Raw genomic sequence first — 72,089 nt, 5'->3', positions numbered from 1 at the left:
CACATCATTAGAGAATGATGTGATGGACAAGACCCATCCGTTAGCTTAGCATAATGATTGTTTAGTTTTATTGCTATTGCTTTCTTCATGACCTATGCGTGTTCCTCTGACTATGAGATTATGCAACTCCCGAGTACCAGATGAACACCTTGTGTGCTATTAAACGTCACAATGTAACTTGGTGATTATAAAGATGCTCTACAGGTGTCTTCAATGGTGTTTGTTGAGTTGGCATAGATCGAGATTAGGATTGTCACTCAGTGTATTGGAGAGGTATCTCTAGGCCCTCTCGATAATGCACATCACTATGAGCCTTGCAAGCAATGTGACTAATGAGTTAGTTATGGGATGATGCATTACGGAACGAGTAAAGAGACTTGCTGGTGACGAGATTGAACTAGGTATGATGATACCGACGATCGAATCTCGGGCAAGTAACATACCGATGACAAAGGGAACAATGTATGTTGTTATGCGGTTTGACCGATAAAAATCTTCGTAGAAATGTAGGAGCCAATATGAGCATCCAGGTTCCGCTATTGGTTATTGACCGGAGATATTTCTCGGTCATGTCTACATAGTTCTCAAACCCGTAGGGTCCGCACACTTAACGTTCGATGACGATTTGTATTATGAGTTATGTGATTTGATGACCGAAGATTGTTCAGAGTCCCGGATGAGATCACGGACATGACGAGGAGTCTCGGAATGGTCGAGAGGTAAATATGATATATTGGAAGGTTATATTCAGACACCGGAATGGTTCCGAAGTGTTTCGGGTATTTTCCGGAGTACCGAGAGGTTACCGGAACCCCCCTGGAAAGTAATGGGCCTTAATGGGCTTTAGAGGAAAGGAGAGAAGGGCCACAAGGGGTGGCCGCGCCCCCCCTCATAGCTAGTCTGAATTGGACTAGGAGGGGGCGGCGCCCCCCTCCTTCCTTCTCCCCTTTTCCTCCTTCCCTCCTCCTAATTGGAATAGGAAAAGGGGGGATTCCTACTTGGACCGGGAGTCCAAATAGGACTCCCCAATATGGAGCGCCCCCCTTGGCCGGCCTCCTCTTCCCCCCTCCTTTATATACGTGGGAAGGGGGCACACCAAGTCTTCTCTTAGCCGTGTGCGGTGCCCCCTCCACAGTTACACACCTCGATCATATCGTTGTAGTGCTTAGGAGAAGCCCTGCGCCGGTAACTTCATCATCACCGTCAACACGCCGTCGTGCTGAAGAAACTCTCTCTCGCCCTCAACTGGATCAAGAGCTTGAGGGACGTCATCGAGCTGAATGTGTGCTGAACATGGAGGTGCCGCACGTTCGGTGCTTGGATCGGTTGGATCGCGAAGACGTTTGACTACATCAACCGCGTTACTAAACGCTTCCACTTTCGGTCTACGAGGGTACGTGGACATACTCTCCCCTCTCGTTGCTATGCATCTCCTAGATAGATCTTGCGTGATCGTAGGATTTTTTTGAAATACTGCGTTCCCCAACAGTGGTATCAGAGCCAGGTTTATGCGTAGATGTTATATGCATGAGTAGAACACAAAGAGTTATGGGCGATAATAGTCATACTGCTTACCAGCAACGTCTTACTTTGATTCGGTGGTATTGTTGGATGAAGCGGTCCGGACCGACATTACATGACCGTGTTCATGAGACTGGTTCTACCGACGTGCTTTGCACATAGGTGGCTGGAGGGTGACTGTTTCTCCAACTTTAGTTGAATCGAGTTTGACTATGCCCGGTCCTTGTTGAAGGTTAAAACAGCAATGATGAAAAATCATTGTGGTTTTGATGCGTAGGTAAGAACTGTTCTTACTAGAAGCCCGTAGCAGCCACGTAAAACTTGCAACAACAAAGTAGAGGACGTCTAACTTGTTTTTCCAGGGCATGTTGTGATGTGATATGGTCAAGACGTGATGATATATAAATTGTTGTATGAGATGATCATGTTTTGTAAAAGTTATCGGCAACTGGTAGGAGTCTTATGGTTGTCGCTTTATTGTATGAAATGCAATCACCATGTAATTGCTTTACTTTATCACTAACGGTAGCGATAGTCATAGAAGCAATAGTTGACGAGACAACAATGATGCTACGATAGAGATCAAGGTGTCAAGCCGATGACGGTGGTGATCATGACGGTGCTTTGAAGATGGAGATAAAAGGCACAAGATGATGATGGCCATATCATATCACTTATTTTTATTGCATGTGATGTTTATCCTTTATGCATATTATTTTGCTTAGTATGGCTATAGCATTATAAGATGACCCCTCACTAATTTCAAGGTAAAAGTGTTCTCCCTGAGTATGCATCGTTGCTACAGTTCGTCATGCCGAGACACCATGTGATGATCGGATGTGATAAGCTCTATGTTCACACACAACGGGTGCAAGCCAGTTTTGCACGTGCATAATACTCGGGTTAAACTTGACGAGCCTAGCATATGCAGATATGGCCTCGGAACACTGAGACCGAAAGGTCAAACATGAATCATATAGTAGATATGATCAACATAGTGATGTTCACCATTGAAAACTACTCCATCTCACATGATGATCGGACATGGTTTAGTTGATATGGATCACATGATCATTTAGATGACTAGAGGGATGTCTATCTAAGTGGGAGTTCTTAAGTAATATGATTAATTGAACTTTAATTTATCATGAACTTAGTACCTGATAGTATTTGCATGTCTATGTTGTTGTAGATCAATGGCCCGTGCTACCGTTCCTTTGAATTTTAATGCGTTCCTAGAGAAAGCTAAGTTGAAAGATGATGGTAGAAACTACACGGACTGGGTCCGTAACTTGAGGATTATCCTCATTGCTGCATAGAAGAATTACGTCCTGGAAGTACCGCTAGGTGCAAAACCCGCCGCAGGAGAAACTCCAGATGTTATGAACGTCTGGCAGAGCAAAGCTGATGACTATTCGATAGTTCAGTGTGTCATGCTTTACGGCTTAGAATCGGGACTTCAAAGACGTTTTGAACATCATGGAGCATATGAGATGTTCCAGGAGTTGAAGTTAATATTTCAAGCAAATGCCCGAATTAAGAGATATGAAGTCTCCAATAAGTTCTATAGCTGCAAGATGGAGGAGAATAGTTCTGTCAGTGAACATATACTCAGAATGTCTGGGTACCACAACCAGTTGACTCAACTGGGAGTTAATCTTCCTGATGATAGTGTCATTGACAGAGTTCTTCAATCACTACCACCAAGCTATAAAAGCTTCGTGATGAACTATAATATGCAAGGGATGGATAAGACAATTCCCGAGCTCTTCGCAATGCTAAAAGTTGCGGAGGTAGATATCAAGAAGGAGCATCAAGTGTTGATGGTTAACAAGACCACTAGTTTCAAGAAAAAGGAAAAAGGGGAGAAGGGGAACTTCAAGAAGAACGGAAAGCAAGTTGCTGCTCAAGTGAAGAAACCCAAGTTTGGACCTAAGCCTGATACTGAGTGCTTCTACTGCAAAGGGACTGGTTACTGGAAGCGGAACTGCCCCAAGTATTTTGCGGATAAGAAGGATGGCAAAGTGAAAGGTATATTTGATATACATGTTATTGATGTGTACCTTACTAATGCTCGTAGTAGCGCCTGGGTATTTGATACCGGTTCTGTTGCTCACATTTGCAACTCGAAACAAGGGGCTACGGATTATAGGAAGATTGGCTAAGGACGAGGTGACGATGTGCGTGGGAAATGGTTCCAAAGTCGATGTGATCGTCGTCGGCACACTACCTCTACATCTACCGTCGGGATTTATTTTAGACCTAACTAATTGTTATTTGGTGCCAGCGTCGAGCATGAACATTATATCTCGGTCCTGTTTGATGTGAAACGGTTATTCATTTAAATCAGCGAATAATGGTTCTCCTATTTATATGAGTAATATCTTTTATGGTCATGCATCCTTGATGAGTGGTCTATTTTTGTTGAATCTCGATAGTAGTGATACATATATTCATAATATTGAAGCCAAAAGATACAAGTTTAATAATGATAGTGCAACTTATTTGTGGCACTGTCGTTTTGGTGTAAAGCGCATGAAGAAACTCCATGCTGATGGGCTTTTGGAATCACTTGATTATGAATTACTTGATGCTGGCGAACCATGCCTCATGGGTAAGATGACTATGGCTCCGTTCTCCTGAACAATGGAGCAAGCAACTGACTTATTGGAAATAATACATACCGATGTACACGGTCCGATGAGTGTTGAGGCTCGCGGCGGGTACCGTTATTTTCCGACCTTCACAGATGATTTGAGCAGATATGGGTATATCTACTTGATGAAACATAAGTCTGAAACATTTGAAAAGTTCAAAGAATTTCAGAGTGAAGTGGAAAACCATCGTAACAAGAAAATAAAGTTTCTACGATCTGATCATGGAGGTGAATATTTGAGTTATGAGTTTGGTCTTCATTTGAAACAATGTGGAATAGTTTCACAACTCACGCTATCTGGAACACCACAGCGTAATGGTGTGTCCAGACGTCGTAACCGTACTTTATTAGATATGGTGCGATCTATGATGTCTCTTACTGATTTATCGCTATCGTTTTGGGGTTATGCTTTAGAGACGGCTGCATTCACCTTAAATGGGGCACCATCTAAATTTGTTAAGACGACACCATATGAACTCTGGTTTGGCAAGAAACCTAAGTTGTCGTTTCTTAAAGTTTGGGGTTGCGATGCTTATGTGAAAATGCTTCAACCCGATAAGCTCAAATCCAAATCGGAGAAATTTGTCTTCATAGGATACCCAAAGGAAACTGTTGGGTACAGATCCTAAGGCAAGATATTCATTGCTAAGAATGGATCCTTTCTAGAGAAGGAGTTTCTCTCGAAAGAAGTGAGTGAGAGGAAAGTAGAACTTGATAAGGTAATTGTACCTTCTCCCTTGCTGGAAAGTAGTTCATCACAAAAATCAGTGCCAGTGATTCCTACACCAATCAGTGAGGAAGTTCATGATGATGATCATGAAACTTAAGTTACTACCGAACCTTGTAGGTCAACCAGAGTGTGATCCGCACCAGAGTGGTACGGTAGTCCTATTCTGGAGGTCATGTTACTTGACCATGATGAACCTATGAACTATGAGGAAGCGATAATGAGCCCAGATTCCGTGAAATGGCTTGAGGCCATGAAATCTGAGATGGGGTCCATGTATGAGAACAAAGTATGGACTTTGGTTGACTTGCGCAATGATCGGCAAGCCATAGAGAATAAATGGATCTTCAAGAAGAAGACTGATGCTGACGGTAATGTTACTGTCTACAAAGCTCGACTTGTCGCGAAAGGTTTTCGACAAGTTCAAGGAGTTGACTACAATGAGACCTTCTCACTCGTAGCGATGCATAAGTCTGTCCGAATCATGTTAGCAATTGCTGCATTTTATGATTATGAAATTTGGCAAATGGATGTCAAAACTGCATTCCTTAATGGATATCTTAAAGAAGAGTTGTATATGATGCAACCAGAAGGTTTTGTCGATCCAAAAGGTGCTAACAAAGTGTGCAAGCTCCAACAATCCATTTATGGACTGGTGCATGCCTCTCGGAGTTGGAATATACGCTTTGATAGTGTGATCAAAGCATATGGTTTTATACAGACTTTTGGAGAAGCCTGTATTTACAAGAAAGTGAGTGGGAGCTCTGTAGCATTTCTAATATTATATGTGGATGACATATTGTTGATTGGAAATAATACAGAATTTCTGGATAGCATAAAAGGATACTTGAATAAGAATTTTTCAATGAAAGACCTCGGTGAAGCTGCTTATATATTTGGCATCAAGATCTATAAAGATAGATCAAGATGCTTAATTGGACTTTCACGAAGCACATACCTTGATAAAGTTTTGAAGAAGTTCAAAATGGATCAGTCAAAGAAAGGGTTCTTGCCTGTGTTACAAGGTGTGAAGTTGAGTTGGACTCAATGCCCGACCACTGCAGAAGATAGAGAGAAAATGAAAGTCATTCCCTATGCCTCAGCCATATGTTCTATCATGTATGTGTTGTGTACCATGAAGGAAATATGCCCTAGAGGCAATAATAAAGTAGTTATTTATATTTCCTTATATCATGATAAATGTTTATTATTCATGCTAGAATTGTATTAACCGAAAACTTAGTACATGTGTGAATAAATAAACAAACAGAGTGTCACTAGTATGCCTCTACTTGACTAGCTCGTTGAATCAATGATGGTTATGTTTCCTAACCATAGACATGAGTTGTCACTTGATTAGTGGGATCACATCATTAGAGGATGATGTGATTGACTTGACCCATCCATTAGCTTAGCACGATGATCGTTTAGTTTGTTGCTATTGCTTTTTCCATAACTTATACATGTTCCTATGACTATGAGATCATGCAACTCCCGAATACCGGAGGAACACTTAGTGTGCTATCAAACGTCACAACATAACTGGGTGACTATAAAGATGCTCTAAAGTTGTCTCCGATGGTGTTTGTTGAGTTGGCATAGACCGAGATTAAGATTTGTCACTCAGAGTATCGGAGAGGTATCTCTGGGCCCTCTCGGTAATGCACATCACTACAAGCCTTGCAAGCAATGTAACTAATGAGTTAGTTACGGGATGATGCATTACGAAACATGTAAAGAGATTTGCCGGTAATGAGACTGAACTAGGTATTGAGATACCGACGATCGAATCTCGGGCAAGTAACATACCGATGATAAAGGGAACATCGTATGTTGTTATGCGGTTTGACCGATAAAGATCTTCGTAGAATATGTGGGAGCCAATATGAACATCCAGGTTCCGCTATTGGTTATTGACCGGAGACATGTCTTGGTCATGTCTACATAGTTCTCGAACCCGTTGGGTCCGCAAGCTTAACGTACGGTGATGATCGGTATTATGAGTTTATGTGTTTTGATGTACCGAAGGTAGTTCGGAGTCCCAGATGTGATCACGGACATGACGAGGAGTCTCTAAATGGTCGAGACATAAAGATCGATATATTGGATGACAATGTTTGGACATCGGAAAGGTTTCGAGAGAGTTCATGCATATACCGGAGTACCGGAACCCCCCGGGGAGTCAATGGGCCTTAATGGGCTATAGTGAAAAGGAGGAGGAGGCGGCCAAGGTGAGGGCGCCCCCCAAGCCCAATCCGAATTAGAGGGGGGCGGCTCCCCTTTCCTTCTTTCCTTCTCCCCCTTCCTTCCCTCTCCTACTCCAACTAGGGAAGGGGGAATCCTACTCCCACCGAGAGTAGGACTCCCCCCTTGGGCGCGCCTAGGAGGCTGGCCCTCTCCCCCTCCATTCCTTTATATACGGGGGAGGGGTTACCCCATAGACACACAAGTTGATCATTGATCCCTTAGCCGTGTGCGGTGCCCCCCTCCACCATAATTCACCTCGGTCATATCGTCGTAGTGCTTAGGCGAAGCCCTGCGCCGGTAGCTTCATCATCACCGTCATCATGCCGTCGTGCTGACGAAGCTCTCCCTCGACACTCAGCTGGATCGAGAGTTCGTGGGACATCACCGAGCCGAACGTGTGCAGATCATGGAGGTGTCGTACTTTCGATACTAGGATCGGTCGATCATGAAGACGTACGACTACATCAACCGCGTTGTCATAACGCTTCCGCTTACGGTCTACGAGGGTACGTAGACAACACTCTCCCCTCTCGTTGCTATGCATCACCATGATCTTGTGTGTGTGTAGGAATTTTTTTGAAATTACTGCGTTCCCCAACAGTGGCATCCGAGCCAGGTCTATGCGTAGATGTTATAAGCACGAGTAGAACACAATGGAGTTGTGGGCGTGGGTATATACATATTGCTTGTCATCACTAGTTGATTCTTGATTCAGCGATATTGTTGGATGAAGCGGCCCAGACCGACATTACGCGTACGCTTACACGAGACTGGTTCTACCGACGTGCTTCGCACACAGGTGGCTGGTGGGTGTCAGTTTCTCCAACTTTAGTTGTATCGGATTCAATGAACAGGGTTCTTTCTGAAGTTCAAAAAGCAATCACTATACCGCGTTGTGGTTTTTCATGCGTAGGTAAGAATGGTTCTTGCTCAGCCCGTAGCAGCCACGTAAAACATGCAAACAAGAAAGTAGAGGACGTCTAACTTGTTTTTGCAGGGCATGTTGTGATGTGATATGGTCAAGACATGATGCTAAATTTTATTGTATGAGATGATCATGTTTTATAACACAGTTATCGGCAACTGGCAGGAGCCATATGGTTGTCGCTTTATTGTATGAAATGCAATCGCCATGTAATTGCTATACTTTATCACTAAGCGGTAGCGATAGTCGTAGAAGCAATAGTTGGCGAGACGACAACGATGCTTCGATGGAGATCAATGTGTCAAGCCGGTGACGATGGTGATCATGACGGTGCTTTGGAGATGGAGATCAAAGGCACAAGATGATGATGGCCATATCATATCACTTATATTGATTGAATGTGATGTTTATCCTTTATGCATCTTATTTTGCTTAGTTCGACGGTAGCATTATAAGATGATCTCTCACTAAATTTCAAGGTATAAGTGTTCTCCCTGATTATGCACCGTTGCTATAGTTCGTCGTGCCGAGACACCACGTGATGATCGGGTGTAATAAGCTCTACGTTCATATACAACGGGTGTAAGCCAGTTTTGCACACGCAGAATACTCAGGTTAAAGTTGATGAGCCTAGCATATGCGGATATGGCCTCGGAACACTAAGACCGAAAGGTCGAGTGTGAATCATATAGTAGATATGATCAACATAGTGATGTTCACCATTGAAAACTACTCCATCCCACGTGATGATCGGACGTGGTTTAGTTGATATGGATCACGTGATCACTTAGATGATTAGGGAGATGTCTATCTAAGTGGGAGTTATTAAGTAATTTGATTAATTGAACTTTAATTTATCATGAACTTAGTACATGATAGAATTTTGCATGTCTACGTTGTTGTAGATAGATGGCCCGGTGCTGTTGTTCCGTTGGATTTTAATGCGTTCCTAGAGAAAGCTAAGTTGAAAGATGATGGTAGCAACTACACGGACTGGGTCCGTAACTTGAGGATTATCCTCATTGTTGCACACAAGAATTACGTCCTGGAAGCACCGCTAGGTGACAAACCCTCTACAGGAGCAACGCCAGATGTTATGAACACCTGACAGAGCAAAGTTGGTGACTACTCGATAGTTCAGTGTGCCATGCTTTACGACTTAGAACCGGGACTTCAACGACGTTTTGAACGTCATGGAGCATATGAGATGTTCCAGGAGTTGAAGTTAATATTTCAAGAAAATGCCCGGATTGAGAGATATGAAGTCTCCAATAAGTTCTACAGCTGCAAGATGGAGGAGAATAGTTCTGTTAGTGAACATGTACTCAGAATGTCTGGGTACCACAACCACTTGACTCAGATGGAAGTTAATCTTCCTGATGATAGTGTCATTGACAGAGTTCTTCAATCACTGCCACCAAGCTACAAGAGCTTCGTGCTGAACTATAATATGCAAGGGATGGACAAGTGTTGGAAATATGCCCTATAGGCAATAATAAAATGGTTATTATTATATTTCTTTGTTCATGATAATTGTCTATTGTTCATGCTATAATTGTGTTATCCGGAAATTGTAATACATGTGTGAATACATAGACCACAACACGTCCCTAGTGAGCCTCTAGTTGACTAGCTCGTTGATCAAAAGATAGTCATGGTTTCCTGACTATGGACATTGGATGTCATTGATAACGGGATCACATCATTAGGAGAATGATGTGATGGACAAGACCCAATCCTAAGCTTAGCTCAAAGATCGTGTAGTTCGTTTGCTGTAGCTTTTCTGAATGTCAAGTATCATTTCCTTAGACCATGAGATTGTGCAACTCCCGGATACCGTAGGAGTGCCTTGGGTGTGCCAAACGTCACAACGTAACTGGGTGGCTATAAAGGTACATTACAGGTATCTTCGAAAGTGTCTGTTGGGTTGGCACGAATCGGGACTGGGATTTGTCACTCCATATGATAGAGAGGTATCTCTGGGCCCACTCGGTAATGCATCATCATAATGAGCTCAAAGTGATCAAGTGATTGATCACGGGATCATGCATTATGGTACGAGTAAAGTGACTTGCCGGTAACGAGACTCAACAAGGTATTGGGATACCGACGATCGAGTCTCGGGCAAGTAACGTACCAATTGACAAAGGGAATTGTATACGGATTGATTGAGTCTTCGACATCGTGGTTCATCTGATGAGATCATCGTGGAGCATGTGGGAGCCAACATGGGTATCCAGATACCGCTATTGGTTATTGACCAGAGAGGCTTCTCGGTCATGTCTGCATGTCTTCCGAACCCGTAGGGTCTACACACTTAAGGTTCGGTGACGCTAGGGTTGTAGAGATATTAGCACACGGTAACCCGAAAGTTGTTCGGAGTCCCGGATGAGATCTCGGACGTCACGAGGAGTTCCGGAATGGTCCAGAGGTAAAGATTTATATATATATAGGAAGTCCAGTTTCGGCCATCGGGAAGGTTTCGGGGTCACCGGTATTGTACGGGACCACCGGAAGGGTCCCGGGGGTCCACCGGGTGGGGCCACCTATCCCGGAGGGCCCCATGGGCTGAAGTGGGAGGGGAACCAGCCCTTGGTGGGCTGGTGCGCCCCCCCTTGGGCCTCCCCCTGCGCCTAGGGTTAGAAACCCTAGGGGTGGGGCGCCACCCTTGCCTTGGGGGGCAAGGCACCCCCTTGGCCGCCGCCCACCCTAGGAGATTGGATCTCCTAGGGCCGGTCCCCTCCCTAGGCACCCTATATATAGTGGGGGGAGGGAGGGCAGCCGCACCCAAGCCCCTGGCCTCTCCCTCTCCCTCCCGTGACACTCCTCCGTCTCCCAGCGCTTGGCGAAGCCCTGCCGAGATCACCGTTGCTTCCACCACCACGCCGTTGTGCTGCTGGATCTTCATCAACCTCTCCTTCCCCCTTGCTGGATCAAGTTGGAGGAGACTTCTTCCCAACTGTACGTGTGTTGAACGCGGAGGTGTTGTCCGTTCGGCACTTGGTCATCGGTGATTTGAATCACGTCGAGTACGACTCCATCAACCCCGTTCTCTTGAACACTTCCGCTCGTGATCTACAAGGGTATGTAGATGCACTCCTCTTTCGCTCGTTGCTAGATGACTCCATAGATTGATCTTGGTGATGCGTAGAAAATTTTAAAATTCTGCTACGTTCCCCAACAGTGGCATCATGAGCTAGGTCTATGCGTAGTAACTATGCATGAGTAGAACACAAAGTAGTTGTGGGCGTCGATATTGTCAATTATCTTGTCGTTACTAGTCTTATCTTTATTCGGCGGTATTGTGGGATGAAGCGGCCCAGACCAACCTTACACGTACGCTTACATGAGACCGGTTCCACCGACTGGCATGCACTAGTTGCATAAGGTGGCTGGCGGGTGTCTGTCTCTCCCACTTTAGTCGGATCGGATTCAATGAACAGGGTCCTTATGAAGGGTAAATAGAAATTGGCAATTCACGTTGTGGTTTTGGCGTAGGTAAGAAACGTTCTTGCTAGAAACCTATAGCAGCCACGTAAAAACTTGCAACAACAATTAGAGGACGTCTAACTTGTTTTTGCAGCAAGTGTTTTGTGATGTGATATGGCCAGAGGATGTGATGAATGATATAGGTGATGTATGAGATGATCATGTTCTTGTAATAGGAATCACGACTTGCATGTCGATGAGTATGACAACCGGCAGGAGCCATAGGAGTTGTCTTTATTTATTTATGACCTGCGTGTCAACATAAGCGTCATGTAATTACTTTACTTTATTGCTAAAGCGTTAGCCATAGTAGTAGAAGTAATAGATGACGAGACAACTTCAAGAAGACACGATGATGGAGATCATGATGATGGAGATCATGGTGTCATGCCGGTGACAACGATGATCATGGAGCCCCGAAGATGGAGATCAAAAGGAGCAAATGATATTGGCCATATCATGTCACTGTTTGATTGCATGTGATGTTTATCATGTTTACATCTTATTTTCTTAGAACGACGGTAGCTTAAATAAGATGATCCCTCGTAATAATTTCAAGAAAGTGTTCCCCCTAACTGTGCACTGTTGCGAAGGTTCGTTGTTTCGAAGCACCACTTTATGATCGGGTGTGATAGATTCTAACGTTCGAATACAACGGGTGTAAGCCAGATTTACACACGCAATACACTTAGGTTGACTTGATGAGCCTAGCATGTACAGACATGGCCACGGAACATAGAAGACCGAAAGGTCGAGCATGAGTCGTATAAAAGATACGATCAACATGAAGATGTTCACCGATGTTGACTAGTCCGTCTCACGTGATGATCGAAACACGTCCCTAGTTGACTAGCAACACGTCCCTAGTGAGCCTCTAGTTGACTAGCTCGTTGATCAAAAGATAGTCATGGTTTCCTGACTATGGACATTGGATGTCATTGATAACGGGATCACATCATTAGGAGAATGATGTGATGGACAAGACCCAATCCTAAGCTTAGCTCAAAGATTGTGTAGTTCGTTTGCTGTAGCTTTTCTGAATGTCAAGTATCATTTCCTTAGACCATGAGATTGTGCAACTCCCGGATACCGTAGGAGTGCCTTGGGTGTGCCAAACGTCACAACATAATTGGGTGACTATAAAGGTACATTACAGGTATCTCCGAAAGTGTCTGTTGGGTTGGCACGAATTGAGACTGGGATTTGTCACTCCGTATGAAGGAGAGGTATCTTTGGGCCCACTCGGTAATGCATCATCATAATGAGCTCAAAGTGATCAAGTGATTGATCATGGGATCATGCATTACGGTACGAGTAAAGTGACTTGCCGGTAACGAGACTCAACAAGGTATTGGGATACCGACGATCGAGTCTCGGGCAAGTAACGTACCAATTGACAAAGGGAATTGTATACGGATTGATTGAATCCTCGACATCGTGGTTCATCCGATGAGATCGTCGTGGAGCATGTGGGAGCCAACATGGGTATCCAGATCCCGCTGTTGGTTATTGATCGGAGAGGCTTCTCGGTCATGTCTGCATGTCTCCCGAACCCGCAGGGTCTACACACTTAAGGTTCGGTGATGCTAGGGTTGTAGAGATATTAGCACACGGTAACCCGAAAGTTGTTCGGAGTCCCGGATGAGATCCCGGACGTCACGAGGAGTTCCGGAATGGTCCGGAGGTAAAGATTTATATATATATATATAGGAAGTCCAGTTTCGGCCATCGGGAAGGTTTCGGGGTCACCGGTATTGTACCGGGACCACCGGAAGGGTCCCGGGGGTCCACCGGGTGGGGCCACCTATCCCGGAGGGCCCCATGGGCTGAATTGGGAGGGGAACCAGCCCCTGGTGGGTTGGTGTGCCCCCCCTTGGGCCTCCCCCTGCGCCTAGGGTTAGAAACCCTAGGGGTGGGGGCGCCACCCTTGCCTTGGGGGGCAAGGCACCCCCTTGGCCGCCGCCCCCCCTAGGAGATTGGATCTCCTAGGGCCGGCGCCCCCCCCTAGGCACCCTATATATAGTGGGAGGAGGGAGGGCAGCCGCACCCAAGCCCCTGGCCTCTCCCTCTCCCTCCCGTGACACTCCTCCGTCTCCCAGCGCTTGGCGAAGCCCTGCCGAGATCACCGTTGCTTCCACCACCACGCCGTTGTGCTGCTGGATCTTCATCAACCTCTCCTTCCCCCTTGTTGGATCAAGTTGGAGGAGACGTCTTCCCAACCGTATGTGTGTTGAACGCGGAGGTGTTGTCCGTTTGGCACTTGGTCATAGGTGATTTGAATCACGTCGAGTACGACTCCATCAACCCCGTTCTATTGAACGCTTCCGCTCGTGATCTACAAGGGTATGTAGATGCACTCATCTTTCCCTCGTTGCTAGATGACTCCATAGATTGATCTTGGTGATGCGTAGAAAATTTAAAATTTTGCTACGTCCCCCAACAGTGGCATCATGAGCTAGGTCTATGTGTAGTAACTATGCACGAGTAGAACACAAAGTAGTTGTGGGCGTCGATATTGTCAATTATCTTGCCGTTACTAGTATTATCTTGATTCGGTGGTATTGTGGGATGAAGCGGCCCGGACCAACCTTACACGTACGCTTACGTGAGACCGGTTCCACCGACTGACATGCACTAGTTGCATAAGGTGGCTGGCGGGTGTCTGTCTCTCCCACTTTAGTCGGATCGGATTCAATGAACAGGGTCCTTATGAAGGGTAAATAGAAATTGGCAATTCACGTTGTGGTTTTGGCGTAGGTAAGAAACGTTCTTGCTAGAAACCTATAGCAGCCACGTAAAAACTTGCAACAACAATTAGAGGATGTCTAACTTGTTTTTGCAGCAAGTGTTTTGTGATGTGATATGGCCAGAGGATGTGATGAATGATATATGTGATGTATGAGATGATCATGTTCTTGTAATAGGAATCACGACTTGCATGTCGATGAGTATGACAACCGGCAGGAGACATAGGATTTGTCTTTATTTATTTATGACCTGCGTGTCAACATAAACGTCATGTAATTACTTTACTTTATTGCTAAAGTGTTAGCCATAGTAGTAGAAGTAATAGATGACGAGACAACTTCAACAAGACACGATGATGGAGATCATGATGATGGAGATCATGGTGTCATGCCGGTGACAACGATGATCATGGAGCCCCGAATATGGAGATCAAAAGGAGCAAATGATATTGGCCATATCATGTCACTGTTTGATTGCATGTGATGTTTATCATGTTTTACATCTTATTTGCTTAGAACGACGGTAGCTTAAATAAGATGATCCCTCGTAATAATTTCAAGAAAGTGTTCCCCCTAACTGTGCACCGTTGCGAAGGTTCGTTGTTTCGAAGCACCACGTGATGATCGGGTGTGATAGATTCTAACGTTCGAATACAACGGGTGTAAGCCAGATTTACACACGCAATACACTTAGGTTGACTTGACGAGCCTAGCATGTACAGACATGGCCTCGGAACACAGAAGACCGAAAGGTCGAGCATGAGTCGTATAAAAGATACGATCAACATGAAGATGTTCACCGATGTTGACTAGTCCGTCTCACGTGATGATCGAACACAGCCTAGTTAACTCGGATCATGTTATACTTAGATGACTTGAGGGATGTCTATCTGAGTGGGAGTTCATTGAATAATTTGATTAGATGAACTTAATTATCATGAACTTAGTCTAAAATCTTTACAATATATCTTGTAGATCAAATGGCCCACGTTGTCCTCAACTTCAACGCGTTCCTAGAGAAAACCAAGCTGAAAGACGATGGCAGCAACTATACGGACTGGGTCCGAAACCTGAGGATCATCCTCATAGCTGCCAAGAAAGATTATGTCCTAGAAGCACCACTAGGTGACGCACCCGTCCCACAGAACCAAGACGTTATGAACACTTGGCAGACACGTGCTGATGATTACTCCCTCGTTCAGTGCGGCATGCTTTACAGCTTAGAACCGGGGCTCCAAAAGCGTTTTGAGAGACACAGAGCATATGAGATGTTCAAAGAGCTGAAAATGGTTTTTCAAGCTCATGCCCGGGTCGAGAGATATGAAGTCTCCGACAAGTTCTTCAGTTGTAAGATGGAGGAAAATAGTTCTGTCAGTGAGCACATACTCAAAATGTCTGGGTTGCATAACCGCTTGACTCAGCTGGGAGTTAATCTCCCGGATGACGCGGTCATTGACAGAATCCTTCAGTCGCTTCCACCGAGCTACAAGAGCTTTGTGATGAACTTCAATATGCAGGGGATGGAAAAGACCATTCCTGAGGTACATTCAATGCTGAAATCAGCAGAGGTAGAAGTCAAAAAGGAACATCAAGTGTTGATGGTGAATAAAACCACTAAGTTCAAGAAAGGCAAGGGTAAGAAGAACTTCAAGAAGGACGGCAAGGGAATTGCCGCGCCCGGTAAGCAAGCTACCGGGAAGAAGCCAAAGAATGGACCCAAGCCCGAGACTGGGTGTTTTTATTGCAAGGGAAGTGGTCACTAGAAGCGGAACTACCCCAAATACTTAGCGGACAAGAAGGCCGGCAACACTAAAGGTATATGTGATATACATGTAATTGATGTGTACCTTACCAGTACTCGTAGTAGCTCTTGGGTATTTGATACCGGTGCAGTTGCTCACATTTATAACTCAAAGCAGGAGCTGCGGAATAAGCGGAGACTGGCGAAGGACGAGGTGACGATGCGCACCGGGAATGGTTCCAAAGTCGATGTGATCGCCGTCGGCACGCTGCCTCTACATTTACCTACGGCGTTAGTTTTAAACCTCAATAATTGTTATTTAGTGCCAGCTTTGAGCATGAACATTGTATCAGGATCTCGTTTAATTCGAGATGGCTACTCATTTAAATCCGAGAATAATGGTTGTTCTATTTATATGAGAGATATGTTTTATGGTCATGCTCCGATGGTGAATGGTTTATTCTTAATGAATCTCGACCGTAATGCTACACATATTCATAGTGTGAATACCAAAAGATGTAAGGTTGATAATGATAGTCCCACATACTTGTGGCACTGCCGCCTTGGTCACATAGGTGTCAAACGCATGAAGAAGCTCCATGCAGATGGACTTTTAGAGTCTCTTGGTTACGAATCATTTGACATGTGCGAACCATGCCTCATGGGTTAGATGACCAAGACTCCGTTCTCAGAAACAATGGAGCGAGCAACCAACTTATTGGAAACCATACATACTGATGTGTGCGGTCCAATGAGTGTTGAGGCTCGCGGTGGCTATCATTATGTTCTCACCCTCAGTGATGACTTGAGTAGATATGGGTATGTCTACTTAATGAAACACAAGTCTGAGACATTTGAAAAGTTCAAGGAATTTCAGAGTGAGGTTGAGAATCAACGTGACAGGAAAATCAAGTTCTTGCAATCAGATCGTGAGGGAGAATACTTGAGTCAAGAATTTGGCACACACTTAAGAAAATGTGGAATAGTTTCACAACTCATGCCGCCTGGAACACCTCAGCGTAATGGTGTGTCTGAACATCGTAATTGCACTCTATTGGATATGGTGCGATCTATGATGTCTCTTACCGATTTACCGATGTCATTTTGGGGCTATGCTTTAGAGACTGCCGCATTCACTTTAAATAGGGCTCCGTCGAAATCCGTTGAGACGACACCGTATGAATTATGGTTTCGGAAGAAACCTAAGCTGTCGTTTCTAAAAGTTTGGGGATGCGATGCTTATGTTAAGAAACTTCAACCTGAAAAGCTCGAACCCAAGTCGGAAAAATGCATCTTCATAGGATACCCTAAAGAAACTGTTGGGTATACCTTCTACCTCAGATCCGAGGGCAAGATCTTTGTTGCCAAGAATGGGTCCTTTCTAGAGAAAGAGTTTCTCTCGAAAGAAATAAGTGGGAGGAAAGTAGAACTTGATGAAGTATTACCTCTTGAACCGGTAAGTGGCGCAGCTCAAGAAAATGTTCCTGAGGTGCATGCACCGACTAGAGAGGAAGTTGATGATGATGATCATGAAACTTCAGATCAAGTTGCTACTGAACTTCATAGGTCCACAAGGACACGTTCCGCACCAGAGTGGTACGGCAACCCTGTCTTGGAAATCATGTTGTTAGACAACGGTGAACCTTCGAACTATGAAGAAGCGATGGTGGGCCCGGATTCCGACAAATGGCTGGAAGCCATGAAATCCGAGATAGGATCCATGTATGAAAACAAAGTATGGACTTTGACTGACTTGCCCGATGATCGGCGAGCCATAGAAAATAAATGGATCTTTAAGAAGAAGACAGACGTGGATGGTAATGTGACCATCTATAAAGCTTGGCTTGTCTCTAAGGGTTATCGACAAGTTCAAGGGGTTGACTACGATGAGACTTTCTCACCCGTAGCGAAGCTGAAGTCCGTCCAAATCATGTTAGCAATTGCCGCATTCTATGATTATGAGATATGGCAAATGGACGTGAAAACAGCATTCCTTAATGGTTTCCTTAAGGAAGAATTGTATATGATGCAGCCGAAAGGTTTTGTCGATCCTAAGAATGCTGACAAGGTGTGCAAGCTCCAACACTCGATTTATGGGCTGGTGCAAGCATCTCGGAGTTGGAACATTCGTTTTGATGAGATGATCAAAGCGTTTGGGTTTATGCAGACTTATGGAGAAGCCTGCATTTACAAGAAAGTGAGTGGGAGCTCTGTAGCATTTCTCATATTGTATGTGGATGACATACTGTTGATGGGAAATGATATAGAATTCTTGGAAAGCATAAAAGCCTACTTGAACAAGTGTTTTTCAATGAAGGACCTTGGAGAAGCTGCTTATATATTAGGCATCAAGATCTATAGAGATAGATCGAGACGCCTCATTGGTCTTTCACAGAGTACGTACCTTGACAAGATATTGAAGAAGTTCAAAATGGATCAGTCAAAGAAGGGGTTCTTACCTGTATTGCAAGGTACAAGATTGAGCACGGCTCAATGCCCGACCACGGCAGAAGATAGAGAAAAGATGAGTGTCGTCCCCTATGCCTCGGCCATAGGGTCTATCATGTATGCTATGCTGTGTACCAGACCTGATGTAAACCTTGCCGTAAGTTTGGTAGGAAGGTAGCAAAGTAATCCTGGCATGGAACACTGGACAACGGTCAAGAATATCCTGAAGTACCTGAAAAGTACTAAGGAAATGTTTCTCGTTTATGGAGGTGACAAAGAGCTCGTCGTAAAGGGTTACGTCGATGCTAGCTTCGACACAGATCTGGATGACTCTAAGTCACAAACCGGATATGTGTATATTTTGAATGGTGGGGCAGTAAGCTGGTGCAGTTGCAAGCAAAGCGTTGTGGCGGGATCTACATGTGAAGCGGAGTACATGGCAGCCTCGGAGGCAGCACAAGAAGCAGTCTGGGTGGAGGAGTTCATTACCGACCTAGGAGTCATACCCAATGCGTCGGGCCCGATGACTCTCTTCTGTGACAACATTGGAGCTATTGCCCTTGCCAAGGAGCCCAGGTTTCACAGGAAGACCAGGCATATCAAGCGTCGCTTCAACTCCATTCGTGAAAGTGTTCAAAATGGAGACATAGAGATTTGTAAAGTACATACGGACCTGAATGTAGCAGATCCGTTGACTAAACCTCTCCCTAGAGCAAAACATGATCAACACCAGAACTGCATGGGTGTTCGATTCATCACAATGTAACTAGAATATTGACTCTAGTGCAAGTGGGAGACTGCTGGAAATATGCCCTAGAGGCAATAATAAAATGGTTATTATTATATTTCTTTGTTCATGATAATTGTCTATTGTTCATGCTATAATTGTGTTATCCGGAAATCGTAATACATGTGTGAATACATAGACCACAACACGTCCCTAGTGAGCCTCTAGTTGACTAGCTCGTTGATCAAAAGATAGTCAAGGTTTCCTGACTATGGACATTGGATGTCATTGATAACGGGATCACATCATTAGGAGAATGATGTGATGGACAAGACCCAATCCTAAGCTTAGCTCAAAGATCGTGTAGTTCGTTTGCTGTAGCTTTTCTGAATGTCAAGTATCATTTCTTTAGACCATGAGATTGTGCAACTCCCGGATACCATAGGAGTGCCTTGGGTGTGCCAAACGTCACAACGTAACTGGGTGACTATAAAGGTACATTACAGGTATCTCCGAAAGTGTCTGTTGGGTTGGCACGAATCGAGACTGGGATTTGTCACTCCGTATGACGGAGAGGTATCTCTGGGCCCACTCGGTAATGCATCATCATAATGAGCTCAAATTGACCAAGTGATTGATCACGGGATCATGCATTACGGTACGAGTAAAGTGACTTGCCGGTAACGAGACTGAACAAGGTATTGGGATACCGACGATCGAGTCTCGGGCAAGTAACGTACCAATTGACAAAGGGAATTGTACACGGATTGATTGAATCCTCGACATCATGGTTCATCCGATGAGATCATCATGGAGCATGTGGGAGCCAACATGGGTATCCAAATCCCGCTGTTGGTTATTGACCGGAGAGGCTTCTCGGTCATGTCTGCATGTCTCCCGAACCCGTAGGGTCTACACACTTAAGGTTCGGTGACGCTAGGGTTGTAGAGATATTAGCACACGGTAACCCGAAAGTTGTTCAGAGTCCCGGATGAGATCCCGGACGTCACAAGGAGTTTCGGAATGGTCCGGAGGTAAAGATTTATATATAGGAAGTCCAGTTTCGGCCATCGGGAAGGTTTCGGGGTCACCGGTATTGTACCGGGACCACCGGAAGGGTCCCGGGGGTCCACCGGGTGGGGACACTATACCGGAGGGCCCCATGGGCTGAAGTGGGAGGGGAACCAGCCCCTAGTGGGCCGGTGCACCCCCCTTGGGCCTCCCCCTGCGCCTAGGGTTAGAAACCCTAGGGGTGGGGGCGCCACCCTTGCCTTGGGGGGCAAGGCACCCCCTTGGCTGCCGCCCGCCTAGGAGATTGGATCTCCTAGGGCCAGCGCCCCCCCTAGGCACCCTATATATAGTGGGGGGAGGGAGGGCAGCCGCACCCAAGCCCCTGGCCTCTCCCTGTCCCTCCCGTGACACTCCTTCGTCTCCCAGCGCTTGGCGAAGCCCTGCCGAGATCACCGTTGCTTCCACCACCACGTCATTGTGCTACTGGATCTTCATCAACCTCTCCTTCCCCCTTGTTGGATCAAGTTGGAGGAGACGTCTTCCCAACCGTACGTGTGTTGAACGCGGAGGTGTTGTCCGTTCGGCACTTGGTCATCGGTGATTTGAATCACGTCGAGTACGGCTCCATCAACCCCGTTCTCTTGAATGCTTCTGCTCGTGATCTACAAGGGTATGTAGATGCACTCCTCTTTCCCTCGTTGCTAGATGACTCCATAGATTGATCTTGGTGATGCGTATAAAATTTTAAAATTCTGCTATGTTCCCCAACAACAAGACGATTCCTGAGCTCTTCGCAATGCTAAAGGCTGCGGAGGTAGAAATCAAGAAGGAGCATCAAGTGTTGATGGTCAAGAAGACCACCAGTTTCAAGAAAAAGGGTAAAGGGAAGAAGGGGAACTTCAAGAAGAACAGCAAGCCAGTTGCTGCTCAGGTGAAGAAACCTAAGTCTGGAACTAAGCCTGAGACTGAGTGCTTCTACTGCAAAGGGACTGGTCACTGGAAGCGAAACTGCTCCAAGTTTTTGGCAGAGAAGAAGGATGGCAAAGTGAAAGGTATATTTGATATACATGTTATTGATGTGTACCTTACTAATGCTCGCAGTAGTGCCTGGGTATTTGATACTGGTTCAGTTGCTAACATTTGCAACTCGAAACACGGGCTATGTATTAAGCGAAGATTGGCTAAGGACGAGGTGACGATGCGCGTGGGAAAAGGTTCCAAAGTCGATGTGATCGCCGTCAGCACTCTACCTCTACATCTACCTTCGGGATTAGTTTTAGACCTAAATAATTGTTATTTTATGCTAGCGTTGAGCATGAACATTATATCTGGATCTTGTTTAATGCGAGACAGTTATTCATTTAAATCAGAGAATAATGGTTGTTCTATTTATATGAGTAATATCTTTTATGGTCATGCACCCTTGATGAGTGGTCTATTTTTACTAAATCTTGATAGTAGTGATACACATGTTCATAGTATTGAAGCCAAAAGATTCAGAGTTGATAATGATGGTGCAACTTATTTATGGCACTGCCGTTTGGGTCATATTGGTGTAAAGTGCATGAAGAAACTCCATTCTGATGGACTTCTGGAATCACTTGATTATGAATCACTTGGTACTTGCGAACCATGCCTCATGGGCAAGATGACTAAAACTCCATTCTCCGGAACAATGGAGCGAGCAACAGAGTTATTGGAAATCATACATACTGATGTATGTGGTCCAATGAACATTGAGGCTCGCGTCGGATATTGTTATTTTCTCACCTTCACAGATGATTTGAGCAGATATGGGTATATCTACTTAATGAAACATAAGTCTGAAACATTTGAAAAGTTCAAAGAATTTCAGAGTGAAGTGGAAAATCATCGTAACAAGAAAATAAAATTTCTACGATCTGATCGTGGAGGAGCATATTTGAGTTACGAGTTTGGTCTTCATTTGAAACAATGCGGAATAGTTTCGCAACTCACGGCACCCGAAACACCACAGCGTAATGGTGTGTCCGAACGTCGTAATCTTACTTTACTAGATATGGTGCGATCTATGATGTCCCTTACTGATTTACCGCTATCATTTGGGGTTATGCTTTAGAGACAGCTGCATTCATATTAAATAGGGCACTATCTAAATCCGTTGAGACGACACCTTATGAACTGTGGTTTGGCAAGAAATCCAAGTTGTCATTTCTTAAAGTTTGGGGCTGTGATGCTTATGTGAAAAAACTTCAACCTGATAAGCTCGAACCCAAGCCGGAGAAATGTGTCTTCATAGGATACCAGAGGAACACTTAGTGTGCTATCAAACGTCACAACGTAACTGGGTGACTATAAAGATGCTCTACAGGTGTCCCCAATGGTGTTTGTTGAGTTGGCATAGATCGAGATTAAGATTTGTCACTCCGAGTATCGGAGAGGTACCTCTGGGCCCTCTCGGTAATGCACATCACTATAAGCCTTGCAAGCAATGTAACTAATGAGTTACATAGTTAGTTACGGGATGATGCATTATGGAATGAGTAAAGAGACTTGCCAGTAGCGAGATTGAACTAGGTATTGAGATACCGATGATCGAATCTCGGGCAAGTAACATGCCGATGACAAAGGGAACAACGTATGTTGTTATGCGGTTTGGCCGATAAAGATCTTCATAGAATATGTGGGAGCCAATATGAACATCCAGGTTCCGCTATTGGTTATTGACCGGAGACATGTCTCGATCATGTCTACATAGTTCTCGAACCCGTAGGGTCCGCGCGCTTAACGTTCGGTGACGATCGTCATTATGAGTTTATGTGTTTTGATGTACCAAAGGTAGTTCGGAGTCCCGGATGTGATCACGGACACGACGAGGAGTCTCGAAATGGTCGAGACATAAAGATCGATATATTGGATGACTATGTTTGGACATCGGAAAGGTTTCAAGAGAGTTCGGACATATACCGGAACCCCCCGGGGAGTCAATGGGCCTTAATGGGCCATAGTGGAAAGGAGGAGGAGGCGGCCAAGGTGGGCCCCCCCAAGCCCAATCCGGATTGGAGGGGGGCTGGCCCCCCTTTCCTTCTCTCCTTCTCCCCCTTCCTTCCCTCTCCTACTCCAACTAGGGAAGGGGGAATCCTACTCCCACCGGGAGTAGGACTCCCCCCTTGGGCGCGCCTAGGAGGCCGGCCCTCTCCCCCTCCTCCACTCCTTTATATAGGGGGGAGGGGGCACCCCATAGACACACAAGTTGATCATTGATCCCTTAGCCGTGTGCGGTGCCCCCCTCCACCATAATTCACCTCGGTCAAATAATCATAGTGCTTAGGCGAAGCCTTGCGCCGGTAGCTTCATCATCACCGTCATCACGCCATCGTGCTGACAAAGCTCTCCCTCTACACTTGGCTGGATCGATAGTTCGTGGGACGTCACCGAGCCGAATGTGTGCAGATCGCAAAGGTGCCGTACTTTCGGTACTAGGATCGGTCAATCATGAAGACATATGACTACATCAACCACGTTGGCATAACGCTTCTACTTACGGTCTACGAGGGTACGTAGAAAACACTCTCCCCTCTCGTTGCTATGCATCACCATGATCTTTCATGTGCGTAGGAATTTTTTCGAAATTACTGTGTTCCTCAACATACCATACCTGATGTGTGCCTTGCTATAAGTTTGGCAGGGAGGTACCAAAGTAATCTAGGAGTGGATTACTGGACAGCGGTCAAGAACATCCTGAAATACCTGAAAAGGACTAAGGATATGTTTTTCATTTATGGAGGTGACAAAGAGCTCGTCGTAAATGGTACGTCGATGCAAGCTTTGACACTGATCCGGATGACTCTAAGTCACAAACCAGATACGTATTTATATTGAATGGTGGAGCTGTCAGTTGGTGCAGTTCCAAGCAGAGCGTCGTGGCGGGATCTACGTGTGAAGCGGAGTACATAGCTGCTTCAGAATTAGAAAATGAAGGAGTCTGGATGAAGGAGTTCATATCCGATCTAGGTGTAATACCTAGTGCATCGGGTCCAATGAAAATCTTTTGTGACAATACTGGAGCAATTGTCTGGGCGAAAGAATCTAGATTTCACAAGAGAACCAAACACATCAAGAGATGCTTCAATTCCATCTGTGATCAAGTCAAGGAGGGAGACATAGAGATTTGCAAGATACATATGGATCTGAATGTTGCAGACCTGTTGACTAAGCCTCTCTCACGAGCAAAACATGATCAGCACCAAGACTCCATGGGTGTTAGAATCATTACTATGTAATCTGGATTATTGTCTCTAGTGCAAGTGGGAGACTGAAGGAAATATGCCCTAGAGGTAATAATAAAGTTGTAACTTATATTTCCTTATACCATGATAAATGTTTATTATTCATGCTAGAATTGTATTAACCGGAAACTTAGTACATGTGTGAATATATAGACAAAGCTGAGTGTCCCTAGTATGCCTCTACTTGACTAGCTCGTTAATCAAAGATGGTTGCGTTTCCTAGCCATAGACATGTGTTGTCACTTGATGAACGGGATCACATCATTAGAGAATGATGTGATGGACAAGACCCATCTGTTAGCTTAGCATAATGATCGTTTAGTTTTATTGCTATTGCTTTCTGATACGTCTCCGTCGTATCTACTTTTTCAAACACTTTTGCCCTTGTTTTGGACTCTAAATTGCATGATTTGAATGGAACTAACCCGGACTGACGCTGTTTTCAGCAGAATTGCCATGGTGTTATTTATGTGCAGAAATAAAAGTTCTCGGAATGACCTAAAACTTCACGGAACGTCTTTTTGGAAATAATAAAAATTCCTTGCAAAAAATGAAGACCAGGGGGCCCATACCCTAGCCACGAGGGTGGGGGGCGCGCCCCCTACCTCGTGGGCCCCCTGGAGCTCCTCCGACCTCAACTCCAACTCTATATATTTGCTTTCGGGGAGAAAAAAATAGAGAGGAGGATTCATCGCGTTTTACGATATGGAGCCGCCGCCAAGCCCTAAAACCTCTCGGGAGGGCTGATCTGCAGTTCGTTCGGGGCTCCGGAGAGGGGAATCCGTCGCCATCGTCATCATCAACCATCCTCCATCACCAATTTCATGATGCTCACCACCGTGCGTGAGTAATTCCATCGTAGGCTTGCTGGACGGTGATGGGTTGGATGAGATTTATCATGTAATCGAGTTAGTTTTGTTAGGGTTTGATCCCTAGTATCCACTATGTTCTGAGATTGATGTTGCTATGACTTTGCTATGCTTAATGCTCGTCACTAGGGCCCAAGTGCCATGATTTCAGATCTGAACTTATTATGTTTTCATCAATATATGAGAGTTCTTGATCCTATCTTGCAAGTCTATAGTCACCTACTATGTGTTATGATCCGGCAACCCCGAAGTGACAATAATTGGGACCACTCCCGGTGATGACCGTAGTTTGAGGAGTTCATGTATTCACTAGGTGTTAATGCTTTGGTCCGATAATCTATTAAAAGGAGGCCTTAATATCCCTTAGTTTCTGCTAGGACCCCGCTGCCACGGGAGGGTAGGACAAAAGATGTCATGCAAGTTCTTTTCCATAAGCATGTATGACTATATTCGGAATACATGCCTACATTACATTGATGAATTGGAGCTAGTTCTGTGTCACCCTAGGTTATGACTGTTACATGATGAACCGCATCCGGCATAATTCTCTATCACCGATCCATTGCCTACGAGCTTTCCATATATTGTTCTTTGCTTATTTACTTTTCCGTTGCTATTGTTACAATCACTACAAAATACCAAAAACATTACTTTTGCTATCATTACCTTTTGCTACCGTTACCACTACTATCATATTACTTTGCTACTGAACACTTTGCTGCAGATATTAAGTTTCCAGGTGTGGTTGAATTGACAACTCAGCTGCTAATACTTGAGAATATTCTTTGGCTCCCCTTGTGTCGAATCAATAAATTTGGGTTGAATACTCTACCCTCGAAAACTGTTGTGATCCCCTATACTTGTGGGTTATCACTTTCTTCATGACTTATACATGTTCCTCTGACTATGAGATTATGCAACTCCCGAATACTAGAGGAACACCTTGTGTGCTATCAAACGTCACAACGTAACTGGGTGATTATAAAGATACTCTACAGGTGTCTCCAATGGTGTTTGTTGAGTTGGCATAGATCGAGATTAGGATTTGTCACTCCATGAATCGGAGAGGTATCTCTGGGCCCTGTCGGTAATGCACATCACTATGAGCCTTGCAAGCAATGTGACTAATGAGTTAGTTACGGGATGATGCATTATGGAACGAGTAAAGAGACTTTCCGGTGACGAGATTGAACTAGGTATGATGATACCGATGATCGAATCTCGGGGAAGTAACATACCGATGATAAAGGGAGCAACGTATGTTGTTATGCGTTTGACCGATAAAGATCTTCTTAGAATATGTAGGAGCCAATATGAGCATCCAGGTTCCGCTATTGGTTATTGACCAGAGATGTGTCTCGGTCATGTCTACATAGTTCTCAAACCCGTAGGGTCCGCACGCTTAACGTTCGTTGATGATTTGTATTATGAGTTATGTGATTTGATGACCGAAGATTGTTCGGAGTCCCGGATGAGATCACAGACATGACGAGGAGTCTTGAAATGGTCGAGAGGTAAAGATCGATATATTGAAAGGTTATATTCGGACACCGGGATGGTTCCGAAGTGTTTCAGGTATTTTTCGGAGTACCGGGAGGTTACAGGAACCCCCCCGGGGAAGTAATGGGCCTTAATGGGCTTTAGGGGAAAGGAGAGAAGGGCCACAAGGGGTGGCCGTGCGCCCCCCTCATAGCTAGTCCGAATTGGACTAGGAGGGGCGGCACCCCCTCCTTCCTTCTCCCCTCCTCCTCCTTCCCTCCTTCTCCTAGTTGGAATAGGAAGGGGGGTGAATCCTACTTGGACCGGGAGTCCAAGTAGGACTCCCCCATATGATGCGCCCCCCTTGGGCCGGCCTCCTCTTCCCCCCTCCTTTATATACGTGGGAAGGGGCACCCCAAAGGCACGCCAAGTCTTCTCTTAGCCGTGTGCGGTGCCCCCCTCCACAGTTACACACATCGGTCATATTGTTGTAGTGCTTAGAAAAAGCCCTGCGCCAGTAATTTCATCATCACCGTCAACACGCCATCGTGCTGACGGAACTCTCCCTTGCCCTCAGCTGGATCAAGAGCTCGAGGGACGTCATCGAGCTGAACGTGTGCTGAACCCGGAGGTGCCGTACGTTCGGTGCTTGGATCGGTTGGATCGCGAAGATGTTCGACTACATCAACCGCCTTACTAAACGCTTCCACTTTCGGTCTACGAGGGTACGTGGACACACTCCCCCCTCTCGTTGCTGTGCATCTCCTAGATAGATCTTGCGTGGTCGTAGGAATTGTTTTGAAATATTGCGTTCCCCAACAGGTGAGCTCGATTAAACTAGAGGCAACGACGACAAGAAGCAAAGGTGGTTGACGAGTGAGAATGGGGCGGCGACAGAACCAGTGATGATGGTGATTGGGTGACGATAAGATGGTGATGTAACATAGTAGTGGTATTGGCCACAAAGAGAGGTAAATAACTAGTTGGGATGGGTAGAAAGGAGGATTGCTATAGGTTGTTGGGAGGAGGCGTCTTCTCATTTTAGATGGGCGACAAACAAAATCAAGTGTAGTCTTGTGAAAACACATACTCTCATTATATGTCTTGCACATATGTACATTCATTTATACAACTATTCGCAAGACTAAACTAAGAGCATAGATACAACTTATGAAGAGACCGAGAGGATATATATTCAATATTCACGAGAACTAAATGGTCCAGATCGTCTGACTTATGTCATGTGACTTTGGGTCATTGATATATGGGCCACATGTTAGTGACTACCAAGTCTCCAAACTTAAGTTAGAGAATCTCAAGGTGGGAACGAAAGGAAACATCAGTTTTGTTAAGGTCATTTGTACAGAGTCTATAAAGCTGATCATAGTGGGAGTAACTTACCTAGTAACAGAACGCACCGCAATGCAAATTTGGTTATGTGGCTAGTAGTTAATGAGGAGAGATGTTTGCGGTGCAAGTTAACTAGTAACATAACGCACTTCAAGACAAATTTGGTTATGCGGCAAGTAGTTAATGAGAGGAGGGGTGTTTGTGGTAACATAATATGTTACCGCAACATAATGTAACCCAGGCCAAAATAAGTCTATAGCCTAATAAATGCAACCATCTATGATACTACTTTTATGGTACTTTGTACTATGAAGATAGTAATATAAACTAGTGTCATATGCATGACACTAGTCTAAGTTACTCCCCAGCATGACTAGCATGCCTGACCATATTGAAAGTAACTTAGGTCATAACTTAACGCATGCAAGGCAAATTTGTTTATGTGACTAGTAGTTAACAATGAGATATGTTCGTGGTACCGTCATTACGGTTACTATGACACTATTTACCACTCCTTCGTCCCATAATAAGACATGGCGTCTTATATTATGGACGAAGGGAGTATGATACTTAATTAGATTGGTGTCATGTGAGTTAACTATGTTTAATTTCCTTCCCACTATGACCAGCCTAACAAAACCTAAAGAAGTCTACAAGAAATGTCTCACTACTAGAATCCGCAAATATCAAATGATATTTCGACAGATTTAGTCACCCATTCTGCTCCGAAATTCAAGACATGAAAACTTTGCAGAAGCGGCGCCCACTCGACCGTGCTGCCTAGGTACCTTGCGGAAAAATATCTTCAAAATCACCAGGGAAACATGGGTTTTGGTTCAGGAGCGCTTCGCTTCGATTATTGTTCTTGTTTTGGTTTCAGCTTGTCTCAGACGGCACGCGTTAATCGTGGATTGAGTTGATCAGTAACCCAATCAGATAGCTCCCGACCAGATAATTAAACCCATTAACGGTCGCGGCAAGGGCGAGTTACCGTGATGTCCACGTGTCCTTTACTGTGAGCGATAAAAAAACGAGAGGGATACGAGATCGAAAGCACTTGGGCAAGACCTGGCCCGGGTCTCCGCACGACCCCCTTCTTTCGCCGCCGCCGCCTCCTCTCCTCCGTCACACCCCCTGCTCCGAGCCCCTCCGCAAGACCTGGCCCGAGGTCTCCGCACGACCCTCCCCTGCTCTGAGCCGCCGCCGGCCTACTCCTCTTCGTCTCTCCTCGTCAGTTGTCGTGCAACGACCGGCTGCAGGGTGGCCTCGCTGGAAGAGAGCACCGATGGCCGTGGATCTCGCCTGGGACGACGAGGACCAGGTCGCCCTGCTCCTACAGTCCTAGCACAACGTTGCACTGCCCCACCCCACGACGCCGTCTATGTCGATCTGAAGCCCGCCGTGGACGGGGACGAGCTGAGAGTGGAGATGGGCCACGGCAGCGACGAGGGGGAGGCGGCACGGTAGAGTCATGGCGGCCAGCCCCCTGACGGAGGAGGTGGTAGAGTTGACGGAGACGCACACCAAGGAGGACCTTGCCGCCTACCTCGCATCTGGGTGTACGCCCAAGGAGAACCGGAGGTGAGAAGCTTCGGCATGGTGCTACTTGCCTACTGCTACTTACTATTTGGAATTTGGCGCAGTGTTTCGGACTGGATTCGGTCATCACCATCAGCCGCCGCATCACGTCAATGTCCATCTTGGCGACACCAAGGGCTCATGTCCGTCGCCGCGGAAGCCGCTAATCCAGCCACCGGCTCACCGGTGCCACCCCACCCCAAGCTCTCGTAAGCCTTCTCTCTTTCTGTGGACCACTTTTGAACCGTCATTGATCTATATGTATGTATGTTAAGGTTGCAGGGAAGGCGTTGTTCACTATGGTAGTACAGGAACGGAGAAAATACTCACACGGTCGTGGAGCGGTTCTACAAACTTGTTAATGTTATATAGATCAGCATTTCTTCTTCAAGTATTCCGTGATATTGAAAAGATTTGTTACCTAATAGTAACATGTAATCAGTGGAACCACACCTTTCAGTTTTTGTGCCTGATCAAGTCAACATAGTATCTGATATTCATAGTTTTATATATCGATTGTACATGTTGATGATTTGTGAAAGTAACCACAAGTTGAAAGAGGGCTCGTGCTTATAAAACTAAATGTAGAGCCAGAACAGCATCTTGAGGTCAAAACTTATAGATTTTAGTTTGTACATGCGATGCTCAATTTTACATCTTTCAGTTCGAGTGGTTGACACAGATATGGTTGGGATGGCTGATTCTTATTGCCCAGCTTGCTGAATGTTGACATTTGCAACATATTATGTGGTTGTCGTTGTTGCTGCGACATTGACGTCCCCTTGCTCATGGGGTTCTGACGACGTCACCAGTGTCCCCTCGTCATCGACAGAGGTTTAGGTGATTGATCTATATATCACAAGTAAAGCTGGTTTAGCATTAGTTTGCAGTATATAAATTCTGAATTTATTTTCATCATGTTCTGTACTAAATATGAGGAAATAAGACGGGCCATGTATTTTAGTTTTCAAGAAGATAGATCATAACTGTTGTGTGCCAATTCTTTTTTATCTTTCCGTAGGTTTTATATTTCGGTGGATTTGTGTGATGGGACCTTATCTCTGATTTATTGTACGAATGTACATTGCCAGTATTGCATTTCTGCTTGTCCTGGCACCAACTACTGAGTGCCGATGGAGACGGTGGAGGAGGACGTGGAGGAGTACATCTAGCTGGAGGGAGGTGGTGCTGTTGCGCCTCATCCCGGTGGTGCCCCATGCCGCGCTGGAGCTCGAGCGCGAGACCAAGGAGCGGTGCTGCGGCAGGGACCTCCTCATCACCGTCGACTTCAGCCCAAACTGCAGGAACTCCTTCCGTTGGGCGCTAGCGCACCTCTCGCGTCTCGCCGACACCCCCCACCTCGTCTACGCCGTTTCCAGTTGAGTCCTCCACCATCTCAGCTTGTCTCGTCTCACCTGAATCGCATTTCTTTTAGGCTGGATGATTTTTTTAGTTTACTTTCGAGGTGATATAGGTTCCCTAATCAAACATCATAGTGAATTTGATAACCCAAATTGTTAGATTACGCACAGTCAGGTTATTGTCGGTCGGTACATATTTCTGGCTAAAAATGGAGGATGGTGAGTCTCACAGCTAAATAGCAGGGACACACTTTATGTAGTAAATGGATCTAATCTGGTGTCTTCGTTTGTACAATCCATTATTGAGGTTGCTTCATGCGTGTAGTTATGGAAATTTATGAAAATAATATTTTGTACGTAATGTGGACAAGTTAATTACACCATAAGGTCCAAAAGTTAGCGCGATGACTGGCTTTAGGTTGCTTTAACAATATTGAGTTTTAGACACAAAACACATTCGTGATGGCTTACCTGAATTCGAAATCCATGCCTATATGGTTGCTGGTGACAAGACTGTTGTTGTTGGCCTTAGTCATTAACACTAATTTTGTGTATGTGCCGTATTTGAGCGCTGAGCTATAATTTCCATGTATCATTGAATTAAGTGCTGGCTATTACCCATCGCTTCCTTCCGACACCTTATATGCGCACCCAATATGATGACTGACCGTCTTCTCTTGCACCTAATCTTTTCAGATTGTGCCTTGAGATTTTGCCTCTTCATTTGCATCTTGATCAAGGATAGCTTAAGATCTTCAATTGCACGCAGTGTTTCTTTCAGAATGACTCTTCTAACACAACCTATGGAAGCAATACAGTTCTAGATGAGGCATTACTTCCGTTCTTTCAGGTACTTTGGAGACTAAAAAAAGATCCTCTTGATTTTTGTTTGTCATTCACCGGACTTAATATGGTTTACGTGAGAACTTTATGCACTAACTAAACATGACTAAAAAAAATTATGCACGTGTAATCTTGCAAAAAAATCTGCACGTGTAGCAGAAGGCAGCAGGGTTCTTTATGTTTAGTAGGAATCACTGCATTCAGTTCATCGCATGAGTTTATGAGAGACGACCTTTGCCAGGAAAGCTTCAGTCCATTGTAAATGGAATGCCCAAATTATACTTAGAACTGCAGATTTTACTTCCTAATGCAGATGTCTTACTGATCGATTCTCAGCTAGATATTCCACACCAGACATCTCATTGGTTTTATTTCTTCTTAACCTAATGGTTACAGTTCTAGGAACATGTTGTAGCTTATCCATAATTTTCCTACAGCCATGCCCGTTCTTATATACTCTTGGGTGTTTAGTCACTCTAATCAACTAGGTCATAATGGAGCAGAGCCAAGGTAGTAATCATGTACAGTTATATGCTTGCTTGGTTGCCATTACATCACACCATCATGTTTGTAAGATAGGCTATGTGGCTCCCTATTTTTTCAAGTCCAAGTCTTGAGTTAGGACTGCTTCAAACAAACTTGCATCATCAGAAGTTCAAAGCTGAACCTATATAAAAATATTGTTTAAAGGAAATACAGTGCTATAGAGGTGACTGAGCCTATTGATATGTAAGTTGAATGCAACAAAAAAACTCTTTACTCTATAGAGTTATTACAAATACGTTAGGCTTATCCGGACCTGGAACCAAAGATTGAATTCTTTTTCCTGCAGATACAACGAATGGATCGACGAGTACGAGCACGTCAACACTGTCAACATGACGATGGTGGATCGACTTGCAAATGAAATGGTTACTATTATGATTGTAATGCGTTGGTGTTATGGCTGACACCTTCAGCCACTGTCGGATCTGCCATGGCCAGGTATGCCCATCTCCCTCGCCCTCCTCTGGATCCCCTGCCCCACTTTGTATTATTGTTCTTCTCTTATACTGTCAAATTTTCATGGATGGGATCTGATGAATGAGTATCCCGTGTCTGCGGCAACTCGCATGGCCTGATCCAGAAGTACGGGTGTGCTGCAGGGATTGCTTCCGCAGCAACGCCAAGGACATTGGCTTCATCAAGGTATGAGCCACCCCACAGTTTATTGATTTTCTCAATCATGTGCCTGAGTGTGATGACTGCTGAGTAGTAATATGTTACCCCATGCTTTGCTTTCAACAATATATATGCTTTGTCTACAAGGCCTCTTGGTATGGCGCACCAATTTTAATTTGTTGGAGACTACCATCTGGTAGTGTGAGTTATTACATAATCTAGTGTAATGTATGACATGTTAGATTCACTTGTTCAGAAGAGATCTCTGTGTTGCTCTCCTCATTCCCAGAGTAAACCCGGTTAAGTTTTGCAATCATCACCTCATGTTGTGCTTGCATTATTTTGTATCTGTTTGAACAATGTGTAATTTCTACGTACCATAAGTCATCTTGGAATGGACGGAGTTGTTCGTGACTACATGATATTAGCTATGTCTGTTTGTTACTCCCACCTTTATAAGTCTTACTCTGCTGCATCTATCTCCAGTCTCGGCAATTTTACTAATTGTATACCAAGTTTCTTCTGAGCATACCAGTCCATTTCAAAGCACAACAAATCGAGTGTATTGCATTTGCTCAAATATTTATCAAGTAGGTATATATACATTGTATATATCTATTTCCTGAATAACAATGATTTATTAGAAATTGAGATGATTTTCCTTTTGAAAAATGTTGTTTCCATTTCCACTTTATCTCACTAACCGTAGGTTTTATGCTTCGGTTTTTAGGTTTGGGTAAATTATTCTTCACATGCACAACCTGCCATAAATGAATTGACGGTGCGCTCCTCTTGCTCGTTGCTAGGTATGTCTAATTGTGGAGTTAACAAATCAGCTTGATGTCATGATAATGTATGTTTGCTTTTCTTGTGTTCAGGAAAGTGGCTTGGCCACCGCCAAATTCGTACCCTGAGTTTTTAGGTTACCAGTTGACTGATCTTAATGTGAGTGCTATCTTAGTTATTAATGTTCTTTCCTGATATACATGAATGACACTTTCTAGTTTGGCAGTGAATAATGTGTTGGTCTCTTGATAAGAGGTGTATGAACGTGGTTTAAAAAATACCAAAAAATGTTTGATTAGTGCTCTTGTTTGCAGCTATCGATAAAGTTGTGATATATCTTTAACTATTGTCGCTTGTCTACACTGTGCAGCGCGTTAACAACTACGGAAGCTTGATTAGTGCATCCAATAACGCCTCAAGAGGCGCCATCAGGGGGCGCCCCAACAACTAGTAGATAGAGAATGTGGCCGCGGAAAGGTGATCAACCTCTTCTTTTTATCACTGACAGTGGGCCACCACCACCATATCCGTCCGCCGAGTCAGTGACCACTCCACACGTTTTCTTTTCTTTTCTTTTCTTTTTTTGTCCCAGGAGAAAGGAAAGGAGGCTGGCAAACGAAAGCAAAATGGCGCGCACTCGCACGATTGATCCATGTGTCGAAAGAAAAGGAGCCGCCGTGGCGTGCCTTTCCAAAACAGTTGAAACGGCGACGCGCTCCGCTCGGAAGCCACCCCACGTCTCCGGCCCGCCGCCGTCGCTCTCCCGCCAAAATCGACCCGCAAGCAAACCCAGACCCGACAACCTTGGCTGACCTCCTCTGCCACCACCCGCATACCTACCGCTATATAAACCGCGGTCGCCGCGCCAAGAGACTGCAGCCAATACGTGCAGTGCAGGTGCAGCAGATTAACAATTCAGCTCGTGCGTGCGTGCTCATCCACGGCCATGGTGAGATCGCTTCCGTCTGTCTCGATGGAGGGGAGGAGGCTGGAGGAGGAGGAGGAGCAGGAGCAGCGGGAGGTGCTGCTCATCCACAGCCAGGTGCGGAGGATCAAGCGGGAGGACGAGGAGACCCGGAGGCAGCTCCTCAAGCTGCAGCTGCTGGAGACGAGGCCGGCCGCCGGGCACGGGCACGGGCAGGAGGCCTCGCCGCTGGCCTCCCGCTCTCTGTCGCCGCTGCGGCGCGCCGGGGGCGCCATACCGGTCGGCGACTGGGCCTAGTCACCTCGCCTGGCCGGCCCGCCGGCGTAGACATATAGATATAGGAGAGCGAGCGAGCTATATATGTGAGAGCCATAGTACGATCGATCGATGCCTGTCCATGCTCTCTGCGTGCATGGAACCAGAGCTTATGGTTGATCGATCGATGTAGCTGCTTTACATGCTCTGTTTCAGTCGACTTTTCTTCTTCTGTTGTAAATATACCGAAGTTCACATCGTGCTTCTACGTACCGCATCCAAGTTCTTCCATTGCTACCGTCTTCAGAATTGATCGATTCTTGGTGAGATTGGGCACGAAAATCCGCAGAAAGCACCGGCAAATCGAGGATGCGCCTCAGGCAAGGCAACGGCCAGCGGACGAGACGGGAGGCACAGATCGACTGAGGTAGCCAACGTTGACTCGGAAGTAGTATAGGTCGCGTTCGCATCCGAAGGTGTATCTTCTCAGAATGAAGACGAGATCCGCATCTGTCAGGTAGGCTAGGCCGTTCTGTGCACGTGGCTGAACGCCGGAGCGTAGCTTTGACACGCAGGAGGAGCGCTAGAACCGACAGCGGCGCTGCAGCAATAATTCAACGCAGTTTCCATAGATTTTTCCAACCATTTTTCACAGAAAATACAGTAGCTTTTTCTTTTTACCGACCTGCGTTGCTGACACGGCGCGCAGCCAGGAGAAGCATCCATCGGCCTCGCCTCCACGTCGCGGCAGCGAGCGGGCTGGCGTGTCCACGTCCAAGGCCAAGATAATAATCGAGGGAGGCACTTGCACGGCGTCTGACGTCTGACGATTCACCATTAGTTAGGTTTTGCATCATCGTTCGTCGGTCGGATCCGTCGCAGCCTCGCAGAGAGTAGTAGGATGCACGGCTGCGTCCGATCCAACAAACCCCCCAGATTGAGGCGGCCGGGTCCATCCACTGTCGACGTCCCACCGAACGTGCGGTGTGTATTGCGTGACGTATTGGGTGAACCTGGAGCCGCTCCTTGCGGCCGGTCACCGGCGACACAAATCTCACGGTCACGGCCAGGGAGAAGCGGCGGGGATGGTCCGAACCATCGACCGCGGTCAGCCGGGTCTTTCATCGTGCTTCCATTGAGGCTTTTTGTAAGGTGAACGGCTGAATGCAATGGGCCTTGGCTTGTGATGCAGAACATAATTTGGACGGTCGATAGGAACGCCGTGGTTGGACCAACTGCGGTCTTTGCCCTTTATGTAATCATCAAAAACCAACAAAACGCTATGATAAAGAGGACTCCAGAGGAGGCGCATAGATGGACGAAACCTGAACCAAAATTTATATCAAACTTAATGTCGATGCAGCCTTCTTTGAAGATGAGGGTGATGGAGCATCAGCGGTAATTATATGTTTTTTTTTGAAAAGAAAAATTTCCCGGGCTCTGCATCAGAACGATGCATACGACCATAATTAATAAATAAGCAAACAAGGTTCAACAAAGTCTTAGAGTCTCAAAGGTAAAAAAATATGCTCACAAAGAGCCAAATAGCTAGAGACAAACTAGCCAGAAAAAGTCACAACCGGCAGGCATAAGAGAAGGTAGGTAAACTAATTGTCTATCTTATTACATGAGTGCCATCCAAACCGATTGAATATATCCCGTGCTACCATCTCTCAACGGATAGATCCAGTAACCAAACGCTCCCTGGCCTCCGTCGGAGTGAGTAGCGACCACATACGAATCAACGCAGTGGCTCGGAAGATAACCTGCAAAAAAATGAATATTTGTTGTTCTGTTAAAGACCAAATCATTTCTGCAGTTCCAGACTGCCCACAATAAAGTACATACTCCTAGTCGAATGTGTCTCGCTAGTTCGGACTCTATCCCGTTTAGCCATGTTTTAAATAACGTGCTGATAGAACTCGGAGGAGAAATATTAAACGCAATGTGGACCGTACGCCATAGAACTTTGGCCAACGGGCAATCAAGAAAAAAGTGTTTGATAGTTTCATCCTGATCACAGAAGCTACACCTAGTAAGTTCTGTCCAATTACGCTTTGCCAAGTTATCTTTGGTTAATATTACTTGTTTATGTACAAACCACATAAACATTTACGTAATGAGAGAGGTAACTTTATTGCGGCCTTTATTGCGGCACAATGCATTTATATACCATATGTTGGAGATGTGGTTACAGTTGAAGCAATGGCAATGCGGAATGGACTGGAATTTGTCAATTCTCTTGGATTTCATAGGGTCGAGGCGGAATCAGATTCTCTTCAGGTCATAAACTTTTGTACTGGTCAAACACAATGATGGAATGGAGCAGCAGCGATCTTCGCGAAGTGTATCGATTTAGTTTCTTCCATTCGGAAGGTCTCTTTTAAACATTGTTTTAGATCGGCCAATATATATGGCCGCGCATGAGCTAGCTAGATATTGTTTTTGTAATAAGAACTCGCTTATTTGGACCGACGAACCTCTGGATTGTCTGGTCAATAAGCTGGTGGATGATGTAACTTTAATTTGATTCTAATAAAGCTAGCCATGAAGGCCTTCTCTAAAAAAAACTAAAAATCATCCACGCATCCTCCTTAGCACTACCCGCTTCTCTGTAAGGATGTGATAGCTAGAACGCCATTGCTTGGCTCCGTCTTCGTGATGTCAAGTCCCGTGCTTGGAGGAGTGCCACAGCCGTCAAACATTGCTGGTTTGGGATTGCCGAAGCTAGGTCCCACTCGAGGAAAGCCGTGGCCTCCATCTTGATGCTAGTCTCTTGGGGGATTATGTAAGACCCTAACACTAGGGTCTTCCGCGACCTGTCATTATTAAATCTGAGAATGGTTTCATACTTAAATCATATTGGAACCATATCTATACATGTCTTTCTCAAAATCATACTTGAACCATACCCGTTTAATGCCATTTTCAGCCCAACCAAAACTAAACCCTTTATTTTTTCCACCCAAACCAATTTAAACCCAATACATAACCTTGGGTTTAAACCAAATACATAACTATGGGTTTGCTTCAATGTATCTACAATATTTTGGGAACAAAGTAATCGTTGAGATACGGTCAACACACAACAAGTGTCAAAAAGACAATGCCCACGACTGAAAAGCTCACTGACAAGTGTATTAAAACCAATTGCTTAGCTAAAGCATGAGCAAACACATTCAATTTGCGTGTGGTGTTCCCCACAATACAGAATTACACAGTGCATCGCAACATGTACGCGGATCAAAAATACTCATTGTCAATGCGTAGTTGCTTATTGCACATAACCAATGCTCAGAAACCGGTTTGGACCCATAGTTTATAGCCGTTAATAACCAAACTGTTTAAGCCCATAACCAACTATATCCAAATTGGTTTCTTCACATATCCAAACCAAAACCAAACTAAAAAAATATTCAGCCCAATAAAATCTGAACCAATCAAATCCAAAGCAAGAACCGAACCGTTTCACCCAGTTTTTTAATAACCATTCCGAGGTTTAGCCACTATGGTCATTGTGCGCAATATTAAGGAGGAACTGAGTTTGTGGGTGATCACGGCCGCTAAGAAATTGGGCAATGTAAAATAATGTCGTGAGAGCGATGACCTTTTATTTTGAACCCTCATTTGGGTTTCTTATTTCGAACCTCTATTTAATTAATGAAAATGACAAATCTTTTGTCTTCTTTAGAAAAATGACTGCAATGGGCTATTTATTTATTCTTGAGAGAAAAACAATGGGCTATATAGGATGAGACATGGCGCGAAGCGACCTCGTCCGCGCATGTAGCACCAATGGGACACGGATGGGTTGTGAGTCGCGACATATTAGCTCGCTAGACTATTCATGCTCGTTGTTTCCAGGGAAAAATGTTTTTTTTTTGTATAATGGAAAATATCATACATTCATCAACAGGTATGGGAAATAATAAAATATATTTAGTTATATAGTTAATTGTTTTAGTGCAGAAAAAATGTAACTAACATAATTCAAATTATAGTAATTAAAAATAACTAAGCTTTTTGGAGGTTGATAATTTCTCTCTTGCAGAATAGTCAATCCTTCTTTTCTCACTTCAAGATTGATTATCTCCAGCCACCCAGTCAGGATGGAAATTTATTATCCGTCCAATGTTAACTACTGCTCAAACAGATATATCTAGCCGTATTTCAGTGCTAAATACATCCATTAAAGTGATAGTTCATATGGGAAGAAGGGAGTAATAAATAAGTTAAGCAAACTTGTTTAGTCGTCTTCTTTGACCATGTCTCCATTCATACGTTAGAATTATAATATGCGTTTAAATAAATCATATATTGGCCATAAATGCTTAATTTCTTTTATCCATATTTCTCCATAGAGAACAAATTTTAATTAGTACAAAAAACTAAACCAATGAACATTCATGATTCCATCCATATTTGATCAATTCTCTTTAGCACTTTGTAATGAAAAGAGGAATTCCACAGATGTAAAAAGTGAACTTGAAAAAAATCATAAATTATAAAAAATGTTCAAGAAATTAAAAAAACACAAATTTGAAAAATGTTAAAGAAATGACAATGCTTTGCTTTCGATCTTAACTTCTTTCTTGGATGCCTGAAGTTTGTGTTCGCATTTCATCAAAGGAAAAGTGGGATGTACCACATGAAGAAAAGAGTTGTTCGAACTAAACAATATTGGTGAATTAGAATATTTTCATGAGTTAAAAACTGTTTGAACATTAAAATCCAATTGTAAAAATGTTCATATATTTTTAAAAATGTTTGAAAATTTTAAGAAAATATTCAGTGAAAGTAATTCAAAAACAAATCACGATTAAGAAAATGATACCCCGTAAAAAGATTAAGAAAATGATAAAAAGGAAACAATGTTCATGGATATGAGATAAGTTTACAAATTTGAAAAAACTTCACATATTTCATTTTGTAAATATTTTTAAAATAAAATAAATAAATAAAAATAAGAATAAGATAACAAAGAAAAAACCAGACAAAAAACATATGAAAAAAGCAAAGGAAAATAAAGAAAAGAAAAGAAAAAACTAAGAAACCGATCACGAAGGTTTTGGATGCGGCCCAAAAAAGTGGAAAAAGTGGGTCGACCAAGAAACACACAAGGGCTAAACTCGCCCCATATAGACAGACCTCTATCGGCCTCTTGTTTCTCAAAGAAAAAAAAACTCTATTAGCCTCTTAAGGATTTTCCTGCGACCCGTAGTATTACTTTGATCTGGACTATCGGATTACAGGGGGTTGTTAGCAAGAGGCGATATCAAGGGCGACTAGGGTTTCGCCGGCCCGCCGCGGGCCACCTCTTTGGCGGCGACGCGCGTGCCGGCGCCTCTTTCCTGGGACGGCGGCCGAGGTGCCGTGGCCGGTCTCTCGAGTTTCGCCCTTGCTAGGGTGCAGCAACAACTCCGGTGCCGGTGCAGGCTTCATGTGTTGATATCCTCGTGTGTGCGTGTGCGCTGCTTGCATGTCATGAGGAATTCATCCAATGCTTCGTTTGCGTACATACAGCTTCCCTGATGGTGCTTAGGGAACTTGCTTGTTGATCGGATCTGAAGACAAATTTGGATTTGTTCAATCTTTTCTGTCCCGCCGCTGCCTAGTGCAGTGATCGGTTTTCTGTCCCGGTGTTGTTTGGCAGTGATCGGTTTTCTGTCCCGGCGTTGTTTGGCAGTGATCGGTTCTCTTTACTACAATTCTGGCCGTTTTCTCGGCGAGTTTTTTGCACCTCTATTCTCCATCTATTCAGATCGTGCGCACTCCCCTCGAGAGTGTCCGCTAGGCGCAATGAAAATACTATGTTGAAACTGTCGTGGTTTGGCCAGCACCGCGGCAGTGAGATCACTTCTGGAGTTTGGACGTCCAGAAGCAGTGGGGGCCGGATGTGTTTTTCCTGTCTGAGACACATCTGAACATAGTTAAGGCAGAAAAAGCGAGAAGGAAATTAAACATGAAGCATATGGAAGTAGTTGACAGTGTGGGAGCGAGTGGAGGATTAATTCTTTTCTGGCGAAATCCGGTTCGTATCCAACTGAAAGATAAATCAAAGAATTTTATTGATGTTGTGGTAGGAGCACTGGGTGACGAACCTTGGAGGTTCACAGGGTTCTATGAGGAACCGAGGTGGGAAGATAAACATATGCCGCGAGGATACATTCGTGGTCTGTACCAACTAGATCGTCTTCCATGGATGGTAGGAGGTGATTTTAATGAGATCTTGTACTCAGTACTCACACGAGAAGGAAGGCGGCCCTCCGAGACCAATGAATATGATGCAAAATTTTCGAGATGCACTGGTAGACTGTGAGTTGGAGGACATGGGGTTCACCGGTGATCAGTTCACTTGGAGGAGACGTAGACTGCGTGAACGATTGGATAGAAGTGTTTGCAACGGCCAATTCCATGGCTTGTTTCCTAGCACCAAGGTCACTAATACCTCACATACTAAGTTAGATCATAGACCTGTACTAATAGATACTGGTGGTGACGTTGCCAGTGATCAAGTCCGTGCCAAAATTAAATAGTTTGAGGCTCGCTGGCTTAAAGAGGAGGACGTGACGCAGCTAGTTTCAGATGCATGGGATAGAGCCGATCCACACGCATCGTTGGCGGACCGTACCGCGGCAGTGCATGCTGAAATGCATATATGGGACAGAGAGATCCTTAAGACGCCTCACAAACGTCTTAAAGATTTGAAGACGGAGCTGGAAAATTTGCGGTTGGGCCCTGTCACTGACAAGTCGGCGGACCGGCAAAGAATCTTGTTAATTGAGATCGAGGAAAACCTAGAAAAGAAGGAAATTTATTGGGTTCAATGAAGCCGTGCAAGCTGGCTGAAATTTGGAGATCGCAATACCAATTTTTTCAATAATTTCGCCACTGCACGGAAAAAAGAAATCATATCCGACGGCTTATGAATGATAATGGTACATGGCTAGAATATAATGAGTCTATGAGAAGTTTAATCTCAGATTACTTCCAGCATCTTTTTTCTTCAGAAGCTGGTGTACCTGATGATAGAGTCTTGAATAAAGTGAAACATTATGTAACGGAGTACATAAATGAAACTCTTTTAGCACCTTACACAGCGGAGGACGTGAAGAATGCTCTTTTTAGCATTGGTGACTTAAAGGCCCCGGGCCGGATGGGCTACATGGCATTTTCTATAAAAAGTTCTGGCCTATCCTAGGTGAGGACTTGATTAGGGAAGTGCTTCAGACAGTAAACAGTGGTGTAATACTGGAGGAATGGAATCATACCACTATTGTTCTTATACCCAAAGTTGACAATCTAGAGAAGGTAACCCAGTTTCGACCAATAAGTCTTTGCAACGTTGTCTATAAGGTAATATCTAAAATGTTGGCAGCAAGACTGAAACTGTTATTGCCTGATATAATTAGTGAGACGCGAAGTGCCTTTGTCCCTGTTCAGATTACCACTCATAATGTTATCGTTGCTTATGAGTGTTTACACACAATGAAAAAAATAAAGACAGGAAAAGTGGGCACATGTGCGGTAAAACTGGATATGCACAAGGCGTACGACAGAGTTGAATGGGTCTTTTTGAAAGCAATCTCGGGGAAGCTTGGTTTTGATCATAGATGGATTCGGCTGGTCATGGCGTGCGTCACTTCTGTTGAATACAAAGTACGGTTTAATTCTAATGAAACTTTACCGTTCTCCCCAACAAGAGGTCTTAGGCAGGGGGATCCATTGTCTCCCTATCTATTTTGCTTTGTGCCTAAGGCCTATCTGCGTTCATTACCCACGAGGAGGCGACTGGTAATTTGAAGGGTGTTCAGGTTTGTCGTGACTCTCCCAGAATTTCTCATTTATTGTTTGCTGATGATTCACTTATATTGATGAAAGCAGACGAGTTAAATGCCCAGACTTTGAGAACGATATTGGATAAGTATTGTTCGGCTTCCGGACAATTGGTAAGCGAGGCCAAATGCTCTATCTTTTTTAGTCCCAATACTCATGTGGAGGTTAAAGCTGAGATATGTCAAATACTGAATATTATGACAAAATCACTGTCGGACAAATATTTGGGGCTCCCCTCTATGATTGGTGTTGACCGGATTAATTGCTTCAAACACTTAATAGAGAGGATCCATAAATTGGTAAATGGATGGAAAGAGAGAACCCTTTCCTTTGGAGGTAAGGAGGCCTTATTGAAAGCGGTGGCCCAAGCCATCCCTACGTACGCGATGAGTGTGTTTAAATTCCCGAAGAAAATTTGTAGTATGCATTGGTTTGCATGATGGAAAATGTGTGTATTGAAGTGTAACGCGCACGATGCGGCTATACCTCCCACGTGTTGAAGCACGACTTAGAGGCATAACCGCATTGTAAGCAATGTCGCAAGTGAGGTAATCTTCACACAACCCATGTAATACATAAGGGAAAGAGATACATAGTTGGCTTACAATCGCCACTTCACACAAAACATGAATAAAGCATTACATCATCCAGATACAAGCAAGGTCCGACTACGGAACCAAAATAAAGACAACCCCACATGCAACAATGTACCCGATCGCCCCAATGAGGCTTCACTACTGATCAACTGGAACGAAACAACACAAAGAACGAGATCTTTATCGAGCTCCTCCTTGAGCTCTGTTGCGTCACCTGCACGATATCATCGGCACCTGCAAACTGGTTTTGGAAGTATCTGTGGGTCACGGGGACTCAGCAATCTCACACCCTCGCGATCAAGACTATTTAAGCTTATGGGTAGGTAAAAGGTATGTGAGGTGGAGCTGCAGCAAGCACTAGCATATATGGTGGCTAACATACGCAAATGAGAGCGAGAAGAGAAGGCAAAGCACGTTCGAGAATCTATGATCAAGAAGTGATCCTAGACTACTTACGTTCAAGCATAACTCGAACACCGTGTTCACTTCCCGGACCCCGCTGAGAAGAGACCATCACGACTACACACGCGGTTGATGCATTTTAATTAAGTTAAGTTTCAGGTTTTCTACAACCGGACGTTAACAAATTCCCATCTGCCCATAACCACGGGCACGGCTTTCGAAAGTTCAAATCCCTGCAGGGGTGTCCCAACTTAGCCCATCACAAGCTCTTACGGTCAACGAAGGACATTCCTTCTCCCAAGAAGACCCGATCAGGCTCGAAATCCCGGTTACAAGACATTTCGACAATGGTAAAACAAGACTAGCAAAGCCACCTGGATGTGCCGACAAATCCCGATAGGAGCTGCACATATCTCGTTCTCAGGGCACACCGGATTGTCCAAACTTCCGGTAGGCCAGCCCAAAGTTGCCCCTGGTGGCCACCGGCGGCTGACAAGTTGGACCAACACTCAGAGGAGTACTGGCCCAGGGGTTTAAAATAAAGATGACCCTTGAGCCTGCAGAACCCAAGGGAAAAAGGCTAGGTGGCAAATGGTAAAACCAATGTTGGGCCTTGCTGGAGGAGTTTTATTCAAGGCGAACTGTCAAGGGGTTTCCATTATAACCCAACCGTGTAAGGAACGCAAAATCCGGGAACATAACACCGATATGACGGAAACTAGGGCGGCAAGAGTGGAACAAAACACCAGGCATAAGGCCGAGCCTTCCACCCTTTACCAAGTATATAGATGCGTTAATTAAAATAAAAGATATTGTGATATCCCAACAAATATCCATGTTTCAACATGGAACAAACTCCATCTTCACCTGCAACTAACAACGCTATAAGAGGGGCTGAGCAAAGCGGTAACATAGCCAAACAACGGTTTGCTAGGACAAGGTGGGTTAGAGTTTTGAAATGGCAACATGGGAGACATGATAAGCAAGTGGTAGGTATCGCAGCATAGACATAACAAAAGAGCGAGCATCTATCAAGCAAAGATAGAAGTGATTTCGAGGGTATGGTCATCTTGTCTGAAATCCCACAAGGAAGAAGAACGAATCCATGAAGAAGACAAACAGACGTAGTCGAACGGATCCTCACAACGTGACATTATCGAAACTAACCCGAAGAAGCAACACCGGAAAGAAGCAAACAACATAGTAAACAACCCTCACATAAGCATGGCATGATGCACAACCAAGTATGATGCATGTCTGGTTTAAATATGCATGGCATGGTAAAGTGCAACAAACAATACTACAATTTAAGTGGAGCTCAATATGCAACGAGTTGCATATTGATGGAACACCACATCAATTATTTAGTTATCTCTCGGTTAGATACTCAACAATATTAAATGTAGTAAAACATGGCAAGAGGAGAAGCATAAAGATATTATCTATTTAGGCAAGTTTAAATGAGGCCGGAACAACGAACAACAATTCCGGTAAATCCCCATATGCAGTTAGCAATTTAATGCAAACAACAATTTTAAACATATTAAATGTTATTATCATGATGCAGATGACATGTGCAAGTTTATGAAATTTTTATTAAAAGTTTGACAAGAGCATTATGAAGCATTTGGTCGCCATGGCGGAACAAAAGGGGTGCCACGACAACTACAACGGAAATGGTGTCACGGCAACATTCCGGTGATCCGACAACTCATTTGAGATACCGATGCAAAGGAGAAGTGTGCGGATGCGTGCAAAAGATTGTGGGGCACTCCCGGATACTGGGTGTCCCACGAGACGACGGTATGGCAACAGGGAACATGCAAGAAAACATGTCAGGCACGGTGCAAACATGAGCATTTCATACAACGCACATGCATTCATTCACGGGCGTCGTCTCGGGGTTATACCTTTGAAGCGTGCGTTATCGGAGTGGTTCGGGTCAAGCTGTGTAGTCGTTCACGATCGTCGTGGGAAGTAGTGGTACTCGGCGATGGTAGAGGAAGTGGTTGTTCACGGTTCGTTGTGGGAAGTAGTCGAACTTGTAGGGTCGTCCATTCCGTGGTACTTAGGTGAATCCACGGAAAACTGTAGTCGTACACGGTTCATTGAGGAACTTGACGTTTCGGCCTGTAGACGTTCAAGCGTCTGACGGTAATGGTACTCGGTCGGTCCGGATCCACGGTGACGGTAATCGTACACGTATCAGAGAGGAACTTGGCATATCCATGTACTTGGCGTTTCGTTCAGCACTCGTTCGAGCATCCGTGTGATCTTGTCGGTGGTGTACTTGGCGATTTCCAAGGCGGCCTTGACGCATCCGTTCATAGAGGTACTTGGTGGTTTTGTTCCGTCGGTCTTGCCGGTCTCGGTAACGTGGTTGTACAATAGCGTCATCGAACTTGTCGAACCCGAACTCTTCGGGGGGCGTCGTGGTACCTGGCGAATCCTGGACTGTCTTGGCGGTCTCCGGTGGAGGCGTTTGCTCCTTTGACCGAGGAAAAACAGTGGCGGCAACAGGCATCGCAGGAGCTAATGGGCGGCTGCGTGTCTGTAGGAGCAAAGCAGGGGTGCAGGCGCGTGTGGAGAGGAGCTATGGTGCAGGACCCGTGGGCGACGGAGCACACAATGGACATGGAGGCAGGGCGCCCCTGGCCTTGAGGTCACGGCGGAGCTCGGGTCAACGGCAACGAAGACAGGGGCGCGCGGCTGGAGGCGCTGGGGACAACAGCAGGCGGCGGCAACGGACAAGTGGGGCGAGGCGGGAGTCTGGCAGGGACGCAGCTGCAGGTGACGAAGCTCCTGGCGGAGAAGGTTCCATGGGGCTGGTGCTTGACCGCGGAGGGAGGTGGGTGGCGCGAGGTGGAGGAGAGGAGCGCGGGCATTCATGGAGACGGCGGCCTCCGGCTCGTCCAGTGGCTGGACTCCGGCGACGAGGAGGGGTGCAAAGGGGAAACGGGACGAGGGTGTGGCGCTGCACTCTCTCTTCCTGTGAGTGGCGGCGCCAGGAGGAGAGTCGAAGGGAGGATGAGGATGGGATCGGGGCTCCTCGGCCCTGTGTGGCGGCGCGAGGGAACGAGGGAAGGGAGAGGGATCGATCGAGATGACTGGCGACGCTGGAGGGAGATGGGAGTCGGGCAGAGAGGGAGGTAGCGGTTGGGCCTTGGGCCATCTAGGTCAGACTGCAGGGGTGGTTAGGTGGGCCTTAGGGGCTGGTTGGGCTGTGGGGGAAGGGTGGCCTGGACTCTCTCCTCCCTCTCTTTAAAAATTATTCCATTAACAGAAAAGAAATTAGAGAGAGGAAAAGAAAGAGAGGGTTAGGGAAGGATTTCGAGCATGGGGATAATTTTCCCGAACTCACAAAAATATGCTCGGTCCGAAAAAATTAGAAGTGGCAAGATCGGAAGATATGAATTCAAACTCATTTGAATTTAATCAAATGGTTTGAACTAGGGCTAGGGTTTTGAAGTGCCCAGAAATGTTGAGATTTTTGGTGGAACTCCGGAAAGTGAAGAAAGCATTTAGGGCAAAGTTTAGAGACGAGGAATATAGTAAGAAAAGCATGGAATATTTTGCATGTGTGTTGCGGTAATTTCCAAGGGATGGAATATTTATTATAGCCCCCTAATATTGGGAGGATATGTTATAAAGAGAATCACCTCGTGAATTCCCTCGGTTTAAATGGACCGAAGATCCATGCAATTTTTTTAGTGAGTTTTAAAACGGGTTGCATGATGACATGATGCAATGCACATGATGCAAAGATGAAATGCAACGGATCAAACAAATCACACGATGAAACCCGGAAACCCTGGAAGGCATCTAAAGCTCCGGTCTTGGGGCGTTACAACACTCCACCACTACGAGAGGATCTCGTCCCGAGATCTAGGTTGGTACCGGAGGGAAAACGAAGAGGAAGATAAGAGGTAAAACTAAGTTGCTTCTTTGACAAACGAGTGAAACCAAAGAACCTTGAGAGGTTGAACAAATTGAAAGGAGGAATACAACGAAGAAGAACAAAGTCGAAAAACACGTCGTTAGATAAGAGGAACAAGGAACCTTACTAGAACCTTGCAGGTAGAAAGACATAAGAAAAAGGTTGCAATGGACAAGAAGGACATGCAAGTGCTCCAGTAGAAACGAGATGTACAAGGAATGATAAGGATCAATTACGACAACACTCTGGTTGGAACAGGAAGGTAAAGAATATGAGCTTGGCAATAGAAAGCACTTGGATGAGACTCCGGTTAGAAGAGGAATGATAGACACAACACTCCAGTTAAGTGAATAAGCATGAAAAGAACACGATCCTGATAAAACAAGAAGATGGGTTGAAGAGAGCAACATAACAATGCCTCCGGAACAAATGAGAGGATGGAATGGAATGAACGGGGAAGAAAACAAGATCTTTGAGAGAGCACGCTTACAACAAATGCTAGAGCGGAGTTGTTGGATTATCAACAACGAAAAGGATAAGCTTGTAGTGGGCTTATGGAAAACTTCTCAAAAGTATGAGGTGAAATTCTGCCACTAACGAAAACAATGGATTTGAATTGATATGAATAAGGAGGCGAGAAACTATTTCACCGGGAGGATAAAAGAACTTGGATCCTTTATAAGCACCATAATAGCAACAAGCCTTAGGGAAAGCTTTAGGTGAAATATAACCAAAGATAACTCCAATGAAGAGGTTGATGGATTTAAAATACCTCATTCTTGTGAATGAAGAATGATATATTACCACCTCAAAAGATAAGGGAGAAACAATTTCACTCCGGATTGCAAGATGAAGAATGCTCGAACTCCTCTGAAAAGAATCTCAAGGAATGCTTCAAGAAGAAATTAAATCCTTGATGAACCATCGTGTAGAACCTCCATGAAGAACTCCGGTAACAAAAAAATGATCAATCGAAATGAAAGAGAAGTTGAAAACACACGGCGAAGACTTGTAATGAATAGATGGATTTTCACGATGATATAACCGAGAAAACTTGTAACTCTGGGAAAATAAAAGATGAAACAATAGAAATTGAGAATTTGATGACACTCTGGAATACGGAATTAATCGTTTGGATGAAACAAGAATAAGAATTACATTATGCTTATCCTTCACCAATTTAAATTGATGACAATCAACGTATTTGGCATACTACTTATTCTCGTGGAAAAGATTAAAGAGAGGTATAGCTTAAACTTGAGAAGGTCTTCAACGAACCACTGGTAGGATTAAAACAATGAATACATTGATATGATAAATGAAGGAAGAAGAATCTTGAACGAACCACCGTAAGAATTGAATATGAACGAAGAAAAGATAGAGGAACACCGGGAAGAATTATGAAATGAACGAAGATACCCGAGAGAATTTAGATACAAGAGGACGAATAGGTCACGAGCTTAATAGAGAATATTTGAATGATGCACCGGTAAGATTTGGGGAACGAGAGCTGAACGCTGAGAATGAATAACTCTGAGATGATGGGCTCTGGAGAATCAAACTGAAAAGACTCCTGAATTGCTCCGGATGGGTGAAAAGAATTCTCACAATCAAAAATAATTATGAGAGGATGTCAACAAGCTAGAATCACGAATCTTTGAAGAGAATGAAGCAAGATCGAGAGAAAAATCTTCTTCGGTCTTCAAAAGTTGAGAATGACGATGCGAAACATCAACATGAGCTGTTGAGATACTCCAGGATGAATATTAGAAAGATTGGACCGATGATGAAAAGAATTTGAAAGATCTTGGAGAAAGACATTTGACTGGATAACTCATTCTTACGTCAAACTTTGAAAGAATTTGAGATAGCTCCGGTAAAATTAGAAGAGTCAGGTAAGATCCTGGAAAAGACTTGTGGGTTAGGGCCCACTCAGAAGAAACACCATTGAAATGGTTTAAAAGAGAGATTGCACCAGTTGAATTAAATGGCTTGAATGAGATTACAACCTCGAAAGAGCTTGAACGGATCGAGAATGGAAATGTGAATCTTCTGAGATATCTTCGGCACTCCGGAACAAATGAATAGCGAGAAGTGAATGATTATGAGGTGCACCGGCATGAGAAAACATTTGAAACAAGGAAAGGATATGATCAACAAAGCTTGAATTGAATCCATCGGAGAAGAAAAAGAACGAAAAATGATGAACTTGAAGCTCCGTTAGAATCTTCATGAGAATCACCGGATACGAACATTGAAAGAAAAGAATGAAGAGACTTCACAAGAATAAAATGGATACTTGATTAAGAAATCTGAGTCCTCGAAGAAAAAGGGTGGGAGGGTGGGAAAAACAAAGGCAACTTGGGACGAATGAAACAAACACCGTTGAGAATACTTAGAGTTGGTCTTGCAGATGGGGAGAATGATGGGATCATCTCGAAGAGAAGCGCACCGGTTAGAAAAGGATTGACAAGACAATCTCGATTATCATGAAGGATTGGTATTCACATAGGAGTATGAGAACACCGGTTCGGAAAGGTATGGAATCAACACTTGACTTCGAAGCAACTCGAATACCATAATCAAAACAAAACAAGGATTGGCTTGCAAAATAAGCCGGAACAAACACATGATAGAGATTTCGTCCGAAGTTTTCGTGGTGGGGCCTACACGGGCTCGATCGTACAACACCATCATGTACAAGGCAGTGCACATGACATACGAAGTGTCCCCGAGTCAGCCTAGCCAAGGACTCTTTAAGACACAAAAAAACCACTGTAAAACCAACCGTGGATAGGCGGACCACTAGACGTCGAACCCCAATCTCATATCATGCGTTTGTCGGAAAGATACCCTAAGAGCTACTTGAATTCCCACTTATAAACTCCCGAAATTTTCTTGTTATGCAATCAGGTGTTGGGGATACAGGGGAAGCATAATATCTCACCCAAAACTAGCAAATCCTACATCCAGCTGTATCCATCCTTCAACACATAACCAAGAAACCATCGGAAATCGTTTACCTCAACCTTTGAAAAGCATCCGTTATACGAGTTATGGCAATACTCCCGAACTCCCGCTCCAATACTGGGTGGCATCGAGATTATCTCACCAACAACTGCATAAAAGAGATTTTCCATGTCGGCGAACTCAGGTATTCCAGAATCTCAACGATAAAATTGTGTCGGCGTTCTGGGAACGGGGGTCCCCAGACTTGCCTGCCTGCGGCCTGCGGCGTGGCTCGAGGAGGGGCCCAGCACGGCCCATCTTCATCAACACAGACCCAAGACCCTCGCAAGGGGCCAAGCCTCGTGGGGCGGACGACACGAAGCTTCCTCAGGCACGGCCTCATTAGGCTGGCTCGCGAGGAGGCGGAGAGATCAAGGCGGGGTACCTCACGAGGTGCCTGTGACGCAAGCCATGACGACCAAAGGCGCCAGGCGGGCGCCAGCCGCGCAGTGTCCTCCTTTCCTCTTTGGTGCAAAGGGAGCAAGCGCAGGCGAGAGCTTCAAGCAAAGGCACCCGTTTCGGTGCAACGAGACCAAGACCAGTCCAACGGCAGGGAGGAAGTCATTGTGGAGCCCAAGCCAGCGTCACCACCAGAGCCTTTGGCAGGCGAGGACCAACTTTAGTCAGGATAAGTGTACCAGATGTTCCCCTTCGAAATGGCCAATTGTTGGCGCCCTTTCCACTCAATATTTGGGAAGAGGCCCAGGGCCTTTGCCTATAAATAGGACTAGCCACCCCCAGGGTAGAGGGGCAATCAAGAAGGGAGAATCTAGAAGCCAAAAGAGAAACTAGCTAGGATCGGATCGAGTAGTATCACGCACACACAGATAGAGAGAGAGAGAAGGGTGACTGAACTCCTCCTAGCAGTTCATCCCCCCAGCCAAGAACAGACCCTCGCGAGGCTGTTCTTCCTTGTATTGCTCATCATCATCAGCCCAAGAGGCAATCCACCACACCACACACTGGAGTAGGGTATTACACCACAACGGTGGCCTGAACCAGTATAAACCCTGTGTCTCTTGTGCTGTTCTTTCTATAGCTTAGATCTTAGCGAGGCGTAGGGGTGCAGGTAGGTAGAAGGCGAAATCTCCGCGCGCACCCCAGTGTTCGAACCTCAAGGGTCTGCCGGAACCCGAAATCCGACATTTGGCGCGCCAGGTAGGGGTGCGCCGGAATTCGTCTTCCACCACCCCGTTCTCCTCCGACCATCGCGTCCATGTCTGACGCTCGTCGGGCCCGCGCCGAGCGCCGGGCCGCTCTCGCTTCCCTCGTCGCCCAGACGGCTCCTGTCGGCGGGCGTCTTTGTTGTTCCCCGTCACCTGCCATCAACGCCGCCACCGGCCCGGCGGGGAACGAGCAGCAAGCGTCTTCTCAGCATCCGTCCGTGCGGCAAGACGGCCGCACCGCTACTCCCTCGCTCACCCCAGCTGGTTCTTCGTCCCGCGCGCTCCGCGCACCCATGGAGGCTCGAGCTGCGCTCATCGCGGCAAACGAGCTCCTGCGCTACCGTCCCGTCGACGACGTCTACGAAGAATGGCTCGACCGCGTCACCGAGCTCGTCCGCGCCGCAGGGGGCTCTCCTGCGTCGTCCGTTCCGCTGCACCGCACCCCGTCCCGCGCGAGCGACGAAGCTCCGGGGGCGCCCCAGCCGCCTCCTCCTCAAGAAGGCGCCATGGCTCCAAGGCGCGTGGCCCCTGGGCGGAACCCGCTCCGTCAGGTGCCAGCGCGGCAAGAGCAGAGCTGCCAAGAAGTCCCTCGCCCGCAAGAAGCTGCCCGGGCGCTCCCTGCTCCAGCACATCGCGACCATGCTCCTGCTCCCGCACGTCAAGACCCCGCGCTGCTCCCAGCTGCAGCGCGTGGGGACATGCAAGACCAAGCTCTCCGCCATCCAAGGCCTCCCGTGGCCACAACAGGCTACCGTGCCTTCACCACCGAGCTACGCAGCGTCGCGTGGCCCGGCAAGTTCAAGCCAGACCTGCCTCCTTGTTACGACGGAATGGCCGACCCTGCGGAGTTCCTCCAGCTCTATGAGCTGGGCATCGAAGCTGCCAACGGAGACGAGAAGGTCATGGCGAACTAGTTTCCCATGGCGCTCAAGGACGGGGCCCGCACCTGGCTCCTGAACCTGGCTCCAGGCACAATCTCCTCCTGGGACGAGATGCGCACCCGCTTCATCGCCAACTTCCAAGGTACTCGCGACTGGCCACCCGCCGTGAGCGACATGTGCCGCGTCAAGCAACAACCCGGAGAGACCCTGCAGAAGTACATCCAACGCTTCAACAACGCACGCCTCAAGATTCCCAAGGTGACCGAGGAGGCCATCATCTCAGCCTTCTCCGATGGCGTGCGTGATGTCAAGATGAAGGAGGAGCTGGCGATGCATGAAGACCTATGCACTTCCTTGGAGTTGTTCAACTTGACAACCAAGTGCGCCAGGGCTGAGGAAGGGCGTCTCTCCCTCCTCGAGCTGCCTGCCGCAGACCCAGAAGAGAAGAAGCCCAAGGCCAAGGATGTGAAGCGCAAGGGGGCTACCGTGCTCGCGGCAGAACCAGACACCAAGCGGGGCAGAGATCAGCCCGAATCTTCCAAGGGCAGTCGGTACTATGTATACCACGACCTCCACACCCACAACACCAACGAATGTCAAGAGCTCCGAGCCGTGCGAGAAGGAAGGATCGACCGTCGCCCCGACCACGGTGACCGGGGCTACGGTCGAGGAGGAGGAAGGAACGCAGGACGCTGGGAAGACCGCTGCCCGCGCCAAGGGTGGCGCGATCGACCTCGCGAGGATCGCTGGCAAGACCCGCCTTGCGAGGGAGACTGCAGGGATCAGCCTCGCGAGGATCGCCCGCAAGGCAATGCATGCCTCCCTCCGCTGCCGCCGCAGCCAAGGAGAAACGAGGACCGCCATCAGGACGAGGGGGCTGGGGGCTTCCAGGAGCCGCGCGCGATCGCCTGCATCCTGGGCGGGGCTCAAGCCCCAGCCTCTCAACGCATCTTCAAGCAGTTCGCCCGCGAAGTGAATGCAGTCCTCCCCAAGCTCGAAGCCACGCGCCCTCTCAGGTGGTCGGCGTGCGCCATCATGTTCAGCTTAGCAGATCAGCTCAAGTGTGCGGCCACAGCCGGAGTCCTCCCGATGCTTTGTTCCCCAATCATCAGCAATGTGGTGGTCGCCAGGACCCTCATCGATGGCGGGGCAGGGCTCAACGTCCTGTCCGTGGAAACATTCAACAATCTCCAAGTGCCCTACAACCAGCTTTAGCCAACCAAGCCTTTCTCCGGAGTCACCGACGGCTCCACGGTCCCGATTGGGCAGGTCCGCCTCCCTGTCACCTTCGGGGCACGCGACAACTACCGCACCGAGCTCATCGACTTCGACGTCGCTCACATTCGCCTGCCGTACAATGCCACCCTTGGGTACCCAGCGCTGGCCAAGTTCATGGCCATAACTCACCACGACTACAACGTCCTCAAGATGCCAGGAAGTGGCCGAGTCATCACGGTGCCCTGTGAAGAGAAGGACGCGGTGTGTTCCCTGGAACGAGCCTTTCAGGCCGCATCACTGGAAGACCCGCGGAAGCAGGAGGCTTCCCGAGACCGCCCCCAAGAAGAAGAAGACATCATCCGGCCCGGTCCCTCAGGAGGCAGGCCCTCAGGGCCCGCGCCTGCCCAGAGGGAACCTCCTTCCATCGCATAGGAAAGCGCGCCCGGTGCCCTCCTCAGGCAGGGCTCGGGGGCTCTCCCCTGGAGGGCCACCGACCTGGCTAAGGTCACGAGGGAGGCGCTTGGGCACCACATGGAGGCGTGTTTCGAAGCACGTTTCCCTCAAGAAGGAGTAAGGCAAGGAGGGCCAGACCCTCAGGAGTTCGTCAACAAGGCCATTCAGGAGCTACAGGAGTCAAGAGTCATGAAAGGCGGCCGCCGCCTACTAGCTGTGGCTCCCCATCCATGCGAGGATGGTGGGCTGCGCGTCTGCATCGACATACCAGGGCTCAATCGAGTCGCCTCTCTGGAGCGCCTCTGGCCCTCACGAGTGGGGCGCTGCGAAGGTCCACCCCACAGCTACGTTCGCATGCCTTACGGCTTGCCGAACACGGCTGCCGCGTACCGGCGCCTCATGAGGGGCATCATGGAGGCTCAAGAGGCCAGGCATTCTGCAGCCCTGGCGGAGATGGAGATGGTCCGCGAGGAGCCACCAGCGCCTCCGGAGCCTCCTGAGGCCCCTGGGCCTGGGGGCTCGTGAGGATCGGCTTCCTTAGCCCACCGAGTCTGCTACACCAACACTCCTTCGTCCTCAACATCATCAGGTGACATCATTCAAGTTTTATTTCCAGCTGGGAGCACCCCCCAGGGCTGCATTATTCCCAGGCCGCGTGGGTCCGTCCCTGCGGCATGTATCCCTTTTATTTCATGTTGTTAGCTTACTTTGTTGGGGGCGCCCCATGGGCTGCATCATCCCCAAGTCGCTCGGGCCTGACCTAGTGATGTCCGCCTTCCCAGCATCTATTTGAATGAATCCACTCCTTCGCGGCTAATGTGTTTGACCTAGTTGCCCGCTCAACTGACGCCAACTAACGGAGCTGCTCCCAAACGGCACGACGCTTGCGCATGGGTCCGTCCCTGCAACTAGGTCACTTGCGGGGAAGTCTGCCCAACTTCGAGGCCCAGCTGGAAATGCCTGTGAAGATTATCCTTTTTGGAAAAGGCCCAGAGCCTGTGAAGAAGGCGAATGCCTGTGAAGATTATCCTTTTTGGAAAAGACCCAGAGCCTGTGAAGAAGGCGAATGCCTGTGAAGATTATCCTTTTTGGAAAAGGCCCAGAGCCTGTGAAGAAGGCGAATGCCTGTGAAGATTATCCTTTTTGGAAAAGGCCCAGAGCCTGTGAAGAAGGCGAATGCCTGTGAAGATTATCCTTTTTGGAAAAGGCCCAGAGCCTGTGAAGAAGGCGAATGCCTGTGAAGCTGTCGCGTTTGGGAAAAGGCCCGGAGCCTGTGAAGAGGGCAAATGCCCGTGAAGCCTGCTCCCCCCAAGAAAGGCCCGGAGCCTGTGAAGAAGGCCAACGCTTGTGAAGCTCGCCACCCGTGACACTCTCACGTAATAATGAGTTGGGGCTGTACACGCCCCGGAGTCTCAGGAGCGCCGGCCTCAGGCCCTGGGGCTCCCTCCCACGCCCAGTGGTAGCACTTAGCTCCGCGCTGGTGAGAAGACATCGAAGACTAGATTAGGTGCCGGACGCGGCTTTTTCACTTGCTTTCCGCAGTTGGCTTGTTCATTCTCGTTCGAAGTTTTATTGAAGTTGTTGCCGTCTTTGACTTGTGGTTCTTCGACTTTTCACTCTCCTGCCTTGATTTCTCTTATGCAAGGCCTCGCGAGGGGGGCAGCCGAGCGCCCTCGTGAGTGTTTCCGTCCTAGTCGTTCAAAGGTTTCGCGACCTGGGTCCATTACAGGAGCACCCCTCTAGTCCGTGCCTCACGGGCACCGCGACACGAACACAGGGCCTGGGTCGGTCGCCCCCCACGGCTGGGGCCGGGAACTATCCACGCGCGGGCACGTAGCCGGAAGGCACGATAACGGAAGCAAAGCAATGATTAATAGCAATAACCCAAACACGCCCCGTGGGGCTCCACGCTACTGTCTTTTTACGCAGGAAAAAGGAAAAAAAGAACAAATCAGGTGCAGCTCGCCTCACACCGGCCTACAGGGAAGACTCGAGCTGCCTCCGGGGCTCAGGCAGACTCCCTCTCGCGCTTCACCGAGGCGTGATGGCGGGCAGACGCGCTACCACCTCCCAAGCAGGTACAACGGCGTGGAGGCTGACCGCGGCCACCGCTAGAAGAGTCGCCGCCTGAAGAAGAACCGGTGAAGCTTGGGGAACCCTGAGCGCCGCCAATCACGCGAGCGCTGTCCTCTCCATCATCGCCGGGGCTGGATCCCCGGCCGTGGTCGTCGTCCTCAGGGCAGCACCCTGCGCGGCGACCATCTTCCCCAAACACCCTCACGTAGAGGGTGGCATCGCCGTCAAACTTGAAGTGTAGGGTGCACCGACGGCTCAGGCCACGCGCGCGGGCAAACGTCTGCCAACCGCGGGTCAAGGCCAGGCTCTCGACCGCAGAGACCTCCAGTGAAGCCCATGAGGCCCGGCTGCAGCAGCCGTCTGCCTGAAGCCAGAGGCCGCCCGGGGCGCCGGCTGGGAGCTCGCCGAGGAGGAAGCGAGGAAGTTGAAGCCGGGTGCTAGTCGGCTCAGCCGACCATACAACAAACTCCGGCAGCACCTCTGCAGCGCGAAAGCGCGGCCTAGGGGAACGCGTGACCAAAGTGCACCCCCGGCCGCAGCAGTCTGCCTGTCACCGTGCTGGAAATCATCTCCACGGCCGCGGGGAGCTGCCGTGGAGGCCACAGGATGTTTGCGAGGGTGCCCTCGGCCGCGCTTGGGCGGGGGAGAGGCAGGCTCAACCTGGCGAGCCTTCCCCTTCTCTGCGGCCGAGAACCTCCTCGACGGAGCCATGAAGAAGAAGGAGGAGCAAGGGGGGATGAACTGGAAGGGCGCGCGTCGCTCCGTACTTATAGCCGGCGAGGGCCAACCGTCGGCCCCCATGATCGCAGGTAATCATGACCTGCTTTGCATGCAGGGACTTGTCCAATCCGTGCAGTTGCCGAGGCGCCGTGGGGAAGTGGAGACGCCCACGTCCAATCAACTGCCACGCGGCGCCCAAGGCCGCAGGCTATTAGGGCCCGCGGCGCTTCGCTCTTGCCCTTTCGCCTCCCTGCACGGCCAAGTACGGGTGTGCCTTGGGCCCGGGGGCTACTGTCGGCGTTCTAGGAACGGGGGTCCCCAGACTTGCCTGCCTGTGGCGTGGCTCGAGGAGGGGCCCAGCACGGCCCATCTTCATCAACACAGACCCAAGACCCTCGCGAGGGGCCAAGCCTCGTGGGGCGGACGACACGGAGCTTCCTCAGGCACGGCCTCATCAGGCTGGCTTGCGAGGAGGCGGAGAGATCAAGGCGGGGTACCTCACGAGGTGCCCGTGACGCAAGCCATGACGACCAAAGGCGCCAGGCGGGCGCCAGCCGCGCAGTGTCCTCCTTTCCTCTTTGGTGCAAAGGGAGCAAGCGCAGGTGAGAGCATCAAGCAAAGGCACCCGTTTCGGTGCAATGAGACCAAGACCAGTCCAACGGCAGGGAGGAAGTCATTGTGGAGCCCAAGCCAGCGTCATCACCAGAGCCTTTGGCAGGCGAGGACCAACTTTAGTCAGGATAAGTGTATCAGATGTTCCCCTTCAAAATGGCCAATTGTTGGCGCCCTTCCCGCTCAATATTTGGGAAGAGGCCCAGGGCCTTTGCCTATAAATAGGACTAGCCACCCCCAGGGTAGAGGGGCAATCAAGAAGGGAGAATCTAGAAGCCAAGAGAGAAACTAGCTAGGATCGGATCGAGTAGCATCACACACACACACACAGAGAGAGAAGGGCGACTGAACTCCTCCTAGCAGTTCATCCCCCCAGCCAAGAACAGACTCTCGCGAGGCTGTTCTTCCTTGTATTGCTCATCATCATCAGCCCAAGAGGCAATTCACCACACCACACACTAGAGTAGGGTATTACACCACAACGGTGGCCCGAACCAGTATAAACCCTGTGTTTCTTGTGCTGTTCTTTTCATAGCTTAGATCTTAGCGAGGCGGAGGGGTGCAGGTAGGTAGAAGGCGAAATCTCCGCGCGCACCCCAGTGTTCGAACCTCAAGGGTCTGCCAGAACCCGAAATCCAACAAATTGTGACGACAACACCTCGGAGCTCAACTCCCCGGGACACTGCCACAACCCCTAAATTTCAGGAGGCACCAAGAACAATGTTCTCGTCATAATACCATCGGAACGATTCCAAGATACCCGCGTGATCCTAAATTTTTTTAGTGAAATTTGAGAAGAGAAGAGTCAAAACTCTACGTCAGGATGCCTCACCAGAGCGACGAAGGGACTAAGGAGTAAAACGAAACCTACTCTCCGATATATATAAACCTAAATGACGGAACAACGCCAGCGATTCGATCAAGCAGGGGGCTCCTAAGGTCGGGGAAGGCTCTGATTACCAACTTGTAACGCCCACGATGCGGCTATATATCCCACGTGTCGAAGCACGACTTAGAGGCATAACCGCATTGTAAGCAATGTCGCAAGTGAGGTAATCTTCACACAACCCATGTAATACATAAGGGAAAGAGATACATAGTTGGCTTAGAATCGCCACTTCACACAAAACATGAATAAAGCATTACATCATCTAGATACAAGCAAGGTCCGACTACGGAACCAAAATAAAGACAACCCCACATGCAACAATGTCCCCGATCGCCCCAACTGGGCTCCACTACTGATCAACTGGAACGAAACAACACAAAGAACGAGATCTTCATCGAGCTCCTCCTTGAGCTCTGTTGCGTCACCTGCACGATATCATCGGCACCTGCAAACTGGTTTTGGAAGTATCTGTGAGTCACGGGGACTCAACAATCTCACACCCTCGCGATCAAGACTATTTAAGCTTATGGGTAGGTAAAAGGTATGTGAGGTGGAGCTGCAGCAAGCACTAGCATATATGGTGGCTAACATACGCAAATGAGAGCGAGAAGAGAAGGCAAAGCACGTTCGAGAATCTATGATCAAGAAGTGATCCTAGACTACTTACGTTCAAGCATAACTCGAACACCGTGTTCACTTCCCGGACCCCGCTGAGAAGAGACCATCACGGCTACACACGCGGTTGATGCATTTTAATTAAGTTAAGTTTCAGGTTTTCTACAACCGGATGTTAACAAATTCCCATCTGCCCATAACCGCGGGCACGGCTTTCGAAAGTTCAAATCCCTGCAGGGGTGTCCCAACTTAGCCCATCACAAGCTCGCATGGTCAACGAAGGATATTTCTTCTCCCAGGAAGACCTGATCAGGCTCGGAATCCTGGTTACAAGACATTTCGACAATGGTAAAACAAGACCAGGAAAGCCACCCGGATGTGCCGACAAATCCCGATAGGAGCTACACATATCTCGTTCTCAGGGCACACCGGATTGACCAAACTTCCGGTAGGCCAGCCCAAGGTTGCCCCTGGTGGCCACCGGCGGCTGACAAGTTGGACCAACACTCAGAGGAGCACTGGCCCGGGGGTTTAAGATAAAGATGACCCTTGAGCCTGCAGAACCCAAGGGAAAAAAGGCTAGGTGGCAAATGGTAAAACCAATGTTGGGCCTTGCTGGAGGAGTTTTATTCAAGGCGAACTGTCAAGGGGTTTCCATTATAACCTAACCGTGTAAGGAACGCAAAATCCGGGAACATAACACCGATATGACGGAAACTAGGGCGGCAAGAGTGGAACAAAACACCAGGCATAAGGCCGAGCCTTCCACCCTTTACCAAGTATATAGATGTGTTAATTAAAATAAAAGATATTGTGATATCCCAACAAATATCCATGTTCCAACATGGAACAAACTCCATCTTCACCTGCAACTAACAACACTATAAGAGGGGCTGAGCAAAGCGGTAACATAGCCAAACAACGGTTTGCTAGGACAAGGTGGGTTAGAGTTTTGACATGGCAACATGGAAGACATGATAAGCAAGTGGTAGGTATCGCAGCATAGGCATAGCAAAAGAGCGAGCATCTAGCAAGCAAAGATAGAAGTGATTTAAAGGGTATGGTCATCTTGCCTGAAATCCCGCAAGGAAGAAGAACGAGTCCATGAAGAAGGCAAACGGACGTAGTCGAACGGATCCTCACAACGTGACTTTATCAAAACTAACCCGAAGAAGCAACACCAGAAAGAAGCAAACAACATAGTAAACAACCCTCACATAAGCATGGCATGATGCACAACCAAGTATGATGCATGTCCGGTTTAAATATGTATGGCATGGCAAAGTGCAACAAACAATACTACAATTTAAGTGGAGCTCAATATGCAACGAGTTGCATATTGACGGAACACCACATCAATTATTTAGTTATCTCTCGGTTAGATACTCAACAATATTAAATGTAGTTAAACATGGCAAGAGGAGAAGCATAAATAAATTATCTATTTAGGCAAGTTTAAATGAGGCCGGAACAACGAACAACAATTTTGGTAAATCCCCATATGCAGTTAGCAATTTAATGCAAACAACAATTTTAAACATATTAAATGTTATTATCATGATGCGGATGACATGTGCAAGTTTATGCAATTTTTATGAAAAGTTTGACAAGAGCATTACAAAGCATTTGGTCGCCATGGCGGAACAAAAGGGGTGCCACGGCAACTACAACGGAAATGGTGCCACGGCAACATTCCGGTGATCCGATAACTCATCTGAGATACCGATGCAAAGGAGAAGTGTGCGGATGCGTGCAAAAGATGGTGGGGCACTCCCGGATACCGGGTGTCCCACGAGACGACGGTATGGCAACGGGGAACATGCAAGAAAACATGTCAGGCACGGTGCAAACGCGAGCATTTCATACAACGCACATGCGTTCATTCACGGGTGTCGTCTCGGGGTTATACCTTCGAAGCGTGCGTTATTGGAGTGGTTCGGGTCAAGCGGTGTAGTCGTTCACGATCGTCATGGGAAGCAGTGGTACTCGGCGATGGTAGAGGAAGTGGTTGTTCACGGTTCGTTGTGGGAAGTAGTCGATCTTGCAGGTCGTCCATTCCGTGGTACTTAGGTGAATCCATGGAAAACGGTAGTCGTACACAGTTCATCTAGGAACTTGACGTTTCGGCCTGTAGACGTTCAATCGTCCGACGGTAATGGTACTCGGTCGGTCCGGATCCACGATGACGGTAATCGTACACGTATCGGAGAGGAACTTGGCATATCCATGTACTTGGCGTTTTGTTCAGCACTCGTTCGAGCATCCGTGTGATCTTGTCGGTGGTGTACTTGGCGATTTCCAAGGCGGCCTTGACGCATCCGTTCATAGAGGTACTTGGTGGTTTTGTTCCGTCGGTCTTGCCGGTCTCGGTAACGTGGTTGTACAATAGCGTCATCGAACTTGTCGAACCCGAACTCTTCGGGGGGCGTCGTGGTACTTGGCGAATCCTGGACTGTCTTGGCGGTCTCCGGTGGAGGCGTTTGCTCCTTTGACCGAGGAAAAACAGTGGCGGCAACAGGCATCGCAGGAGCTAATGGGCGGCTGCGTGTCTGTAGGAGCAAAGCAGGGGTGCAGGCGCGTGTGGAGAGGAGCTATGGTGCAGGACCCGTGGGCGACGGAGCACACAATGGACATGGAGGCAGGGCGCCCCTGGCCTTGAGGTCACGGCGGAGCTCGGGTCAACGGCAACGAAGACAGGGGCGCGCGGCTGGAGGCGCTGGGGACAACAGCAGGCGGCGGCAACGGACAAGTGGGGCGAGGCGGGAGTCTGGCAGGGACGCAGCTGCAGGTGACGAAGCTCCTGGCGGAGAAGGTTCCATGGGGCTGGTGCTTGACCGCGGAGGGAGGTGGGTGGCGCGAGGTGGAGGAGAGGAGCGCGGGCATTCATGGAGACGGCGGCCTCCGGCTCGTCCAGTGGCTGGACTCCGGCGACGAGGAGGGGTGCAAAGGGGAAACGGGACGAGGGTGTGGCGCTGCACTCTCTCTTCCTGTGAGTGGCGGCGCCAGGAGGAGAGTCGAAGGGAGGATGAGGATGGGATCGGGGCTCCTCGACCCTGTGTGGCGGCGCGAGGGAACGAGGGAAGGGAGAGGGATCGATCGAGATGACTGGCGACGCTGGAGGGAGATGGGAGTCGGGCAGAGAGGGAGGTAGCGGTTGGGCCTTGGGCCATCTAGGTCAGACTGCAGGGGTGGTTAGGTGGGCCTTAGGGGCTGGTTGGGCTGCGGGGGAAGGGTGGCCTGGACTCTCTCCTTCCTCTCTCTTTAAAACTTATTCCTTTAACAGAAAAGAAATTAGAGAGAGGAAAAGAAAGAGAGGGTTAGGGAAGGATTTCGAGCATGGGGATAATTTTCCCGAACTCACAAAAATATGCTCCGAGAAAATTAGAAGTGGCAAGATCGGAAGCTATGAATTCAAACTCATTTGAATTTAATCAAATGGTTTGAACTAGGGCTAGGCTTTTGAAGTGCCCAGAAATGTTGAGATTTTTGGTGGAACTCCGGAAAGTGAAGAAAGAATTTAGGGCAAAGTTTAGAGACGAGGAATATAGTAAGAAAAGCATGGAATATTTTGCAAGTGTGTTGCGGTAATTTCCAAGGGATGGAATATTTATTATAGCCCCCTAATATTGGGAGGATATGTTATAAAGAGAATCACCACGTGAATTCCCTCGGTTTAAATGGACCGAAGATCCATGCAATTTATTTAGTGAGTTTTAAAACGGGTTGCATGATGACATGATGCAATGCACATGATGCAAAGATGAAATGCAACAAACCAAAGAAATCACACGACGAAACCCGGAAACCCTGGAAGGCATCTGAAGCTTCGGTTTTGGGGCGTTACACGAATGAGCAAGGAGGTATGGGTTTTCGTGACGTTCACAGATTCAATTTGACGATGCTGGCAAAACAGTGTTGGAGGTTGATTGAGAACAATGAATCATTGTGCGCCAGAGTGTTGAGAGCTAGATATTACCCCAATGGGGATATTCTTAACTATGAATTAAAAAAAGGTCATCGTATGTATGGCGGAGTATATGGGCAGGGATCCAAACCTTCAAGAAGGGATGCATTTGGAGAGTAGGAGATGGTGCAAAAAAATATATTTTGAGTGATTGTTGGATACCAAACAGTGCATCAAAGAAAATAGTGACAGTAAGGGGTAATTAACTATTGTCAAGAGTGAATGATCTTATAGACCCAGTTACGGGGGAGTGGGATGAACAACTTTTGGCATATTGATGGTGCAAAAGTGGACCGGACCACTCACACACCGACAATCCTGCATGCACGGTAAGTAATATGTTTTGCGGGATTCACTTGCACTAATTATCTAACCCCATGAATTTCACGTTTCTGGACCCCCCCCCCCCCTTTCCCCTCTAATCCAACCAGAAATAGCCAACAGCAATCCACAGAATTCCTAGAACCTCGTCACACACATAGGCTAAAATAAAAATGTATATCATATTCAATATCATAAATTTTATAAAATGTTTGTCAGATTAAAAAATGTCATCCAATGAATAATTAGTTCATTGAATTAAAAATGTGTACATCGAAATAAAAAATGTTTATCATATTCAAAATTGTTCATCGACTTCGAAAATGTTCTGGAATTTATAATTTGTTCATCAAATCCATAAAAAAAATTACATTCAATTTATTATTGCTCATAAACTACCAAATTATTCATCGATATTAAAAAATGTTCATAAAAAATTCAAACAAAAAACCATCAAAATACAAATTTTTCATCAAAATTATGAAGTTGTTATTTTTTTAGAATTCGGGAAGATTTGTCTGAATTCCTGAACATTATTTTAATTTTGTGAATAGTTTTGCACTGGTGAACATTTTTTAAATCTTGAACTTTTTCATAGAAGCAAAAAAATAACAAGAAAAGGAGCCATGCCCCACACCTAGGGCGGCCCAAGGTCGCGCCTGGGGGGCGAGGGGCTGCATGCTGGCTTCTTTCCCAAGGTGTAGGTCGCTATATAGTAGGAGCCCCCCCCGGAAATACACTTTGGTTCCTGGTTGTATATACACCCTATATGGGGATTTTTTTTAATAATTCAATAAAAACTCAAAATAGTTCAGAAGTTTTTTCAGAATAAACTTGACTTACTTTTGCACTAGTATATAAATGTCCACGAAAAAAACCCAACGTTGACTTCACAGCGAAAAAGACAAAATTTATTTGTTATTATAGGTCACTATTCACACTATTTTGACCAAAAATTTGTCTTTTTTGAAAAGAAGTCAAAGGAGGATTTTCTTTTTGTGAAATTTTTCTCACAAGTACAATATAAGGTCAAGTTTATTTCAAAAATATTTTCAGAATTTTTTGACATTTTGTTGAATTACTAATTTTTTTCTCCATATAGGGTGTATATGTCTCCATAAACCAAAAATTCCCCTCCGAGGCCCCGCCACGCAATAGGGAGTATTGTATTGGATGCCTGCAAGAAGATTCTATTGTTGTGCGCTACAACATCCAAAACAGGGGATCTCCGTTTGGACATGGCGCTTCAATGAGAATGATAATGGGCCAACCACACTGTGGCCTATTAATGTATATTTTTATTTTGGTTTGACAAAATTAACCTAAACTTTATATAGTAATTTTGTAATATTATTTTATTTTTAGTAAAGAAGCAAACTATATATATAATTGGAAATTCATGTACCTGCAAACAAATGTTCTTATATAAAAAAAGTCCATTTTCTATTTAATGAAAATTTACTATAAATTACAATATAGAATTTATTTAAAAATTCGATGCAATTAGTTTTAAAAATATAAATGTGCATTATAATATATATATACACATAAATTTGAAAAAAGTACCTATTTTTCTACAAATTATAATTTGATAAAATTCAAAAAAAAAACTTAAAGTGAGCAAAAAAGGAATAATAACACAAAAGAGAAAAGGGAAAAACATTAACAACAGAAAACCCCAAAAGGAAATAAAGCATAAAGGGGAAAAGAAGGAAAAAAATGTGTCACACCTAACGGGTGGCATATAGGAATTCTGCTGAATCCAAGCAAACCTTTTGTGTGGAAGCGTAAATTTCCTCCCCTAATGGCAGCTCACCATATAGGAATTGGGGAACTGTATACAATCTCAGATATGTAATTTGAATCTGGAAGGGAGAGAGAGGGGAAGACATGAGAATAGGTGAGTTTACACCCTCAAATTTTGATAACCCTCCAACACATGCCTCACACACTTTACGCGAACAACAGCCGAGTAGCTGGACAAGGGAATCTTATACGGCGCGTAGCCAAGTAGCTGGCCCATTTTTATTTTATTTTTCGTTTTTTCCTTTTCTTTTCTGTTTTCCTTTTTCTTTCCTCTTTGTTCATTTTTACTTTTTCACCTTTTTTGTGAATTTTATTTTCAAATTCGCAAACATTTTTTTGGTTCATCGAATTCAAAAAATGTCCGTAGATGTAAAAATGTTTATTGAATTCAACATTTTGTTCATCGGATTTAGAAAATGTTCTCAAATTAAAAAAATTTGATGAACTTTTTTCAGATCCAATGAACTTTTTTCCAAATCCGATGAACTTTTTTCAAATTCGATGAACTTTTCTTGATTTTTTCTAAAATTCGGTGAACTATTTTCAAGTTTGATGAACATTAAATAAAAATCCATTAACCTTTTTCCAATTGTGATGAACGTTTTTCAAAACCAATTAAAGTTTTTTCAAATTTGATGAACCTTTTTTGAAAACCGATGAACTTTTTTCAGGTTAGTGTAATTTTCTTCCAAAATGAAGAACAATTTTTCAAAATCCATGAACTATTTCAATGTCACTATCTTTTTCAAAAAAAATCTATGAAATAGAATAGCGCGGCGACATTATTTATTATGCCTTTGCAGCTGTAAATAATCACCACTTGCATGATAGGTCAAGTGGTTGGTGGACTCGTACCTGAATTGGAAGGTTGTGTGTTTGAGACCTGACCTAGGGATATCTTTTTCCTTTTTTTTCGCGAGCCTTTTTGTTCGCTGCTGAGCGCGATTCGTGGGCCGGCCCAACTGGGCGCCGTAGCGAGCGCCAGGGAGAGATTCGGGCGCCTGAAGCGACCGATAGGAGCTCCTGTCCGTCCTTGCGCGAGGCCAAATCCTATTCGGCGCCCGTTGCGCCCGATACAGCTATTTCCACAATCGGGAGCAGACCCCCTCCCTTCGTTCGCTACTAACGGGCCGGTCCATCACAACGTTTGCTATAGATTTTTATAACGCAAAAAGACCGCTCTCGACACAGAATCGAACCTCCGACCTAACAATAAGTGAGACGACTCAACAACCATCGCGTCACCAAGCTTGATGTGATAATATACATCTTTTCTACACTTTCTTCTTTCTTCTTTCGCCTTTTCTTTTTCCTTTTTTTAAATTCGAGAAAAAAATATTTCTTCACTTTTTTTTGGAAAATGGACAAACTTTTTGTTTACAAATTCAATGAACTTTTTCCATAATCGATGAACCTTTTTTTTCAAATCTGGTAAACTTTTTTTAACTTCGATGAACTTTTTTTGAATCCGATGAACTTTTTTCCAAATTCGATGAACTTTTTTCAAATACGATGAACTTTTCTTCAAAATCGATGAACTTTTTTTCATACGAGATGAACTTTTTTAAATTCGATGAACTTTTTTCAAATTTGATGAACTTTTTTCATATTCGACGATTTTTTTTCAAAATTGACGAACTTTTTTTGAATCCGATGAACTTTTTTCCGAATTCGATGAACCTTTTTTCAAATCCAATGAACTTTTCTTCAAAATCGATGAATTTTTGTCATACTCGTTGAACTTTTTTCAAATTTGATGAACTTTTTTTCGTATTCGACAATTTTTTTTTCAAAATTGATGAAATTTTTTGCAAATTCGGTGAACTTTTTTTCAAATTCAATGAACTTTTTCCTAAGAACCAGAGTATGTACTATAGAAAACCTGTTGGTTTTTTCCTAAGAGAAATCATGACATAATGTAGCAATTCTGGGGAAGAGGAAAAAAAAAGCGATCGAGCGTGCTGCGTGAACCAGCGATCGAGTGGGCGGCTAGCGAGCGGGAGCCAGCGCGCGTTGCTGGGCCAAGCCCATGCAAGCGACGCAGCGGGCGCTGGGTTCGCTAGCGGGCGCTGAAGGCGCTGGCGAGGAGCTCTCCGCGCGAGGTCCCTGCTGGACGCAACCAGACGACGCTCAGTTTGGGCCTTGTGTTTTTCCCTTGGTACCTTGGGCCTCGAGGCCTGTTACCGGGCCTAGGTCACAGACATGGGTTGTTACAGAATGATTGCTGAACCAAATATGATATTGGACAGTCGAATATTTAGGCCCATTTCATTATCCGCTTAACGGTGATACAATTAGAAGATATGTTCACCCCTCGAAAGAAATAAAATTAGAAGATATCCTTTGGGACCACAAACGGACGAACGCAATATATCCATTCTATTACAGCCCAAAATGGCAATCATTTCCCAACCATCAGGACAATTTGCATGCAGGGAACTCTATTTTTTTTGCTGATGATAAGGTTACAACTTACAAGTGCCATTGCTAATTGATATAGAAACTAGAAGGTTGGGCGCGCTTTGTTGCACCGTTGGTGTCATTGGATTTCTTCAAAAAATAATCACTCCATTTCAAAATATAAGGTGTATTACTTTTCTGAAAAGTTAAACGTTTTGAGTTTGATCAAGTTTGTAGAGAAATATATCAAAATCCATAATATCAATCCGTATTTTTAAATTCACCGTCGAATGAATTTCCATACTTTTTTGTTTAATATTTTGAATGTCGATATTTTTGCTCTGAAGTTAGTCAAAGTTAAAGAAATTTGACTTTCAACAAACTAATATCCCTTATATTTTGGAACTTATGAAATATTTAATTTGACGGGTGGGGGATGATAGAGTGTGTTTTATTTTTATTTATAATGCGGTGATTCGGTGAGTCTTTCGTGGTGTGATTCTGTGTTATCTGCTAACCAACCTATATTTATGTGGGAAATTTCTGTATCAGCAGTCGCATGTACTACTATATTGGTGCCACAATATCACATGGTGTGGCTTCTTTTTTCCTGGTGATTGGAGGATGCGTGGGATTGATATATTTTTATAGGTCGGTTGTTGCAGATTGATTTGAAAAATCGTTGGGCTGGTCAAAATCGTAAACCAAATCCAAAATTAAATACCTCAATTGAATAAAAGAGATTTAAAATTAGGGAACATAATGAATTAAAAGAATTGAATGGGAGAGTTTGAGAAAGTGTTGACCCGGTCAAAATCGGTTGATCCAATTCTAAATTGAACACGTTAATTAATTATGAGGCCTTAAAAATTAGGAAACATAGTGTATAGTATAAACTAATTAAATGCTAGAGCTTTGAGAAATTGTTGACCCCGTCAAAATTAAATGACACAATTCTAATTGGAGACCTCAATTGAATGTGGGCTCTTTAAAACTAGTGAGCTTAGTGTTATAGAGGATGTTGACCCGGTCAAAATCGGTTGGTCCAATTCTAAACTGAATATGTTATTTAATTATGAGGCCTTAAAAAATAGGAAGCATAGTGCATAGTATAAACTAATTGAATGATAGTGCTTTCAGAAATTGTTGACCCAGTCAAAATCGAATTACACAATTCTAATTGGAGACTTCAGTTGAATGTGGGCTCTTTAAAACTAGAAAACTTAGTGTTATAGATGATAAGTTCCTCGAAATAAAAAACGAAACTATGTTTGCTTGTATATAGAGTATAACTTTTTTCCTGATAAAGGGAGATTTTTTATTGACGCATAAATATAGTATTGGGGGTACAAGCACAATGGGCACACATCCGTCCTCTGCATATTGGATGAATATAGCAACACAAATTCACACATGTAAAATATAACACTGACAAAGCACAAAGTCATATAAGAACGAAACTATGCCTAGGCAGAGAGAGAAAAAATAAAAGAGAGCAATCAAAACAGTGATCGCCCTTATACAACAACGACCATCCACCCAACCATTTCTTGACAAGACAAGGACTACGAGAAATGTTCTCCAAAAACAACAACCTCATGAAGTGAGAGACATGTAAGCGCTGCCATCGACGGATTCGACCACTGAAGGGTAGATCATGTGTTTTCACCCTGAAGATTGAGTCTGAGTGAATTCCGGCAACATCTTCAACAAGTAACGACGTGAAAACGACACCATTGTCAGGTATAACCAACTTAGACATAGGGTTTTCACTATAGAGCTCAAGACGAGGTACTCGAGAAGCACCACCCAATCGAAGTCATCCTATGTTGTCACTTCCACTCTCCATAATCTCAGGAATTGCATACGCACACAATTATGACATGAGATGCCATGCGACAAATGACCATGCCCGCATGAGCAGATAGTGGAGTCGTGACAGGTGCCACTTGCCTGAACACGATGTAGACTTTGACAAGGGAGAAGGTCATCGACACATCAAAATCCTGAGTCTGGGATGCTTCGATGACCCTGCATCTTCCTAACACGTGACAACCGATGACTGATTTGCATCTAACGACAACACCACATGCTGCCACTACCTTCGCCGTCTCGCTTGTGGCAGCAGCTAACGCTAAGGTGGAGGATACGACCACCATAATGCATTGCCACTAACGATGCAGATCGTCAACCGATCGGATTTGAAGGTCCAATCCTCTCTAGCGACCATTGTCCGTGATGTCGCATTCAACGGGGTAGCGCCAACCAGCCGAACACGACCGACACTGCCCAATAGTGGGCATGCTAGACCGTTGTATGGCCACTGCCACACTGCTCCGTGGCCGCCATCTCATCTCGCCATGCCCCGACGTCGAAGATATGCCATAGGAACAACGCCGACCCTCGCTCGATGAGTGGGATCTCTCTATTTGGGGAGATGGCAATGCCGACTCCTTATGTGTCTCTTGGGCTCCCACTGCATAGGGAAGGGCATGCTGCCACCCCTGCTACACCATTGTCGGTGTCAAAACCAGCCGATCTCGGGTAGGGGGTCCCGAACTGTGCGTTTGAGGATCGAAGGTAACAGGAGGCGGGGGACACGATGTTTACCCAGGTTCGGGCCCTCTTGATGGAGGTAATACCCTACTTCTCGCTTGATTGACTTTGATGAGTATAGGGGTTACAAGAGTTGATCTACCTCGAGATCGTAATGGCTAAACCCTAGATGTCTAGCCTGTATGATTGTGATTGTCTCTATAGACTAAACCCCCGGGTTTATATAGACACCAGAGGGACCTAGGGTTATACAGAGTCGGTTTACAAAGAAAGGAATCTTCATATCCGAGCACCAAGCTTGCCATCTACGCAAAGGAGAGTCCTATCCAAACACAGGGGAAGTCTTCTATCTTGTATCTTCACGGCCCACCAGTCCAGCCCATGCCACATAGCCCGGATGCCCCGGGACCCCCTAATCTAGGACTCCCTCAGTAGCCCCTGAACCAGGCTTCAATGACGATGTGTCCGACCCGCAGATTGTCTTTGGCATTGCAAGGTGGGTTCCTCCTCCAAATACTCCAAAGCAATTGGTCAAAAGAACTATGTTCGGCTCTGTATAACCGTCACAACCCTGAACCATAAGGGCAAAAATACATAAACAAAATAAACCGTGTCTACTGATAGTTCTTTCAGCGAGACATTATGTTCTGGCCTTATTATTATTTCGAACCATTTTTCAGCCTCTCGCTTCGTATTTTGAGGCACGGTCCTTATTGACACGTCTTGTCAAAGCAGAGACCATGTCCCCTTATTACGGGATTCTCATCAATACAGGTTTGGGTAATCCATCTGTGCCGACCCCTTGGGAATAGGCGAGTTTTAAGGCTCGTGGGAGGGACGCTTGATATTCATTGCCTTTATAAGGAGATAAGGACCCATCTTTTTACCCCACGCCTTCTTCCTCCTCAGCCCATCTGCCCTCGAGCTCTAGTGCTCGAGTTCAATTCCTTCCGTCCCCAGCAAACACTCCAACCATGTTCGAATCCGGCGCTCAGGGCAAGTGGATTGCCTCCTCCGTCACGGAGGAGAACATCAAGGAACTCCGGGAAGCGGGGTACCTGGCCGCAGAAATCGCCCACCGGCTTCCTGCCAAAAAGCAGATCATCCCCACTCCGGAATCCAATGAGAGGGTAGTATTTATCCCCCACTTTATCCACGGACTAGGGTTCCCTCTCCACCCTTTCGTCCATGGGCTCATGTTCTACTATGGGCTAGACTTCCATGATCTATCCCCAAATTCCTTCATCCACATCTCGGCGTTCATCGTCATGCGTGAGGCATTCCTCCGCATCCCCCCACATTGGATTATGGATCAAGGTCTTCAATGTGAAGCCGAAAGTGGTGGACGGCCAACACGCGGAGTGGAGCGGCGCCATGGTGAGCAAGCTCCCTAACGTCACTTGGCCCCAAGGGGCCTTCGTGGAGACCGTGAAGGGATGGCAACAAGATTGGTTCTATGTCACTGAACCTCGCAACGCCACAGGGGCCGCCACTCCTGAGTTCAAATTTGGGCCTCCA

General features: G+C 46.1%; 2 protein-coding genes and 1 long non-coding RNA gene across 3 annotated transcripts; all 3 read left to right on the top strand.

Annotated features, from left to right (window-relative positions):
* The first annotated feature begins 29,354 nt into the window (after nt 1–29,354).
* Nucleotides 29,355–31,968, top strand: LOC119299527. Its single transcript, XM_037576732.1, has 3 exons — nt 29,355–29,992; nt 30,875–31,161; nt 31,841–31,968. The coding sequence occupies exons 1-3, from the start codon at nt 29,802–29,804 to the stop codon at nt 31,966–31,968; spliced, it is 606 nt and encodes a 201-aa protein (XP_037432629.1). The 5' UTR covers nt 29,355–29,801.
* Nucleotides 31,969–32,997: 1,029 nt separating this feature from the next.
* On the top strand, nt 32,998–34,121 carry LOC119297339. The gene is made up of 3 exons (XR_005145623.1): nt 32,998–33,175; nt 33,879–33,954; nt 34,027–34,121. It is a non-coding gene; the product is annotated as an uncharacterized LOC119297339 (long non-coding RNA).
* A 585-nt stretch (nt 34,122–34,706) lies between these two features.
* Nucleotides 34,707–35,405, top strand: LOC119297338. The gene has a single exon (XM_037575170.1). It carries the CDS (start codon nt 34,881–34,883, stop codon nt 35,154–35,156), a length of 276 nt encoding a protein of 91 aa, XP_037431067.1. The 5' UTR covers nt 34,707–34,880; the 3' UTR covers nt 35,157–35,405.
* Nucleotides 35,406–72,089: the final 36,684 nt, after the last annotated feature.

The sequence above is a fragment of the Triticum dicoccoides genome, chromosome 5A (assembly GCF_002162155.2).
Source record: "Triticum dicoccoides isolate Atlit2015 ecotype Zavitan chromosome 5A, WEW_v2.0, whole genome shotgun sequence".
In the NCBI taxonomy this organism is placed as follows: Eukaryota; Viridiplantae; Streptophyta; class Magnoliopsida; order Poales; family Poaceae; genus Triticum; species Triticum dicoccoides.
This window is presented reverse-complemented; position numbering and strand designations above follow the sequence as displayed.

Coding starts and splice junctions, on each gene's coding strand:
- LOC119299527 (XM_037576732.1), top strand. CDS start 29,802: ATGGTGCTACTTGCCTACTGCTACTTACTATTTGGAATTTGGCGCAGT. Junction 29,993..30,874: donor CCACCCCACCCCAAGCTCTC/GTAAGCCTTCTC, acceptor GTACATTGCCAG/TATTGCATTTCTGCTTGTCC. Junction 31,162..31,840: donor CCTCGTCTACGCCGTTTCCA/GTTGAGTCCTCC, acceptor TAATCTTTTCAG/ATTGTGCCTTGAGATTTTGC.
- LOC119297338 (XM_037575170.1), top strand. CDS start 34,881: ATGGTGAGATCGCTTCCGTCTGTCTCGATGGAGGGGAGGAGGCTGGAG.